This window comes from Leucoraja erinacea, unplaced genomic scaffold (assembly GCF_028641065.1).
Source record: "Leucoraja erinacea ecotype New England unplaced genomic scaffold, Leri_hhj_1 Leri_956S, whole genome shotgun sequence".
Lineage (NCBI taxonomy): Eukaryota > Metazoa > Chordata > Chondrichthyes > Rajiformes > Rajidae > Leucoraja > Leucoraja erinaceus.
In genome coordinates, this window is record NW_026576901.1 from 1 (window position 1) to 62083 (window position 62083).

Here is a 62083-nt window from a genome sequence, read left to right on the forward strand (position 1 = left end):
GTATTGTATGCAGTTTAGTCTCCTAATTTGAGGAAGGGCATTCTTGCTATTGAGGGAGTGCAGCGTAGGGTTTACAAGGTTAATTCCCTGGATGGCGGGACTGTCATATGCTGAGAGAATTGATTGGCTCGGCTTGTATACTCTGGAGTTTAGAGGGATGGGAGGGGATATTATTGAAACATATAAGATTATTAAGGGTTTGGACACGCTAGAGGCAGGAAACATGTTCCCAATGTTGGTGGAGTCCAGAACCAGGGGCCACAGTTTAAGAATAAGGGATAGGCCATTTGGAACAGAGATGAGGAAACCACTTTTTCTCGCAGAGAGTTGTGTGTCTGTGGAATTCTCTGCCTCAAAGGGCGGTGGAGGCCGGTTCTCTGGATACTTTCAAGAGAGAGCAAGAGAGGTCTCTTAAAGATAGACAAGTCAGGGGACATGGGGAGAAGGCAGGAACGGGATACTGTTTGGGGATGATAAGTCGTGATCACATTGAATGGTGGTGCTGGCTGGAAGGGCCGAATGGCCTACTCCTGCACCTATTGTCTATTGACTCTGGAAGAGCCCCCATCTCCACATGCTGGCATTGAAACTCTCAACTCCAGTACCAAGTCTGTTGAGCTTCACCCATGCTCCTCTGATCAGGTCAAACAGGTATAAGAGATAATGGAGATGAGGTTGCCTTCCACTCCTGTCACCACTTGGTGGCTATCCAGTGCGCTTTTGGCTCAGTTGCCTGGATGGAGGCTAGGAGTTGTTTTCCATGTGGAGCAAAGGGGTGATGGGAGAGTGAGAGTGTGGGGGGGGGAGACAGAGTGAGTGGGGGGAGATAGAGAGGGGGGGGAGAGAGCGGGGGGGGGGGGGCTGGGGAGAGAGGGAAGGGAGGGAAATCTGGACGGGAAGAGAGAGGAGGGGGTGTGAGAGTGGGGGGGGGAGGGGGGAGAGAGAGGGGGAGAGAGAGGGGAGAGAGAGGGGGAGAGAGAGAGGGGGAGAGAAAGAGGCAGAGAGAGTGGGGATAGGGTGAAGGGGGAGAGAGTGAGGGGGGAGACAGGGGGGGGGGGTCTCTGCTCTCTGCTCTGTGCTGATAGCCTGATGGACGGGGTGATCAGAAAGCCCTCAGAGCCTATAATACAGTCTTGTGGCCCAGAATTTAGGCCCGGAGCCTACACCACAGGCCCAGAGCCTATAACACAGGCCCAGAGCCTATAACACAGGCCTGGAGCCTATAACACATGCCTGGAGCCTATAACACAGGCCTGGGGCCTATGACACAAGGCCTGGGAGCCTATGACACAGGCCTGGGGCCTATGACACATTGGAAACTGTCAACCACACCATCTGGTACCGGGTTGGTATTGACGACACTGCCCTGAGCTGGTTCATCTCCTACCTCAAAGGTAGGAGTTTCTCTACTAACATAGGCAACTCTTTCTCCTCCCCAGCGAGCCTCTGCTGTGGGGTTCAACAAGGTTCCATCCTTGGCTCCATTCTCTTATCCCCTGTACATTCTTCCCTTAGGCCGTCATTCAAAGGCACGGCATTTCCTTCCATTGCTACGCAGACGATACACAACTCTATCTCCCCATGAAGCTCAAAAACCGATCAAATCTGCTCAGCCTTATCTGCTGCCTCGAGGATATAAAGTGTTGGATAGCCCAGAACTTCCTCCAACTAAACGAGAGTAAGTCTGAGGTCATCCTTCTCGGCTGCTCGGTCTCAATCCAAATGAGAGCAGGCAGCCTAGGAAGCCTTACCCCATTACTCAAACCTCACGTCAAAAACCTTGGCGTGATATTTGACTCAGCATTTAAATTTGACAATCAAGTCAATGCCGTGGTAAAAGCTAGCTTCTTCCAGCTTCGGACAATAGCTAAAATAAAACAATTCCTCCAGTTTGATGACCTCGAAAAGATCATCCACACATTTATCTCCTCCCGCCTCGATTACGGCAAATCCCTTTACACCGGCATCAGCCAATCTTCCCTGTCCCGCCTGCAACTGGTCCAAAACGCCGCAGCGAGACTCCTGACGGGTACCCGAAAAAGGGAGCACATCACCCCGATCCTGGTCTCTCTCCACTGGCTCCTGGAGCGGTTCCCAATAAATTTCAAGATCCTCCTTTATGCCTACAAAGCCCTTAATGGGCTTTAATTGCCCCCACCTACATCAAACGTCTGCTTACCCACCACACCACCTCCAGGTCCCTCAGATCGGCCGACGGGGTTACTGAATATCCCGCGGTCCAGGCATAAGCTCAGGGGCGACCGCGCCTTTGCGGTTGCAGCCCCTAGACTGTGGAACAACATCCCTCTTCCCATCAGAACTGCTCCCTCCATCGACTCTGTTAAGTCGAGACTTAAAACTCATCTTTACCCTCAAGCCTTTCTTGGCATCCTCTGAGGGAGGGCTATATGTATGTATTTGATCACCAATTAACCCGGTATATAGACTCTCCTCACCGTTCACACAGTGCCAGATTGTTCTCAGCATTCATGCAAGACTCTCCAGCGACTTCTCGACTTCCTGCCTGGCCTCGACTCTCCTTTTGTCTGTCCCTCGTTGGTTTGTTTGCATCGTGGGTTGGATCTCCTGGTTACCGGACCTTCCGCTACCCCGACTATGTCTCCTGCCTGCCCCTCTTTGGAACCCTCGCTCAATCCTGAGCCTCTGTGTGAGTACGGTGTACCCATTCCTGTGTTACTACTCTGTGTTACAGTTTCGTAATAAAGTTCATTACCAACTATACCTGCCTGATTCTGTGCTGCTAATGGGTCCAAGCTATACCCTTGTAATATGAGGGGGAACTTCTTTACACAGAGAGTGGTGGCGGTGTGGAATGAGCTCCCAGTGGAAGTGGTGGAGGCAGGTTCATTGGTATCTTTTAAAAATAAATTGGATAGGCATATGGATGAGAAGGGAATGGAGGGTTATGGTACGAGTGCAGGCAGGTGGGACTAAGGGGAAAAAAAAAATTGTTCGGCATGGACTTGTAGGGCCGAGATGGCCTGTTTCCGTGCTGTAATTGTTATATGGTTATATGGTTATACCCGTTACAGTACAATCTGGCCAACAATGGACTCAGCGCACACAACGTCTCCGTCAAACCGCTTCGAGAGGATTGCGCCCACGCTCCTGCCGCACGAAGCTATGATCACTGCCTCCAATTCCGAGGTTCGACAGGCTGTGTCAAGCCAAGAGCAAGCATTGGTTGCAGTAGCCACCCAGGTCTAACAGCTGACGACCACCCTCGCCCAGGCTACACCCCGTGCTTCGCCTCCGGCTCCGACAACACCAGCTCCCGGTCCGCCAGGACCATCACCTGAGCCCCGGGTGGGAACCCCGGAGCGCTACGCTGGAGACCCGGAGGGCTGCAACCCATTCATCACGAACTGTTCCATTCTCTTCGCCCTACAGCCCTACACCTTCGCCCAGGAAGCGGCGAGAGTGGCGTTTACCATTAATCACCTGACTGGCAGAGCTCGGCTGTGGGGAACGGCTGAATGGGAGCGACGCACGCCGGCTTGCTCCTCTTTCCAGGCCTTCGCCGCGGAGCTTCGCAAGATGTTCGGTGAGGTTTCGATGGGTCCGGACGCTGCGGGAGGTCCGCTGGGGTTGAGCCAGGGTAACCAGAGCGTCGCTGACTTTGCCAACGACTTTCGCACCAGGGCCCGTCAGAGAGATTGGAACGCCCCGGCCCAGTGTGACGCTTTCTTGCTGGGCTTGAATGACTATATCAAGGATGAGTTGGTGTCCCACGACCTTCCTACTTTTCTGGATGGGCTTATCGAGCTAACGACCCGTCTGGACCGACGCATCCTGGCGAGACGTCGGGAGAGGCGACAGGGACAGGCAGTCCGCCATCTAGAATAGAAATAGAATAGTTTCTTTATTGTCATTGTAACATGGGCCATGTACAACGAAATTTAAAATGTCAGCCAGTCAGTGCAGCATTCAAACATTTCTAAAGCTAACGAAACATCCACGGTAAAATAATAAAGATAAGCAATAAATAAAAAACACAGACAAAGCACGCATACACACCCCAACCCTCCATCCTTCTGTCGATTTCACCGTTACCACAGTCCCTTAGTCTGTATCGCCCCTGCGTTCCTTGGCGGCCACATTTAGTGCTTTTATAGCAGTGGGGTAAAAACTGTTTTGTAGTCTATTTGTCCTTGTCCTTGTGGATCTGTACCGTCTGCCTGACGGCAACAGTTCAAACAGGGAGTGTCCGGGGTGGGAGATGTCCTTTATTATATTCTGGGTTTTTTTTTTTTTGGTGCAGCGGGAACTGTGTAGGTCCTCCAAGGTAAGGAGAGGGCAGCCGACAATCCTCTGGGCGTTGTCAATGGCCCTCTGGAGCGCTTTCCTCTGAGCCACTGTGCAGCAGGTGTACCACACGCATACACAGTATGTTAGTATGCTCTCAATGGAGCACCGATAAAAGGACAGCAGCAGCCTCTGAGTGATGTTGTTCTTCCTGAGCACCCGCAGGAAGTGCAGTCTCTGCTGGACCTTTTTCAGCAGCGCAGTGGTGTTCACGCTCCACGTCAGGTCCTCCTCAATGTGGATTCCCAGGAAGCGGAAATCCGCCACCCTCTCTACACAGTCCCCTCTGATGGTCAGTGGTACCATGTCCGTTTTGTTTTTCCTGAAGTCTATTATTACCTCCTTCGTCTTTGAGGTGTTGAGGAGCAGGTTATTTTCTTCGCACCACCCTGTCAGCTGCTCCACCTCATCCCGGTAGGCGTACTCGTCCCCCGCGGAGATGAGTCCCACCACTGTAGTGTCATCCGCAAATTTGACAATGGTGTTGCTGTGGTGGACTGGGGTGCAGTCATGCGTGTAGATGGTGTAGAGCAGGGGGCTCAGTACACAGCCCTGTGGAGAGCCGGTACTGAGGCTGAGGGCCGTGGATGTGTGATGGCCCACTCTGACTCTCTGGCTTCGACCCGACAGGAAGCTATTTATCCACGTACAGGTGGAGTGTGGAAGTCCCAAGTCCCCCAGTTTGTCCACCAGTTTGTGGGGAAGGATAGTATTAAAAGCAGAGCTGTAGTCCACAAAGAGCATCCGCACGTAGCTCCCCCCGCTGCTCCAGGTGAGACAGTGCAGCATGGAGAGCTGTGGCTACAGCGTCCTCTGTGGATCTATTCGCTCTGTACGCAAACTGGTGGGGGTCAAAGCTTCGGGGCAGAAGTGATGTGATGTGACCCCGGACCAGTTTTTCAAAACACTTCATCACCACTGGTGTGAGTGCGACTGGCCGGTAGTCGTTGAGGCTGGAGATGTTGTTTTTTTTGGGCAAGGGGACTATGGTGGAGGATTTCAGACAGGGTGGAACAGTGGACTGGGCCAGAGACGGGGTAAAACTCCTCGTCCAGACTCCAGCCAGCTGGTCTGCGCAGTCCTTCAACACGCGTCCAGAGACGCCGTCCGGACCAGTAGCCTTCCTTGGATTGATGGCCCGCATAGGGCGCCTCACCTCAGGCTCCTCTATCTTGAGGGGTAGGCTGCTGTAGACCATGTGCTGTGATGTGGCTGTCTCGGGTGGGCTCCACTTCAAGCGAGCAAAGAAGTGGTTCAGCTCCTCTGCCAGCGAGGCGTCACCTTCAACAGCTCCAAGTTGGTCTTATAGTTGGTGAGATACTGGATCCCCTGCCACACCTGCCTGCTGTTATTACTGTCCAGGTGGTCCTCTATCTTCCTCCTGTAATTTGATTTGGCCTCTCTGATGCCTCTCTTCAGGTTAGCTCGGGCCGTGCTGTATAAAAAGCCCTATCGCCAGACCTAAAAGCGGTGTTCCTCTCTTTCAACAGCCGCTGGACCTCCCGAGTCATCCAGGGCTTCTGGTTGGGGTAGACGCGGATCTGTTTGTCCACTGTGACCGTGTCCATGCAGTTTTTTATGTAGCAAACACCTCCAGGTCGGTACTTCAAACGAACTAGCCCGTCAGCTGGGCATCAGTTGTGTTCCCCTGCCTAAACCTGTTCCCGCCAACGCCCTCGACGGCCATCTCCTGGGGACTGTTTCTCACCAGACGGTCCCAGTGCGCATGCTCCTGTCTGGTAATCACCATGAGACCATCCAGTTCCACATCCTGCAGTCTCCCCGTCTTCCCCTCATCCTGGGTTACCCATGGCTTCGGCGACACAACCCCAACATCGACTGGAGGACGGGAACATCTTGGGTTGGAGCCCTTCCTGCCACCTAGTGGGCCTGAAGCAAGCCTCAGCTCCTCAACCGGTCACCTGCTCCAGTTCTGCTCCAGATCTGACGGGGGTCCCAGCCGAGTACCAGGACTTTGGGGAGGTTTTTAGCACGTCTAGGGCCACCTCCCTTCCTCCTCATCGGCCCTATGACTGCGCCATAGACCTCCTGCCTGGTTCCGCTCCTCCTAGGGGTCGCTTTTACTCCCTGTCCGCCTCTGAGAGAGGCGCCATGGAGAAATACATAAGCGACTCCTTGGCTGCTGGTCTCATCCGTCCCTCCTCGTCTGCTGCTGGGGCTGGGTTCGTCTTCGTGGAGAAGAAGGACAAATCTCTGCGTCCCTGCATAGATTACCGGGGGCTCAACGGCATCACGCTGAAGAATCGCTACCCTCTCCCACTCATCTCCTCTGCTTTCGAGCTCCTGGAGGGGGCCACCATCTTTTCGAAGTTGGATCTACGCAACGCCTACCACTTGGTCCGCATCAAAGAGGGAGATGAGTGGAAGACCGCCTTCAACACTCCCACGAGACATTATGAATACCTGGTGATGCCCTTTGGCCTCACCAGCGCCCCGGCCGTCTTCCAGGCTTTGTTCAATGACGTTCTCAGAGACATGTTGAACAAGTACGTGTTCGTCTATATTGATGACATCCTCATCTTTTCACGGACCAAGGAGGAACACGTACACCACGTCCAAGCAGTTCTACATCGGCTCCTGGAGAACTCGCTCTTCGTTAAAGCTGAGAAGTGCGAGTTTCACTCCCCGTCAGTCTCCTTCCTAGGATACATCGTTGGCCAAGGGAACATCAAGATGGACCCCGCCAAGGTCTCTGCTGTCACCACCTGGCCTGTTCCTGACTCCCGCAAGCAGCTCCAAAGGTCCCTGGGGTTCGCCAATTTTTACCGACGGTTCATCCGTGGCTACAGTACTGTGGCCGCACCCCTCACGGCACTCACCTTCTCCAAGGTTCCGTTCCGGTGGTCGGCCGCGGCCGACGAAGCTTTTCAGACACTCAAGACACGGTTTACATCGGCCCCCATCCTCCAAGTTCCGGACTCAGAGAGACAGTTCGTGGTGGAGGTGGACGCCTCCGACGTGGGGGTGGGAGCTGTTCTGTCCCAGCGGGCTGCCGGGGACCAGAAGCTCCATCCATGCGCCTTCTTCTCCCGACGCCTGACCCCTGCTGAGAGGAATTATGACATTGGCAACCGAGAACTGTTGGCGGTTAAGTTGGCGTTGGAGGAATGGCGTCACTGGTTGGAGGGAACCGAGCAGCCTTTCTTGGTTTGGACTGACCACAAGAACCTTGAATACCTCCAGTCAGCCAAGAGGCTCAACTCTCGTCAGGCCCGCTGGTCTCTCTTCCTCACCCGCTTCAACTTCTCCCTCTCCTACCGACCTGGGTCCCGCAACGTGAAGCCCGATGCCCTCTCTCGGCAGTTCTTGGCGAAGGAGGAGCCTGCCTCTGGCCCCAAAACCATCCTCCCGTCCTCGCACAGGGTTGCCTCCCTCACCTGGGAAGTGGAGGAGAAGGTCAAGGCGGCCTTGGAGAACCAGCCGGGACCCAGCGCATGCCCTCCTGATCGCCTGTTTGTGGTTTCTTCCCTGCGGTCCGACGTCCTTCAGTGGGCCCACAGCTCTCGACTCACCTGTCATCCCGGCATTCAGCGGACCAAGGAGATGGTGCTACGGAGGTTCTGGTGGGCATCGCTGGAGGAGGACACTCGGGAGTTTGTCAACGCATGTCCCGTTTGCAACCAGCACAAGGTCTCACACCAAGCTCCTGCGGGTCATCTGCTTCTACTGCCTGTACCCCATCGACCATGGTCCCACACCTCCCCGGCCTGCCCCCATCCAGTGGTCACACCACCATCCTGACCGTGGTCGATAGATTTAGCAAGATGGCCAGTCAGTCCGAAGGCCATGAATTAATCCCAAGGCAGTGAGTGAGTCTAGAAGTCATCGGTGGTCACTCACTAGCTCACTCCCCCCCCCCTCCACTGCACCCCGCACCTGATGATGCTGCACTCCTCCTGGCTATAGGATGCACCCCTACTGACGCCGCACACATCCCCTGCATGAGGACACCCGCTTCTCATCAGCTCACGAGAGCCCCCACCTGAAGCTGTGTCCATCCCTTGGCTGCACGACGTTTACCACCCAACTTAGAGCCAGCCAGTTCTCTATCCACATCAATAGCGAACCCCCAATACCGTGTGCTTGAAGATTGTACACTAATCTCTTATGTGGGACCTTGTCGAAAGCCTTCTGAAAGTCCAGATATCACACATCCACTGGTTCTCCCCTATCCATTCTACTAGTTACATTCTCGAAAAATCCTATAAGATTCGTCAGACATGATTTACCTTTCGTAAATCCATGCTGACTTTGTCCAATGATTTCACCACTTTCCAAATGTGCTGCTATCCCATCTTTAATAATTGACTCTAGAAGTTTCCCCACTACCGATGTTAGACTAACTGGTCTGTAATTTCCCGTTTTCTCTCTCCCTCCCCTTCTAAAAAGTGGGGTTACATTAGCTACCCTCCAATCCTCAGGAGCTACTCCGGAATCTAAAGAGTTTTGAAAAATTATCACTAATGCATCCACTATTTCAGGGGCTACTTCCTTAAGTACTCTGGGAAGCAGCCTGTCTGGCCCTAGGGATTTATCGGCTTTTAATCCATTCAATTTACCTAATATGACATCCTGGCTACCCTCGATTTTACTCAGTTCCTTCATCTCTTTTGACCCCCGGTCCCCTGCTATTTCCGGCAGATTATTTAGGCCTTCCTTAGTGAAGACAGAACCAAAGTAGTTACTCAATTGGACTGCCATGTCCTTGTTCCCCATGATCAATTCAACTGTTTCTGACTGCAAGGGACCTACATTTGTTTCAACTAATCTTTTTCTCATCACATATCTATAAAAACGTTTGCAGTCAGTTTTTTATGTTCCCTGCCAGTTTTCTTTCATAATCTATTTTACCTTTCCTAATTAAGCCCTTTGTCGTGCTCTGCTGGACTCTGAATTTCTCCTAGTCCTATGATAGGCTGCTTTTTCTGGCTAATTTTGTATGCTTCATCTTTTATTTTGATACTATCCCTGATTTCCCTTGCTATCCACGAATGCACTACCTTCCCAGATTTATTATTTTGCCAAACTGGGATGAACATTTGGTACACAAAATGCTGGAGAAACTCAGCGGGTGCAGCAGCAGCATCTATGGAACGAAGGAAATAGGCGACGTTTCGGGCCGGAACCCTTCTTCAGACTGATGGGAGGTGGGGGGTCGAAGGAAGGAAAAAAGGGAGGAGGAGGAGCCCGAGGACGGGGGGATGGGAGGAGACAGCTCGAGGGTTAAGGAAGGGGAAGAGACAGCAAGGGCTTGCAAAATTGGGAGAATTCAACGTTCATGCCATCCGGACGCAAGCAACCCAGGCGGAATATGAGGTGCCGTTCCTCCAATTCCCGGTGTTGCTCACTCTGGCAATGGAGGAGACACAGGACAGAGAGGTCGGATTGGGAATGGGAGGGGGAGTTGTAGTGCTGAGCCACCGGCAGTTCAGGTAGGTTATTGCGGACTGAGCGGATGTGTTCGGCGAAACGATCGCCCAACCTCCGCTTAGTCTCCCCGATGTAAATCAGCTGACATCTAGAGCAGCGGATGCAATAGATGAGGTTGGAGGAGATACAGGTGAACCTTTGTTGCACCTGGAACGACTGCTTGGGTCCTTGAATGGATTCGAGGGGGGAGGTGTTGAAGGGACAGGTGTTGCATTTCTTGCTGTTGCAACGGAAAGTGCCCGGGGAGGCGGTGGTACGGGAGGGAAGGGAATAATTGACAAGGGAGTTGCGGAGGGAGCGGTCTTTGCGGAAGGCAGACATAGGGGGAGATGGGAAGATGTGGCGAGTGGTGGGGTCACGTTAGAGGTGGCGGAAATGGCGGAGGATTATGTGTTGTATTTGCCGGCTGGTGGGTGAAAGGTGAGGACTAGGGGGACTCTGCCCTTGTTGCGATTGCGGGGATGGGGAGAGAGAGCAGTGTTGCGGGGTATGGATGTGACCGTGGTGCGGGCCTCATCTATGGTGGCGGAGGGGAATCCCCGTTCCCTGAAGAACGAGGACATTTCCGATGCCCTGGTGTGGAAAACATTTGTTGTAGTTCATCCATGCAGTCTTTAAATGCCTTCCATTGCATATCCACCGTCAACCCTTTAAGAATCAATTGCCAGTCTATCGTGGCCATTTCACGTCTCATACCCACAAAGTTACCTTTCTTTAATTTCAAAACCCTTGTTTCTGAATTAATTATACCACTATCCATCCTAATGCAGAACTCAACCATATTATGGTCACTCTTGCCCAAGAGGCCACGCACAATAAGACTGCTAACTAACCCTTCCTCATTACTCAATACCCAGTCTAGAATAACCTGCTCTCTCGTTGGTTCTCCTACTTGTAGGTTTAGAAAACTATCCCGCATACATTCCAAAACATCCTCTTCCTCAGCACCCCTGCCAATTTGATTCACCCAATCTATATGTAGATTGAAGTCACCAATTATAACTGTTTTACCTTTGTTGCACGCATTTCTAATTTCCTGTTTGATGCCATCCCCAACTCCACTACTACTGTTAGGTGGCCTGTACACAACTCCCACTGGCGTTTTGTGCCCTTTGGTGTTTCGCAGCTCTACCCATATCGATTCCACATCCTCCAAGCTAAAGTCCTTTCTCTCTGTTGCGTTAATCTCCTCTCTAACCAGCAACGCTACTCCACCTCCTTTTCCTTTCTGTCTATCCCTCCTGAATATTGAATATCCCTGGATGTTCAGCTCCCAGCCGTGGTCACCCTCGAGCCATGTCTCCCTGATCCCAACTATATCATAGTCATTAATAGCTGTCTGCACATTCAACTTATCCACCTTATTACGAATGCTCCTTGCATTGGACACAAAGCCTTCAGGCATGTTTTTACAACACCCTTACCCCTTATACAATTATGTTGAAAAGTGGCCCTTTTTGATTTTTGCCCTGGATGTGTCTGCCTGCCACATTTCACCTTGCTACCTATTGCTTCGACCCTCATTTTACACCCCCTCTGTCTCTCCGCTCACACATTGAAGAAACCCTTTCCCTTTAAATCTATCCTCGACTATCCCATTTGACATCCCACCCCCCTTATTCAGTTTAAAACCGCCCGTGTAGCAGTGGCAAACCTGCCTGCCAGAATGCTGGTCCCCCACCTGTTAAGATGCAATCCGTTCCTTTTGTACAGTTCCCCCTTTTTCCCATATTCCAGTGATCTAAGAATCTAAATCCTGTCCCGTGCACCAGTTCCTCAGCCACACATTCAGGTCCCGTATCTCCCTGTTCCTGCTCTCGCCAGCACGAGGAACTAGAAGCAAACCGGAGATAACAACCCCGGAGGCCCTGCTTTTCAGCATTTTTCCGAGCTCTGTAGTCACGCTTCAGAATATTCATCCCCTTCTTTCCAACATCGTTTGTGCCCACATGCACTTCCACTCCCGGCTGTTCACCTTCGCCCTTGAGGATCTTCTGCATTCTGTCCGTGACATCCTGGATCCTGGCACCAGGAAGGCAGCACACCATCCTCGCATCCCGTCTGTTGCCGCAGAAACCCTTGTCCGTACCTCTCACAATGGAGTCTCCCACTACAGTGGCGTTGCCTGACGTTGGCCTCTTTGGTTTTGGCTCAACAGCCCTATTTGCTTCTCAAGCCAGTCCGCCGCTCAGTGTAAGAACGTCTTCTGTCCGGACAGCTTCAAAGTGGGTGAACCTGTTCACAAGAAGTACAACACCCGGGGACGTTTGCGTTCCATGCTTCCCTCCCTTTCTCATCGTCACCCACCTTCTCTCTTCCAGTACCTTAGGTGTAACAATCTTACTGTAGGACTTGATATTGTAAAATCAAGGTAGGTTTCAGAGCTATTATGTTTTCTCCTCCCCTACCCCCCCCCCCCCCGCTCTTTGGACAATCGTCAGCTGACGAACGACCTGAATGAGCTTTATTGCAGGTTTGAAAATCAGAAACGTAACGCTGAAACCCCCTCCCCAACAAACACAGCCAGACCCCAGTCTACAAAGAATGGACCCTACACCCTTTCCCACCTCAACCAACACTTCACACCCACACACACAGCCTGACCTCCGTCTGCAAAGACTGGGCCCTTCTGCACCCTCCCCAACTCCAATCACCAATCCACACCGAATTACTCATTCTTAACCAGTCCCTGCAAAGATGTACTGTCCCTGCATGCTTCAAAGTCTCCACTATTGTCCCTGTACCCAAACAGGTAGGAATTGCTGGTCTTAATGACTACAGGCTTGTCGCACTGACCTCTGTAGTCATGGAGACCGATGAAAGGATTGTGCTGGCCAAGCTGAAAAATATCACAATCCCCCTGCTGGACCCTCTGCATTTTGCATATTGCACCAATAGATCTGTGGATGACGCAGTCAATCTGGACTGCACTTCATCCTCCAGCACCTAGACCGCCCGAGGACCTTTGCGAAGATTTTGTTTGTTGATTTTAGCTCCGCATTGAACAACATTGTGCCAGAACTACTACGCTCAAAACGTTCTGAGTTGTCGGTGCCTGAACCCCTCTGTCGGAGGATCACCAGCTTTCTGACAGACAGGAAGCAGCATGTGAAGCGGGAAAGCATCTCGGACCCGCACAGGAGCACCGCAAGATGCTCTCCCCTCTCCTCTACTCTCGCCACACCAATGACTGCACCTCCACAGACACCTCTGTCAAGCTTCTCAAGTTTGCGGATGACACAACCCTGCTTGGACTGATCCAGAATGGGGATCTCTGTTCGCTTTTCAGTTTGACATATTTCCTATAACATGGTGCCCAGAACTGAACACAATATTCTAAGTGCGGTCTCACCAACGTCTTATACAACTGCAACATGACCTCACAACTTCTATACTCAATACTCTGACTGATGAAGGCCAAAGTGCCAAAATACGTTTTGACCACCTGATATACCTGCAATACGACCTTCAAGAAACCATACAACCATCAACCATCTCCTTCTTAAAGGAATGTATTTTAATTGTGAGGCTGTGGCCACTGATCCTAGACTCTCCCACTAGTGGAAACATCATCTCCAAATCCACTCCATCCAGGTTTTTACCAGGCTGGGACAGACGGCAACAGCCTCACACCGTCCCAAAGCTCGTGTCCTATCCTGCATAACCCAAGGCAGCAGCGACGTTATAGGAGAGGGCAAGCTCCGTAACAAAGTAGCTCACAATGGTTTGGGTAACATTCAGGAATGTCTATGTATGTCACATCATGAATATTACTGAAGAACGAATCTTGACCCGAAATATAATTTATACCTTTTCTCCAGAGATGCTGACTGACTCACTGAGTTACTCTTGCACGCTGTAACATATCACCCATCCATGTTCTCCAGAGATGCTGCCTGACCCGCTGAGTTACTCCAGCACCCTGTGACACGTCGCCTATTCATATTCTCCGCAAATGCTGCCTGACCCGCAGAGTTAATCCAGTACTTTGTGACTATTTTCCCTTCACCCATCTGCCCAAGCCAACTCTACCCCCTCCTTTCCTATGTTCCTTTCCACCCATAAACCTCACTCTGCCTTTACATTTCACTCCTCTTTCAAATCTGCTCTACTTATCTACATGCATTTTACTTCTTCACTTTTTAGTCATAGAATGATGCAGTGTGGAAACAGGCCCTTCAGCCCAACTTGCCCACACCGACCAACATGTCCGATCCACACTAGTCCCACTCACATGTGTTTGGCACATATATCCATCTAAACCTGTCCTGTACTGTCCAAATGTCTCTTAAACATAAGGATAGTCCCAGCCTTAACTACCTCCTCAGGCAACTCATTACATACACCCAGCACCCTTTGTGTGAAAAAGCTACCTCAGATTCCTGTTAATTTCTGAAATATTGGTCATAAACTTGGGGTAAAAATGCTCAAATATAAAGATCAGAGGCCATCAGAGAGCATCTAAAACCCCCGAGCATTTTTCCTACATCTAGCTTGTCCAGTCCTTTTATTGTTTTATATGTTTCTATCCTACAGTGTGTCACTTCATCAGTAAACCCACAGTGTGTCAGTCCATCTGTACTACCCCACTATGTCACTGAAGAGAGGGGGGAGTTCAGTGCGAATGTGTTGGCAAAAGGGAGAGATAGAAGTTTCAGATACATACAAGAGAAACGGAGGCAGAGATGCAGTGAGGGTGAGAGGGGAGGGAATGGTAAGGGGTGGTGGGGGGGTGGCAGGGGGCGGAGCATAGAGGGAATATTGAGAGGGTAGGAGAGAGAGAGAGAAGGATGAGGGGGTTCTAATAGAAACATATAAAATTATAAAAGGACTGGACAAGCTAGATGCAGAAAAAATGTTCCCAATGTTTGGCGAGTCCAGAACCAGGGGCCACAGTCTTAGAATAAAGTGGAGGTGATTTAAGACTTAGGTGAGAACAAACCTTTTCATTCAGAAAGTTGTGAATTTGTGGAAATCCCTGCCACAGAGGGCAGTAGAGGCCAAGTCACTGGGTGGATTTAAGAGAGAATTAGATCGAGCTCTGGGGGCTAATGGAATCAAGGGATATGGGGAGAAGGCAGGCACGGGTTATTGATTGGGGATGGTCAGCCATGATCACAATGAATGGCGGTGCTGGCTCGAAGGGCCGAATGGCCTCCTCCTGCACCTATTTTCAACGTTTCTATGTTTCTAACAGTTCAGAGAGGAGACAGCAGTAAGAATGGATGGAGGGAGAAAGGAAGGAGGGAGATGTGCTGCATCTCTCGCCGTTTTATTTAGGTCTAGAACAATTATGAGGCGGCAACGTTTCTGTTCCCTGTGTGTCACGAGTCTTTGGGATGTGCCTCCTTTGATGTGATGAATGCAGAGAATGTTATTGTCCCAGGGCAAAGTCAGGTACATTCAAGGCAAGCAAGGAGTGAATGGTTACGGGGGTCGCCGGGCCTGTGGGGTTGAGATTACAGTCAGAGGGGTCGCGATCGCATTGAGTGGTGAAGCAGAGTAGATAGTGCATTTTAGTCTCAGGCGAAATGTTGAACCAATTCCTCAACCTGTGGACAAAAGTCGCTCAGTCTACACCTTCAAACTGGGCACCAGAAGCCCTGAGAGGGTCCCCGGTTGTCTTGCTGAGTGAAATGCATTGAAGGAAATCAGATAAACAACATGAGGTGGAAAGTTGCTTCAGAATGTGTTTGGAAAAATATTCCCTTTGCTGGAACAATGTCGCTCCTAATTTCCATCCATCAGTAACTCCGCAATTCCCAGTCTTTGGAGTTTACCGACCAATTCCCTGAATAAATCACAACCTGTCTCAACGGGGATTTAAATTGGCTGATGTCATCTGTTTGCGAATAATATCAAAACCTCTATTTTTAAGCTCTGTTGAAACTGTACAGTCCCGGTGGAGACGGGATATGGTATAAAATCTCAGGGAATCTTCTGTCCCAGCATTTCATTCCGAGAGATTACCTCTCGCTCACAGGGACACGTCGCTGGACAGATAAAATGGGGGGGAATCTGAAGGAATATGACAACGTGGAGAAAATATTTTATATCATAATTGCTGTCGTTGGAGTCCCTGGTAAGTAAGCAGAACAGTTCAAATGTTATAACTTTGTGCGTTAACATATGTTGACCTGGTTCTCATCATGTAACAATTTCCCCAACTGATGATCATAGTTCAAGAATATGTGACGTATATCAATACGTTCGGTGAAACATTTTTAAATTAACGCTGTGATTTTTCTTGTTTTCAGACAGCCAAAACTAACCCCCCGTTTCTCTCGCAGCCGGGACATACTATAATGTTGTTCCTGCCTTCAGTGGCATTCCCGATGCTATAAGAATGCAGGGTGACTTGGATAGGTTGGGTGAGTGGGCAGATGCATGGCAGATGCAGTTTAGAAACCTAGAAGCATAGAAATTAGGTGGTTTAATGTGGATAAATGTGAGGTTATCCACTGTGGTATCAGCCAATGAAAGTATGCATGCGGGTGCTGCAGGCAGTGAAGAAAGCGAATGACATGTTGGCCTTCATATCAAGCGGAGTTGAGTATAGGAGCAAATAGGCCCTCCTGCAGTTGTACAGAGCCCTGGTGAGACCGCACCTGGAGTATTGTGTGCAGTTTTGCTCACTAATTTGAGGAAGGACATTCTTGCTATTGAGTGACTGCAGCATAGGTTCACCAGGTTAATTCCCGGGATGGCGGGACTGCCATATCCCGAGGGAATGGAGCCGTTGGGCTTGAATACACTGGAATTTAGAAGGATGAGAGGATATCTTATTGAAATACATGAGATTATTAAGGGTTTGGCCACGCTAGAGGCAGGAAACATGTTCCCGATGTTGGGGGAGACCAGAACCAGGAGCGACAGTTTCAAAATAAGGCGTAAGGCATTTAGAACTGAGATGAGGAAATACTTTTTCACCCAGAGGGTTGTGAGTCTGTGGAATTATCTGCCTGAAGGCGGTGGAGACGAGATCTCTGGATACTTTCAAGAGAGAGCTAGATAGGGCTCTTAAATATAGCGGAGTCAGGGATATGGGGAGAAGTCAGGAATGGGGTACTGATTGTAGACAATCAGCTATGATCACATTGAATGGCGGTGCTGGCTCGAAGGCCCCAATGGCCTACTCTTGCACCTATTGTATTTAGACATTTGTCTATTGACCTTGCCCAGAGTTGTCCCAGTGCTCGGGACAGGCAGCTCTCCGGGGCGGTGTGACTCGGAGGGGTTTACATTGTGAAGTTCCCTGTGTCTGAGTTATTGATCAGTGAACACACGCTCCTGCAGACACGTCTCACTGTGGAGTCCGTCACAGTCGGAATCCACCGCCTTTTAATCAATAATTGGATCCATCTCCTGGACCAGTGGCCGCGGATCTACCGGCTGTGTGTGTGTTGTTACTGAACTGAACTCCCTGTGGAATGAATCCATTAACTGCTCTGCTGCCGGATTCTAAGTTGTCCCTGCCTTCCCTCTGGAACCCTCCTCGTCCCCATCAGATGCCGAGTTCCCAGAGTCCTGGTTAAACGCGGCCGGTCACGGTTAAGTCTGTGAAACCGGCCCCATCAGTGACTATGATCAAGTCCATTCCGCCTATTGTAGCGGGTGCTGCTGGTTCCATCCCCGCCCTTTACCCCGCCCGTCGCCTTATCTCTTCTCCCCTGAATCAGGCAGGTCGGGCACAGTCGGAGCCGGGTCTGACATTATTAAACTTGCAGCAGCCGCGCACCGAACCCAACACTCCTGATCTTTAGCTGAAAGTCGAGCCGGTGTTCAGCCCCGGAGAACGTGTTCAGTAAATGCCCAGTGTCCGTTCCCTTCTCGTTCCGCAGTGAATTTAGTGGCGATTGTGATCCTGTCCCGGGGAAAGTGCGGCCTCTCCACCTGCACCACTCGCTACCTGGTGGCCATGGCAGCGGCCGATCTACTGGTCCTGATCACCGAGGTCATTTTGTATCAGATCAAATACCATTACTTTAATTCGAGTTTCCTCTCCATCACCCCTGTGTGCAGTGTTAACGTTGTACTGTCGTTTGCAGCGACAGACTGTTCTGTCTGGTTCACCGTCACTTTCACATTTGATCGGTTTGTCGCCATTTGTTGCCAGAAGCTGAAAACTAAATATTGCAGCGGGAAAACTGCGGCTGCGGTTCTCGCAACAGCCGGCGTTCTGCTCTGTCTGAAAAACGTTCCCCGCTACTTCATGGTGGAACCCCTGACAATCATCGACAATGTCCCGTGGGGCTGTGTCATGGTGGACAGTTATTACACTGACCCCGGGTGGGTGGCATTTGACTGGATCGACACGGTTTTAACTCCACTCCTCCCTTTCGCTGTTATCCTGCTGCTCAACGCTCTGACAGTCCGGCACATTTTAATGGCCAGTCGGGTCCGTAAGGGTCTGAGGGGTGAGAGCAAGGGGGAGAACCGCAGAGACCCGGAGATGGAGAGCAGGAGGAGATCAGTGGTTTTACTCTTCACCATCTCCGGCAGCTTCATCCTCCTGTGGCTGACATTTGTTGTATTCTTCGTATATTATCAGATCGCAGGAATTGGAAATTATATGAATAATTCTGAATGGATCTTTGCCTACGTCGGGTATTTGATGAGGAATGTCAGCAGCTGCACGAACACATTTATTTACGCGGCGACACAGTCCAAGTTCAGGGAGCAGCTGAAGAGCGCGGTGAAATATCCGCTCGCCTCAGTGTTTCGGCTCATTAATAAATCCGCGCCCTGAGCCCATCCCAGTGGCGGTGAAATACACACTGGGACCACTGGTGCCATCTCCATCCGCGGTTCAGATCTGCCTCTTGAACGTGTTCCGTCTGGTATACCCATCCCCAGAATTGTTGTCCATTCTCCCACCAGTGACTGGACCGTCCGGTGTGCCCTTCCCCCATGGTCCCGTGTCGCATACCATAGTGTCTGAGAGTCATGGGGCCACGGAGTAAAATCTCCGGCCCAACTCGTCCTCTCCAATGCAATATGACCCTTCAAACCCAGTCCCACCTGCCCGTGGTTGGCCCATATCCCTCTCAACCTGCCCTATCCATTTACTGGTCTAAATGTTTCTTAAACGTTGCAATAGTAGATGCCGCTCTGACCTCGTTCGGTGGGGGGAGGGGGGCGGAGGGGGGGAGTTTAGTGGCCTATTGTGCGATACTTGTACGCTATGTCTGACTTTACTCAGAGAGGAACAGACACAAAATGGCGAGTCTATCTAACAAGCCTTATCGATGCACTTTGAGAAACACTCTGAAAGACCCCACACGCACTCCTCCCGCTCTCCCCTCTATCACCCCCTTCTCCACCCTCCCTCTCCCTCCTCTCTTTCTCTCCCTCTCTCTCTCCCTCTCCCTCAATCCCCTTGTCTCTCTTCCGCTTGTCTCTCTCCCCGCTATCTCTACCATCGCTCTCTCCCCCTCTCCCCCACTATCTCTCCCCCTTGCTCTCTTTATCTCACTCGCCCCCTCTCTCTACTCAACCCCCTCCCCCCTCTCTCTCTCTCTCTCTATATATATATATATATATATATATATATATATATATATATATATATCTCTCTCTCTCTCTCTCTCTCTCTCAATCTCATCTTCCCCCTCACTATCTTCTATGCCCTTCTCTCTCTCCACCCTCTACCCCTCCCCATCTCCCCCACTCTCTCCCCCATCACCCTCTCTTCTGCATAGAAATACTGCTGTGGCAGGAATTCATGTGAAAACGCCACGTTGTTGCCCATAAGGTCTGTGTTCTTACCTGATGCTCTGCTCCCGATTCTGCCTCAAGCGAGTGCGCGTGAATGAGTTTTGTTGGTCCCAGCAGTGGGTGATCACATCCTGAGTAAAGGTCAATGGATAACACATTCATAAAGCTGGTCTTCAGCCTCATCAGCAAACAGGTCCACACCCAGTTCCGTGATGCTGGTACTGAATTATACAAAGACTGTGAAGCGATTAGTTCCAACACTTTGTTTTGCTCAAACCCGACCTTTTCAGCGCATAGAATAATTTATTGTAAGACTATAGACCCCTGCAACCCAATTCCTCACCAGTCTTATTTTACTCCGCACCTGACGTCCGAAGTTAGCGGAGTCATTACCCACAAAGTCCTGCATCATAATATTTTACAAACCCCCCCCCTCCCCGGGTTCCTCAGAGCCGCAGACATCAGTTTCACTCCGGAATCTCCCAGGCCGTTGCCTCCCAGTCTAAACACAATTACTGATCATATTAATGTTCAGTGTCAGACACCCAGTGAGTGTAAACACAATCTCTCACAGTCTGGGACTTACCGCAGTCTCTGTATTTTACAGCCCGGGTTCCTCAGAGCCGCAGACATCAGTTTCACTCCGGAATCTCCCAGGCCGTTGCCTCCCAGTCTAAACATAAACAGAGTAAGAAACAAACGGATACAAACCCCGGCGAGGCTGAGATCGATAACTACTCCCAAACGGATATTTCTGGAAAAACCTCAGCACATTATTGAACAAAACTCTGTGGGTGTGGTGTTTGGTGACATTCACCATTTATTCTCATTCCCCGATAACCGGGACAAGATATTTTCTCATTCCCCATGAACGAGTGAACGGCGGCAGGGCAAGCAACAGGCGTGTCACGGGGGAAGGGGTCGACCACCGTGACCCGGGGGAGCCCCCCCCCCCCCCCCCGTGCACAGTGACGGCCGCTCGGCCCCATAGAAGGGTTGCTGGACGGAGTAACAAAGTAGTGGAACAATTTTACAGTTCAGTGTTAGCGTCAAACGGACAGTTACCTAAAATCCTGCCACTTGTGCAGAACTGGTCCCAGCCATATAACCATATAACAATAACAATCACAGCACGGAAACAGGCCATCTCGGCCCTTCTACTCCGTGACGAACACGTATTCCCCCCTAGTCCCATCTACCTGCACTCAGACCATAACCTTCCATTCCTTTCCGGTCCATATAACTATCTAATTTATTTTTAAATGATAAAATCGAACCTGCCTCCACCACCTCCACTGGAAGCTCATTCCACACAGCCATTACTCTCTGAGTAAAGATGTTCCCCCTCATGTTACCCCTAAAGTTATGTCCCTTAATTCTCAAGTCACGTCCTCTTGCTTGAATCTTCCCTACTCTCAGTGGGAAAAGCGTATCCACCTCAACTCTGTCTATCCCTCTCATCATTTTAAAGACCTCTATCAAGTCCCCCCTTAACCTTCTGCGCACTTGTTCAACCTTTCTCTGCAACTTAGTTGCTGAAACCCAGGCAACATTCTAGTAAATCTCCTCTGTACTTTCTCTATTTTGTTGACATCCATCCTATAATTAGGCGACCAAAATTGTACACCATGCTCCAGAATTGGCCTCACCAATGCCTTGTACAATTTTAACATTACATCCCAACTTCTATACTCAATGCTCTGATTTATGAAGGCCAGCACACCAAAAGCTTTATTTACCACCCTATCTACATGAGATTCCACCTTCAGGGAACTGTGCACAGTTATTCCTAGATTCCTCTGTTCAACTGCATTCCTCAATTCACTATCATTTACCATGTACGTCCTATTTTGATTTGTCCTGCCAAGTAGTACCTCACACTTATCAGCATTAAACTCCATCTGCCATCTTTAAGCCCACTCTTCCAAATGGCCTAACTCTCTCTGTAGACTTTGAAAATCTATTTCATTATACACAACAGCACGTATCTTAGTATCATCTGCATACTTACTAATCCAATTCACCACACCAACATCCATTTCATTGATGTACATGACAAACAACAGTGGACCCAACACATATCCCTGTGGCACCCCACTAGTCACTGGCCTCCAACCTGACAAACAGCCATCCACCATTACTCTCTGGCATCTCCCATTCAGCCACTGTTGAATCCATATTGCTACTCCACCATTAATACCCACCAATTGAACCTTCTTAACCATCCCTCCACGGTGAAAGCAACAGGTGTCCTAAACTTTCTGAGACGCAACTTTCATCATTGTTCAACTTCTGTCAATTGAAGCTATACTTCACCCTCGTTAGACCTCATTTGGACTACGCAGTTGCAGCATTGGACCCATACACAAATAAAAACAATTCTTCCATCGAACGTGTCCAAAGACTGGCAGCTCGATTTGTTACTAACACCTATGAGAGAGAAGCGAGTGTCACCAAACTTCTGAATTCTCTGGGGTGGAACCCTCTCCAAGACAGACGTGAAGCTCACCGTTTGACCTGCTTTTACAAAATGTTAAATGGTCAGCTCGACATAGATTACAAGACCTACACCAAACCAATTAGGAGCAGACGAGGGCATTCGATCCAATTTGTGATCCCAGCTACAAAGACAGATGTATACATCAATTCGCTCTTCCCCCGCACAATTAAAGCATGGAATAATCTCCACCCAACTATAGTTACCCAACCAGATGCAACTAAATTTAAAGTAGCTCTTTCTTCCCAATAACCCTTTCTGGCTTAAGCACTCCAATCAACACCTTCAGTTTAAATTCGATTTGGAATATTTTGGAGGACCAAGAAACCAAGAGGAACCTTGTCAAATGCCTTACTGAAGTCCATATATACAACATCCACTGGTATACCCTCATCAATTTCCCGAGTAACCGCTTAAAAAAATTCAAGAAGAATAGTCAAACATGACCTTCCAGGCACAAATCCATGTTGACTGTTCCTAATCAGACCCTGTTTATCCAGATGCTTAAATATATTATCTCTAAGTATCCTTTCCATTAATTTTCCCACCACTGATGTGAAACTATCAGGTCTATAATTGCTAGGTTTAATCTTAGACCCCTTTTTAAACTATGGAACAACATCGCAGTACGCCAATCCTCCGGCATTAATCCCGTCTCTAATGACATTTGAAATATTTCTGTCACAGCCCCTACTATTTCTACACTAACTTTCCTCAATGTCCTAGGGAATATCCTGTCTGGAACTGGAGACATATCCAATTTTATATATTTCAAAAGTGTCAGTACTTCCTCTTCTTTGAATCTCATAGTTTCCATAGCTACTCTACTTGTTTCCCTTTGCTCACAAAATTCATTATTCTTCTCCTTGGTGAATACCGAAGAAATTGTTCAAAATCTCCCCCATCTCTTTTGCCTCTGCAGATAGCTGTCCACTCTGACTCTCTAATGGACCAATTTTATCCCTCGTTATCCCTTTGCTATTAATATAACTCTAGAAGCCCTTTGGATTTACTTTCACCTTACTTGCCAAAGCAACCTCATATCTTCTTTTAGCTTTTCTAATTTCTTTCTTAAGATTCTTTTTACATGCTTTAAGCTCCTCAAGCACCTCATTTATTCCATGCTGCCTATAGTTATTGTAGATCGCTCTATTTTTCCGAACCAAGTGTCCAATTTCCCTTGAAAACCATGGCTCATTCCATTTTTTATTATTTCCTTTCAACCGAACAGGGACATAAAGATTCTGTACTCTTAAAATTTCACCTTTAAATGTCCTCCATTTCTCTTCCACATCTTTCCATTAAAACAACATGTCCCAATTCACTCCTTTTAAATCTTTTCGCATCTCCTCAAAGTTAGCCTTTCTCCAATCAAAAATCTCAACCCTAGGTCCAGTTCTGACCCTCTCCATAATTATATTGAAACTAATGGCATTGTGATCACTGGACCCGAACTGTTCCCCAACACATACCTCTGCCACTTGACCCGTCTCATTTCCTAACATGAGGTCCAGCACCGTCCCTTCTCAAGTAGGTACCTCTATGTATTGCTGCAAAAAATTATCCTGCACACATTTTACAAACTCCAACCCATCCAGCCCCTTTCCAGAATGTGTTTCCCAGTCTGTGTGTGGAAAATTGAAATCTCCCACAATCACTACCTTGTTCTTACTACTAATATCTGCAATCTCCTTACATATTTGCTCTTCCAATTCTCGCTCCCCATTTGGCGGTCTATAATACACCCCTATAAGTGTTGTTACCCCTTTCCCATTTCTCAGTTCCACCCAAATATCCTCCCTAGATGAGCCCTCTAATCTATCCTGCCGAAACATTCCCTGACAAGCAATGCAACACCTCCACCTCTTGCCCCTCCAATTCTATCACACCTGAAGCAACGAAATCCTGGAATATTTAGTTATCAATCACAGCCTCCTGCAACCATGTTTCACTGATCGCTTGACATCATATTTCCAGGTGTCAATCCAGGCTCTAAGCTCATCCACCTTTCTTACAATGCTCCTAGTATTAAAATATACACATTTAAGAAACCCACATCGTCTTATTCTCTGTTTATTATCTTTTTCTTATTTCTCCCCTACATTTTGTGTCCGAGTGCTACTCTTCTCTGCCTCCTGCCTCACACACTGACTGCTAGTTTTCCCTATTTGTGTCCCCCCCCAACCGTTCTAGTTTAAAGTCTCCCCAGTAGCCTTTGCATATCTCCCCGCCAGGATATTGGTCCACCTCGGGTTCAAGTGCAACCCGTCCTTTCTGTACAGGTCACACCTTCCCCAAAAGAGGTCCCAATGATCCAGAAACTTGAATCCCTGCCCACTGCACCAGTCCCTCAGCCACGCATTTATCCTCCACCTCTAGAGGCCAAATGCCGCAGGAGACCTTCACACTGAATGCGGCAGCCCCACAGATTGAGTTGTTTGATTGAATCACAGGGCCTGATGACATGAGACAGGACCATACATTCAATCGGAGTCAGTCCCAGTCCACTGAATGGAAGTGATTCCACATATCTCAGTGTCTGCTGAGCCAGTGCAGGATTTTGAGACTCAAACTGGTAGTGTATCGTGTTCAGGAGGCTCCGTTTAAAAGCTTTACTCTCTATGTTCCTAGCCCGGCGTTTAACCTCCTCCTTCGCCCAGTCAATCACTCGGCAGATTGTTTGATGTGTGAATTTACCCAGAGACTCCTCCAGGATCCAAGCTGCTGGTGGGGAGGACAGACCAGCGACACAACGGAGAAATACTTCAATCGCCCGTCTATCATGCCATGGGCTTCAATGAGGAGTGTCTTTATATTCCCGGGATCTGGAGTCATGAATTGTGCGAGTGCGACTACAAACTCTTGGATGGTGAGGTGCGGGAAGGTGTACACCACACTCCGGGCTGAATCTTCTCTCTCCAAAAGTTCCATCAGGAACCCGGACAGGAACTGGGAAGGCTGCAGATTGTATTTGACCAAATCTTCATCTGTGAACACAATCTTCTTCTCAGCCACTCCAGTGAAGGCCATCTGACCAAGCTTCAGTAACACCTCACGGAGGCTCTCAATCTCACGGCCGTGGTTTTTCAGGATGTTGTAAATAAAGTAGCAATATAGTTGTGTGATGGTCTTGGGAACTTGCTGTGGGCCCCGGTGTGTTTGTGTGAAGAAGGGGCCCAGTGTCAGGCCGAGGATCCAGCAGTAGGAGGGGTTGTAGCTCATGGTGTACAGGATCTCGTTCTCCTTCACGTGTTTGAAAACAGCTGCTGCCACCGTCTGATCTTCAAAATACCTGGTGAAATATTCCTTCCGTTCCTCACCAACAAATCCCAGGATTTCAGCCCAGACACTGATCGCTGCCTTTTTCAGTAAATGTAACGCAGTGGGGCGGGTGGTCACTAGCACTGAACACCCTGGGAGCAGCTTGTGCTGGATTAAACTGTACACAATGTCAGACACTTCACACCACCACTCGGGATCTGGGCACTGGTGCTTAGGTTCGGTGTCTCTCCGACTGTCAGCAAAATCGATTCCATCCTTGAATTCATCCAGACCGTCGAATATAAACAGCAATCCCTCTGGGTTCTTCCAGACCTCTCCTAGCATATTCTCAAAGTAAGGATATTGCTCCAGAATCAGTTCCCTCAGGTTTACTGTCTTTAATCATGTTCAAATCCCGGAATTTGAAACTGAAGACAAACTGGAAGTGTGGGAATATTTTCCCCGTGGCCCAGTCATGAACAATCTTTTGCACCATTGTTGTTTTTCCGATCCCCGGAACTCCGGCCACGGCAGACGAACTCCCAGATTTGGATTTGCTCGCCGAAACGTTCTGGAATAACTGATCAGTTCGGATTTTTTCAAACTCTCCCCCGAGATGTTCCTCTCTCCATTCTTCATGGTCCCGGCCTCTTGCCAGCAGCTCATTTTCCACCAGTGTCCGATCTCGAACAGTGGAGATGACTGTGAGCTTGGCGTATCGATCAAGCAGCTGGAAAACCTTAACCTTCTCGTTCATCAGGATGGTGTTCACGCTCAGTATTTCAGTCTGTGCCTTCAGTGTCTCCATGTGCTTCTGCTGAACATCTTTTATCAGGTGAGATAAACAAGAGGTCTTGAAATTAGATTAATCACGCAAAGAAAAACACATTCACGAATTCTAATATTATGGTTATTAGTTGACTGTGTTATTGATTATATGTGTCTGATAGTTATTGTTGTTTATTGGTCAACTAAGCAGAACAAAATTATAAACAGAGTATTTGACAAGTACATGGATTGGAAAGGTTTAGAGGAATATTGGGCAATCGCAGCTGGTCGGGAGAGCTTAAATGGGGCATTTTGGGCGGTAAGTACAAATTAGATCGAAGATCCTGTTTCCGTGCTGTGTGACAGTATAAATCTATCGCTACAACTCTAAATTCAAGAGTAATCAACGCGGGAATGAAAGAGTTTCCCAGAAAGCGGGTAGTGCGAGTTATTCCAGCGTGCCTTCATTCATTAGATAGTGTACTTCCAATGTTTAACATCATCAATGACCTGTCTCTCCACAATCGCAGAGGACTGGAGAATACCCAGGATTGTTCCTTTGTTTAAGGAAGAAAGTAGAGATGAACCAGGAAATGAACCTCGTCTGTGGTTGGGAAGCCATTGGAGAGGGATTGTTCGAATATGATTTGCTCGCACATGGAATAGAATATGGCTACTAGGGAAAGTCAGCAAAACATAGAAAATAGGTGCAGCAGGAGGCCATTCAGCCCTTCAAGCCAGCACCACCATTCATTATAATCATGTTCTGGGGGAGGTGGGACCAGTACAAACAGGACGGTCTGCACCTGGGCTGGAATGGAACCAATGTCCTTAGGGGGGTGTTTGCTACTGCTGTCGGGGAGGATTTAAACTAATGTGGCAGGGGGATGGGTACAAGAGCAGAGGGGCAGGGGGTGTAAAATGAAGGTAGAAGCAATAGGTAGCAAGGTGAAAAGTAAAAGTGGCAGGCAGACAAAACCAGGGCAAAAATCAAAAAGGGCCACTTTTCAACATAATTGTATAAGGGGTAAGAGCATTGTAAAAACAAGCCTGAAGGCTTTGTGTCTCAATGCAAGGAGTATTCGTAATAAGGTGGATGAGTTGAACGTGCAGATAGCCATTAATGATTATGATATAGTTGAGATCACGGAGACATGGCTCCAGGGTGACCAAGGCTGGGAGCTGAACATCCAGGGATATTCAATATTCAGGAGGGATAGAGAGAAAGGAAAAGGAGGTGGGGTAGTGTTGCTGGTTAGAGAGGAGATTAACGCAATGGAAAGGAAGGACATTAGTTTGGAGGATGTGGAATCGGTATGGGTAGAGCTGCAAAACAATAAGGGGCAGAAAACGCTGGTGGGTGTTGTGTACAGGCCACCTAACAGTAGTAGTGAAGTTGGAGATGGTATCAAACAGGAAATTAGAAATGCTTGCGACAAAGGCAAAGCAGTTATAATGGGTGACTTCAATCTACATAGAGATTGGGTGAATCAAACTGGCAGGGGTGCTGAGGAAGAGGATTTCTTGGAATGTATGCGGGATAGTTATCTAAACCAACATGTAGAGGAACCAACGAGAGAGCTCGCTATTTTAGACTGGGTATTGAGTAATGAGGAAGGGTTAGTTAGTAGTCTTGTTGTGCGTGGCCCCTTGGGCAAGAGTGACCATAATATGGTTGAGTTCTTCATCAGGATGGAGAGTGACATTGTTAATTCAGAAACAATGGTTTTGAACTTAAAGAAAGGTAACTTTGAGGGTATGAGACGTGAATTGGCCAAGATTGACTGGCAATTAATTCTAAAAGGGTTGACGGTGGATATGCAATGGAAGGCATTTAAAGACTGCATGGATGAACTACACAAATTGTTCATCCCAGTTTGGCAAAAGAATCAATCAGGGAAGGTAGTGCATCCATGGATAACAAGGGAAATCAGGGATAGTATCAAAGCAAAGGATGATGCGTACAAACTAGCCAGAAAAAGCAGCATACCGGAGGACTGGGAGAAATTCAGAGACAAGCAGAGGAGGACGAAGGGCTTAATTAGAAAAGGAAAAATGGATTATGAAAGAAAACTGGCAGTGAACATAAAAACTGACTGCAAAGGTTTTTATAGATATGTGAAAAGAAAGAGATTAGTTAAAACAAATGTAGGTCCCTTGCAGTCAGAAACAGGTGAGTTGATCATGGGGAACCAGGATATGGCCAGGATATTGGCCAGACAGGCTGCATCCCAGAGTACTTAAGGAAGTAGCTCCAGAAATAGTGGATGCATTAGTAATAATCTTTCAAAACTCTTTAGATTCTGGAGTAGTTCCAGAGGATTGGCGGGTAGCAAACGTAACCCCACTTTTTAAGAAGGGAGGGAGAGAGAAAACGGGGAATTACAGACCAGTTAGCCTAACATCGGTAGTGGGGAAACTGCTAGAGCCAGTTATTAAAGATGGGATAGCAGCACATTTGGAAAGTGGTGAAATCATTGGACAAAGTCAGCATGGATTTACGAAAGGTAAATCATGTCTGACGAATCTTATAGAATTTTTCGAGGATGTAACTAGTAGCGTGGATAGGGGAGAACCAGTGGATGTGGTGTATCTGGACTTCCAGAAGGCTTTCGACAAGGTCCCACATAAGAGATTAGTATACAAACTTAAAGCACATGGCATTGGGGGTTCAGTATTGATGTGGATAGAGAACTGGCTGACAAACAGGAAGCAAAGAGTAGGAGTAAACGGGCCCTTTTCACAATGGCAGGCAGTGACTAGTGGGGTACCGCAAGGCTCAGTACTGGGACCCCAGCTATTTACAATATATATTAATGATCTGGATCAGGGAATTGAAGGCAATATCTCCAAGTTTGTGGATGACACTAAGCTGGGGGGCAGTGTTAGGTGTGAGGAGGATGCTAGGAGACTGCAAGGTGACTTGGATAGGCTGGGTGAGTGGGAAAATGTTTGGCAGATGCAGTTTAATGTGGATAAATGTGAGGTTATCCATTTTGGTGGCAAAAACGGGAAAGCAGATTATTATCTAAACGGTGGCCGATTGGGAAAGGGGGAGATGCAGCGAGACCTGGGTGTCATGGTACACCAGTCATTGAAGGTAGGCATGCAGGTGCAGCAGGCAGTAAAGAAAGCAAATGGCACGTTGGCTTTCATAGCAAGAGGATTTGAGTATAGGAGCAGGGAGGTTCTACTGCAGTTGTATAGGGTCTTGGTGAGACCACACCTGGAGTATTGCGTGCAGTTTTGGTCTCCAAATCTGAGGAAGGACATTATTGCCATAGAGGGAGTGCAGAGAAGGTTCACCAGACTGATTCCTGGGACGTCAGGACTGTCTTATGAAGAAAGACTGGATAGACTTGGTTTATGCTCTCTAGAATTTAGGAGATTGAGAGGGGATCTTATAGAAACTTACAAAATTCTTAAGGGGTTGGACAGGCTAGATGCAGGAAGATTGTTCCCGATGTTGGGGAAGTCCAGGACAAGGGGTCACAGCTTAAGGATAAGGGGGAAATCCTTTAAAACCGAGATGAGGAGAACTTTTTTCACACAGAGAGTGGTGAATCTCTGGAACTCTCTGCCACAGAGGGTAGTTGAGGCCAGTTCATTGGCTATATTTAAGAGGGAGTTAGATGTGGCCCTTGTGGCCAAGGGGATCAGAGGGTATGGAGAGAAGGCAGGTACGGGATACTGAGTTGGATGATCAGCCATGATCATATTAAATGGCGGTGCAGGCTCGAAGGGCCGAATGGCCTACTCCTGCACCTAATTTCTATGTTTCTATGGCTGATAGTCCCCAATCAATAACCCGTGCCTGCCTTCTCCCCATATCCCTTGATTCCACAATCCCCAAGAGCTCTAACTCTGTCTAGCTCTATCAAAACTGCTCTTAAATCCATCCAGTGACTTGGGCTCCACTGCCCTCTGTGGCAGGGAATTCCACAAATTCACAACTCTCTGGGTGAAAGTTTTTTTTTCACCTCAGTCTTAAATGCCCTCCTCTCTATTCTAAGACTGTGGCCCCTGATTCTGGACTCGCCCAACATTGGGAACATTTTTCCTGCATCTAGCTTGTCCAGTCCTTTTATAATTTTTATATGTTTCTCATCCTTCTAAACTCCAATGAATACAAGCTTAGTCTTTTCAATCTTTCCTCATATGACAGTCCCGCCATCCCAGGGATCAATTTCGTGAGCCTACGCTACATTGCCTCAATTCCAAGGATGCCCTTCCTCAAATTAGGAGACCAAAACTGTACACAATACTCTGGGTGTGGTCTCACCAGGGCCCTGTACAACTGCAGAAGAACCTCTTTACTCCTATACTGAAATCCTCTTGTTATGAAGACCAACATTCTATTAGCTCTCTTCACTGCCTGATGTAACTGCACGTCAACTTTCAGTGACTGGTGTACATGGACACCCAGGTCTCGCTGCACATCCCCCTTACCTAACTAATCCCATTGAGATAATAATCTGTCCCCTTGTTTTTGCCGCCAAAGTGGATAACCTCACATTTATCTATATTATACTGCATCTTCCACGCATCTGCCCACTCACTCAACCTGTCCAGGTGACCTTGCAACCTCCTAACATCCTGTTCACACTGCCACCCAGCTTTGTGTCATTCAAAAACTTGCTAGTGATGCTCCCAATTCCTTCTTCCAAATCATTAATATATATGGTAAACATTTGCGGCCCCAACACTGAGCCTTGCGGCACTCCACTCGCCACTGCCTGCCATTCTGAAAAGGACCTGTTCACTCCTGCTCTTTGCTTCCTGTCTGCCAACTGATTTTCTATCCATGTCAACACCCTATCCCCAATACCATGTGCTCTAATTTTAGTCACCAGTCTCCTGTGCGGGACCTTATCAAAGGCTTTCTGAAAGTCTATATACACTATATTCACTGGCACCGCTTCATCCATTTTCACATCTTCAAAACATTCCAGAAGATTAGTCAAGCATGATTTCCCTTTCATAAATCCATGTTGACTTGGACTAATCCTTTTACTGCTATCCAAATGCCCCATTGACCTCTTTACTAATTGACTCCAACATCTTTCCCACCACCGAAGTCAGGCTAACTGGTCTGTAATTCCCCGTTTTCTCTCTCGCTCCCTTTTTGAAAAGTGGGATAACATTAGCTATCCTCCAATCCACAGGAACTGATCCTGAATCTATTGAACATTGGAAAATGATCACCAATGCGTCCACTATTTCTAGAGCCATCTCCCTGAGGACCCGGGGATTCAGGCCCAGGGGATTTATCATTCTTCAGTCCCATTAGCCTACCCAATACTATTTCTCGCCTAATGAAAATGTCTTTCAGTTTCTCTACCCCGTTAGATCCTCTGTCCTCCAGTACATCTGGTAGATTGTTTGCCTCTTCCTTAGTGAAGACAGATCCGAAGTACCTATTCAACTCTTGTGCCATTTCCTCGTTGCCCATAATAATTTCACCCGTGTCTGCCTTTAAGGGACCCACATTTGACTTTGCTACTCTTTTTCCCTTAACATATCTAAAGAAGCTTTTACTGTCCTTCTTTATATTCCTGGCCAGCTTCCTCGTACTTCATCTTTTCAGCCCTATTGCCCGTTTTGTTTCCTTCTGTTGTCCTATGAAAGTTTCCCAATCCTCTGGCTTCCGGCTACTGTTAGCGGTGTTATACATCTTTTCTTTTAGTTTTATTCTATCCCTAACTTCTCTTGTCAGCCACAGTTGCCTCCTACGTAGAATCTCTCTTCACACCAGGTCATGTCATATGAAAAACTGTTTTTGAGGAGGTAATGTAGGTGATCGTTGAGAGATGGACAGTGTATGTTTTCTACATAGACTTTTGACATGCATTTAATAAACCCCATCATCGCCCGATGATATAGAAGGTGACTGCAAGGTGACTTGGATAGGCTGGGTGAGTGGGCAAATGTTTGGCAGATGCAGTATAATGTGGATAAATGTAAGGTTATCCATTTTGGTGGCAAAAACAGGAAAGCAGACTATTATCTAAATGGTAGCCAACTAGGAAAAGGGGAGATGCAGCGAGACCTGCAGCGAGACCTGGGTGTCATGGTACACCAGTCATTGAAAGTAGGCATGCGGGTGCAGCAGGCAGTGAAGAAAGCAAATGGTATGTTAGCTTTCATAGCAAAAGGATTTGAGTATAGGAGCAGGGAGGTTCTACTGCAGTTGTACAGGGTCTTGGTGAGACCACACCTGGAGTATTGCGTACAGTTTTGGTCTCCAAATCTGAGGAAGGACATTATTCAGATTCAGATTCAGATTCAATTCAGATTCAATTTTAATTGTCATTGTCAGTGTACAGTACAGAGACAACGAAATGCATTGCCATAGAGGAAGTGCAGAGAAGGTTCACCAGAATGATTCCTGAGATGTCAGGACTGTCTTATGAAGAAAGACTGGATAGACTTGGTTTATACTCTCTAGAATTTAGGAGATTGAGAGGGGATCTTATAGAAACTTACAAAATTCTTAAGGGGTTGGACAGGCTAGATGCAGGAAGATTGCTCCCGATGTTGGGGAAGTCCAGGACAAGGGGTCACAGCTTAAGGATGAGGGGTGAATCCTTTAAAACCGAGATGAGAAGAACTTTTTTCACACAGAGAGTGGTGAATCTCTGGAACTCTCTGCCACAGAGGGTAGTCGAGGCCAGTTCATTGGCTATATTTAAGAGGGAGTTAGATGTGGCCCTTGTGGCTATGGGGATCAGAGGGTATGGAGAGAAGGCAGGTACAGGATACTGAGTTGGATGATCAGCCATGATCATAGTGAATGGCGGTGCAGGCTCGAAGGGCCGAATGGCCTAGTCCTGCACCTAATTTCTATGTTTCTAGTAGGGATTAACGGGTCCCTTTCAGGACGGCAGGCATTGACTCGTGGGGTACCGCAAGGCTCGGTGCTGGGACTGCAGCTATTTACAATATACATCAGTGATTTAGATAAAGGAATTACAAGTAACATTGGCAAATTTGCAGATGACACAATGCTGGGTGGCAGTGTGAACTGTGAGGAGGATGCTATGAGAATGCAGGGTGACTTGGACAGGTTGGGCAAGTGGGCAGATGCATGGCAGATGAAATTTAATGTGGATAAATGTGAGGTTATCCACTTTGGTGGCTAAACCAGGAGGGCAGATTATTATCTAAATGGTGCAAATTGGGAAAAGGGGAAGTACAACGGGACCTGGGGGTCATTGTTCATCAATAATAGTAAGCATGCAGGTACAGCAGGCAGTGAAGAAAGCGAATAGCATGTTGGCCTTCATAATAAGAAGAGTTGAGTATAGGAGCAAAGAGGTCCTTCTATTGTTGTACAGGGCCTTCGTGAGCCCACACCTGTAGTATTGTGTGCAGTTGTGGTCTTTAAATTTGAGGAAAGACATTCTTGCTATTGAGGGAGTGCAGCGTAGGTTTACAAGGTTAATTCCCGGGATGACGGGACTGTCATATGCTGAGAGAATGGAGTGGCTGGGCTTGTACACTCTGGAATTTAGAAGGATGAGAAGGAATCTTATTGAAACATATAAGATTATTAAGGGTTTGGACACGCAAGAAGCAAGAAACATATTCCCAATGTTGGGAAGTCCAGAACCTGGGGCCACAGTTTAAGAATAAGGGGCAATCCATTTAGAACAGAGACGATGAAACACCTTTTCACCCAGAGTTGTGAGTCTGTGGAATTCTCTGCCTCAGAGGGCGGTGGAGGCAGGTTCTCTGGATACTTTCAAGAGAGCTAGATTGGGCTCTTAAAAATAGCGGAGTCAGGGGATAAGGGGAGAAGGCAGGAATGGGGTACTGATTGAGGATGATCAGCCATGATCACATTGAATGGCAGTGTTGGCTTGAAGGGCCGACTCCTGCACCTGTTGTCTATTGACAATGCTCTGAGCAGTGTTGATGTACTGATCCTTGTAGTGCAAACTCATAACCCCTGACCAAGTGCCGACAAAGTTGATAGAGTGGTGAAGAAAGAATATGGTCTGCATTCTCCCACGGGACATTCAGTATGAGAATCACAAATTCACATTGCAGATTTACAGAAAAATAGGATAGTACTGGTGTAACTCATTAGGCCATGCAGCATCCCTGGAGAACAAGGATATGAGATATGTCATGTCAGGAAACCTCTTCAGGCTGTTTAAAGTGGGGCTGGTTGGAGAAAGCTGGAAGACCTGGAGGACCAGTCGTCTCACACTGCCAGAGACCCAGGTTTGATCCTGACCTCGGGTGCTGTTTATGTGGAGTTTGCAGCTTCTCCCCGTAACCATGAAGGTTCCCCACCACCCCAAGAGTTCTTCACTTTCCACTCACACCGCACAGGCGTAGGTTAATTGGAACTCTGCAAATTGTCCCTAGACTGCAAGTTGATATAAACATGGGATACAATAGGACTAGCGTGAAAAGGTGATCGATGGATGGATGGCGTGTACGCACTGGGCAGAATGTCATGTTTCCATGCCCCATCCCTGAACTAAACAAAACATGCAATTGAATACCTTTCAGATGAGCAGATAGTTCCGAGGAAGCCTTCATGTCATTGTTGAACGATTCGATCAGATCAGAACCTGTTGGAATCAGTTCGTGGAATGAGTCTGAGGTGCATTGTGACAAAAAGATCAAATTCTATATAGAAAAATGTCCTGTACCTTTTTCCCCCATTGCTATCAGCAACTCCTCCAGTTTGGGGAGCAGGTGGTGGATTTTTATGAAACATTTCCATATCAGTTTACGAACCCACGGCTCTTTCTCAGTCACCAGGTTGAGGAGAAGTGTGGAACCGGCCGCACGGCTTCCTCTCTTTGTGCGTTTGATGACTCGCTGTGAAGAGCGTAGAGACGAGGAGTTATATAGCTGTACTGCACGGAATCGGAACCCTCGGCCAACCTTGCCGATGGATTTACTGGAGTCACAGTGCCTTAAGTGGTAGAGTGATATATAACACACGGAGACAGGCCATTCAGCCCACATTATCCATGCCAACCAAGTTGCAATTGTAAGCTAGGGCCATTTGCCTGCATTAGGCCCATAGCCCCATTAGCCCCTCCTATCCACACAACAGTCTAAATGTCTTTTCAAATCCCTAATGTTATCCGCTTTTCCAGCTTCCTCTGGCATTGTGTTCCAGATATGGACTGCTCTCCAGGTAAACCTGTTGTCCCCAGATTCCACCTAAATTTCTCCCATCTCCCCTCAAGCCTACACCCTCCAGTTTGTGGATCCTTTATCCTGGAAAACAAGACTGTGTTCCCTTTATCCCAGCATCTCTTTGTCTTGCACACCTCAGTAAAGTCACCCCTCATTCTCTTGCAAACCAAAGAAAAAATATCCCAGCCTACCTAACCTCCCCATATAACTCAAGAAGTAGGCCTGGACATCCTGGTTAATCCAGCCTGTATCATTTCCAACTGAACTACAAGATTAATAAGGAAGATATTGTGAAGGAGCGGGACAGACTCACGTCAAATAAGAAAGGGAAGAATTGCTCAGGGATGGACTTCCTGGACATATGGAGCAGTGAATGCAGTGGCCGGCTGGGTCTTTGTAACTGAGAGCATTACAGTCCCATGCCGCAGTTGGGAATTAGGGATTGTCGACAATCTCCTGGAGTATCAATGGGATCAAATTCCTCTGCCTTTCAAGCCACTCCGAAGCACAATGCGGGCATGTGATGAATGCAGAGCCGGACGTTCTGCACCATCCGACTTCAAGTGTAGGCAGGAACTGCAGATGCTGGTTCATGCCAAAGATAAACACAACATGCTGGAGCATCTCAGCAGGTCAGGCAGCATCTCTGGAGATAAGGCACGGGAACAGATGTTTCCCTCTCCCCCGACTTTCAATCTGAAGAAGGAACTCAACCCGAAACATCACCCAGTTCATTCCTCCAGAGATATCCTGCCTGACCCGCTAAGTTGCTCCAGCATTTTGCGTCTTTCACCGATTAACACATGCGCATACCTCACTGCCGCAATGTACTGTAAGAGAAAATGCATTCTCTTTAATCAAATAAAACAAAGCGCTGGAAGGTGGACACGATGGCGCAGCGGTAGAGTTGCTGCTTTACAGCCAAAGCAGCGACGGACACCCGGGTTCAATCACATTATGGGTTGTCTGTACGGAGTCTGTACGTTCACCCTGTGACCTGCGTGGGTTTACTCTGAGATCTTCGGTTTCCTCACACACTCCAAAGACGTACAGGGTTGTAGGATAATTAGGTCTTGTAGGTTAATTAGCTTGGTAAATGTAAAAATTGTCCCTAGTGAGAGTAGAATGTGCGGGGATCGCAGGTCGGCGTGGGACCCGGTGGGTTGAAGGGCCTGTTTCCGCGCTGTATCTCTAAACTAAATTCAAACACTTCGGTTCGGGTAGCAGCTATCAAGGCACAAGGACAGATGACATTTTGGTGTGGAGCCCTTCTTAAGATTCTGACCTGTGGTGTTGTATATCGGTGCCCTCCTGAGACTGAAACATTTTGTCTATTAACCTGGTATGCTACAATGCTGGGGTCACTGCTCAGTCACTCAGGCCTGGTGGCTGGCAGCTCAGAAACTGCCAGAAATTCTGCCCAAAACAGGTGAGCAACTCTGTGAGAGAGAAGAGGGAGATTGTGGAGAATCGATTTTAGACATTTTTCATCTTTTTCTATAGATCACAGCAATGAAGGAGGAAAGTCTACCCTGGCCTGGATCCCACAGGGAGCCAATGAAGGGAAGGAGAAAAAAACTAGGGTGACGGTTAATACTTGCAGGGGGAATATTTACCGATGGGCTGAAGGGACTCCTCCTGGGCTAGTACAGACCTGATGGGTTGAAGGAACTGTTTAATAAAAACTATCTGTGTAAAATCTCATTGAAAGGCACTTTTCCAGGCCTGGCAAGGGCCTTTTGGGCCAAAATGCTCTTCCTGCGCTAATACGGGCATTTTGGGCAAAAGGGACTGGTTTCTCAGCTAATAGGGGCTGTGTGGGCTGTAATGAGTGGTTTCAGACAGGCCAAACAACTCATCTTCATTTCATTTTCATACCATTTCAGTTTCAAGCACAGGCCAGGCCAAATAACTCATCTCATTTGCATTTCATTTCATTTCCATTGTAATTTCAGTTTCAAACTATTATCCAGCTATTATCAGACAACTGTACCGTCCTCTCACCAGTTCGAGTGCGATCCAGACTTTCTAGCAACCTCATTGGAGACATTGAACTATCTTTAATTGGAATTTATGGGTCTTTATTTTGCAATAATTGTTGTATCCTTGAACAACTACACTGTGGACGACTGGATTGTAATCATGAATAATCTTTTCGTTGTTTGGATAGCACGTAATAAAACGATTTTCACTCTACCCCGGTACACGTGACAACAACAAACTAAACTAAGATCCCGGCACTTGCATTTTACAGGGCTCATTATCAAATGCCATTCGAAGATCCAGTGAACGCCACAGCTTTCCCACAACCTACTCTGAAGAAAGGACCAAGCCGGAAATGTAGTCTGTCTGTTTCCTTCCATGGAGTTTGCCAGGCCCGCTGAATTAATCCACCACTTTGTTTCTTGCTTAAATTGCTGCATTTGCAGTTCCCTCTGTGTACTCTGCGGGTTAAATCATCAACCAACTCAAATACATTTGTCAGACGTGATTTGCCTTCGTTAAAGCATGTTGCCATGGTCTGATTACCACTGCTCTCAAAGAATTAGATTGTTTTAAATTATTATTGAGCCTATCATCTTCCTAACAATAGATGTTAACCGAAATGGCTCAGGGGTTGATGTAAGAATTCTGAAATTGATAAGAGTAAGTTAGTAGCATGTTAAACCCAAGGGTTTACATACTAAGGAAGCATGTTGGGGAAACAGGTCAATATGTAGACGGTACATTACACTGGGAAAGGTAAATATAGATTCAGAAAGTGTTTACATTGTAAAGCATAGCTGGCCGGAGTAACGATAAATATAGGAGTTTGTAAACCAGGCTGAGGCTAACAAGATTTACCAAGACATAACAGAAGGCCTTTAAATGTACCGATTTGGCAGAGAAGGTTAAAAAGGACTCTGGGGAAAAACAAGGGTGTAAGACTGCAAAGAGAAATTGATCACCTATTAATTATCCCAACAATGTAAAATGCGCATAAAACTATTGTGTTGTGAGTGTTTTGCTAGCGATGTGAATCATTGAAACACTTTGGGTTGTGTCAGTGTATTGCACCATATCCTGAATATAATGGCGTGTTTGAGAAACTCACCACCACTGTACGCGATATTCTTTGTGACTGCGCCGTACTGAGCTGTAATTATAGAGAGCAGTACAGCACAAGAATGGACCCTTTGGCCCACAATATGTGTGCATGAAAACATTTCAGTATCAGCTGAAGTTACCCACTCATCCATTCCTCTCCCTACCTTGTACTCTTGCTCACTGAAATATCTCTCGTATGCTAGAACGAAGACAACATTCTCCACCGCATCTTGAATCGCCTTTTCCAGCCTCTTGCGGTAATGATTTGTCAATTCCAGCAGCTGTGAATCATCACACCTTTCCAGGAGCTCCGTCATCGAAGACATTGGAGGAGCTGTGATGAATCAAAATAACGGAATTATCAAGGATTGTCTGTTTTCCACCACAGATAGCTGTCACCACCCCACTCTGCTAAAAGGCAGACCACATGACGGAGATCAGACGCTCCGATCAGAGTGTTGCTGTCAGGCCACGTGCCGGATCTACCCGCACCCTGCACGGAGGGAGGGAGACCCGGCTGTGATCCTCGACTTGCCCTGATAATGGTCCCCAGGCTGTTGCTGTAACTTATTCCCTGCGGCATCTAAACAATGCACTAACTCACAACAATTGTCCCTCTCCCACTGTTCAATCCCACGGGTGCATTCTCTTCTTGATTCTGGATGGACACAATGTCGACACCTTTTAACAGGATACACCGTTGCGACATTAAACTCAACTTATTCTCACACTTTAGCTTCAGAGTTAGCATTCAGAGTTCAGAGGCACAGTATACAAGCAGGCCCTTCGGCCCAGCGAGTCCATGCCAATCATCAATCCATCACCCGCTCACACTAGTTTTATGTTATCTCATGTTCTGCATATTAGGAGCACATTTACAGAGGGCAATTGACGTTCATGCCAGCATGCCATAGGGATGTGGGAGGAAACACACACCGTCATAAGAAAAACGTGCAAACTCTACACAAACAGTGGCTGTGGTTAGAATCGAACCCGAGTCTTCGGAGCCGTGAGCCAGCGGTTCTACCAGCTGCACTACTGTGCCCACACTTATTATTGTCAGATGTACTGAGAAACAGTGAAAATATTGTGTTTGCATGCTGTCCAATCTAATCAGGTAATACTGTACACAAATACAGCCAAGCCAAGCACAAGCACAGCAGGTAGAACAAAGAGAGTGCTGAATATAGTTTTGTCAGCATGTAATGATACAGTTTCGGAGAAAACATCCAACATCCGCAATGAAATAGTTTGTAAAAATAAGGACTGTGTCCCCACACAGGCCACAACTCACCAATGGAAGGATCTTTCAGTAGACTGATAACATCATAATAAGAATGCACAAGATTCACAGCAACGTGGTCCTATACATTCAGAACTGGTTTATTGAGAAGACAAAGGGTTGTTCTTCTGGCTGGGGGTCTGTGGCAATACTGGGGTGCACAACTGTAAGCTGAAGGGTGGAATTCAAAGGGGAAGTGCAGGTGAAGTTATTTTATACACAGAGGATGATGGGTGCCTGGAACATGCTGCCAGGTGTGGTGGTTGAGGCATATACCACAGTGGTATTGAAGCTTTTTGATATGCAGGGAATGGAGACATATGGATTATGTGAAGGCAGTGGAGATGAGTTTAATTTGACATCGGTCCGCATGGACATTGTGGACCACAATACCTTTCCTGTGCTGTAGATTACTGTGCTCTATCTACCTTGTTGATATACGTACAAAATGGCCACGTATTATTTTCCATTTGGCCTTGTTACTTCAAACACGTCTCTTGCATCCTGGAATCGTAATGATATTTGTATTTTGTATCTAATGGTTTATTTTCATCTTTCATTCTAATGTAGACGTTTTCAGATTATTTCTCTCTCGCTATGTGGCAGAATCACAGTCACACCGCACAGACAGAGATGCTTCGGACAGACGCAGACGTGTCGATTATCTGAGCCAGCCCTGTTTGTCCATGTTTGCCATTATCATTCCAAACCTTTCTTGCCCATGTACCTTCCCAAATGTCACTAAAATCATGTTGTTGGCAACACATTCCATATATCCTCCTCCCTCTGTGCCCAAAGTCTTTTTTTAAAGGGGAATGGAACCAAGAACTAGACGGCAGATCTGTTCTTGTACTGCAGTGTACTAGTTTAGATAGAATTCTCCAACCTCTTTCAATACTTCCCAGTCCCTTTCCTTCTTTCCTTATCCCAATACATAACCTATTCCCCATCCGTAAATTTCCCCAACCATTCCACCCAAATCTCCCCACTGGCTTTATCATTTCATGTCATTCAAACATCTTCTCGCATTACAAGACCTTTGCCTCATTTTCTCTTTAGTCTCATTTTAGTCCTGGTTTCATCTCTAACCATCTGCCAATCCACACTCCCTCCTCCCTCACCACCTGATCCATATCCAACTTTCCCGTGCCGGTCTCCCACCACTTTTCCCGCATTCTCTCCCCAACCACAATCAACCCGTTCGGGTTCAGGCCTCTTATGACCTTCCTAATTCTTTGGTTCTCTCTTATCTCCCCATTAAACCTCAAATGACTCACTGAGAGTAGCGTCCCATCCCTGACAAACATTCACTTATTTTCCCTAATCAGATCCTCAACATCTGTTGTTCACCACTTAACCTCTTTGCTTCTTCTGCTAACGGCCACGCTGAGTCGGAGCAGTTCTCTCACTTTTAAAAACCTCCAATCATCACATGTTCGTTCCCCTCTAGTAGCTGCTGCCAGGCAGTCATTATACCCATCAAATGACCCTATTGCAGACAGTCCTGCCCTATCATTCTTGTACTCGCTCCGGCTCAGGTCTATCGGCCTTCCGTTGATCCCCTATTCCCTCTCCCCGTGCGTGCTGCAGGTCAGGCAATCTGATCCAGTCACATTGTTGGGACATTTATATCTGACGTAATTCTGCAACACACCATCGCCTGTCTTCGTTGTCGAGGCCACTGGATCTCCTCCCTGGTCCGCTTCATCAGCCATGATGGTGACTGCCGTTCATTCGTCCCGTTGCTCTGTAATAAACAGATTAAATGCCGGTATTAGACAACAATTCAAAGGAGCAGGACAACACCTTCAGCTGATGACATCACACGCTGTCAACCGTGTAGGAAAGAACTGCAGATGTTGGTTTAAATCGCAGGTAGACACAAAATGCTGGAGTAACTCAGCGGGCCAAGCAGCATCTCTGGGGGGAATGGTTTTTTAATAATGGGTGACGTTTCGGGGTCAAGTCCCTTCTTCAGACTGATTCAGTCCCTTCAACACAAGCTTGTCTTATCAATAATTCAAACCCCCAAAATAATGGAACAAATATGCATTGGAGACAGCGCAAATGGCAAACTATCGTTCCAGGAAATAAGAATAAGAAATTCAGAAGTGATAAATTTGGCTGAAAAATATTTAAATCGCCCATGGTTCTCAAGTGGGCATTTACATACAAAAAGAAAATGCCTCTGAAGCAAAATTTACAGCCAGATTTATCACTTCTGAGACTTTTTAGAAGCCAAAGGAATCAAGAAAAAACACAAAAAATGCCTTACTGTTGATGAAATGCAGTGAGCAAACGCGATAATACCCAATATTTTCAATTCCGATATCTGCACGGCCAATGTCCGCCAAGCACTTTAGCTGTTGTTGTCCCTTCAGCTCTCGCTTCTCTTTACCTTCATTTCACTTCACATTTGGAATTCCGAAGTTGGGTACGTATCTCCCACGCCTACCCCAACTTCCACAATTTTTTACAGCGCAAAAGTTCAATATTTTTGCGGTTTTTAACAGGTAAGAAAGTATGTGTTTCTTGCATTAATAACATATACCGGAAGCTGCAATGTTCTCTAGATGGATTGAGCGGCTCTGTGTGTCAAGCCCTATGACCCAGTGACCTTACGTGCAACCCCTCTATTATAATCTGTTACCTCTATATTCAGCTGCTTACAAAACCTATTTCATACAGCATCTCCCCAAGGTTTCAGAATGCCCCACTCCAACATACTTCAAAAGTGACAAATGTTGTAAATATAAAGGAAGATTTGTCTGGCTATTTTAAAATCATGAATGAAGAATGTGCCCAAAATTACAAGATCTCCATGTAGAATATTTCCTGGAACAGAAGCATCAAACACCAGCAATATAGATGAGATGAGAAAAACACCCCATTGAAAACAAAAAGCTATGGTATACCTATGTAACTCAAGAACCAAATAACAAGCGCAGGGGTAGACCACTTGGCACCTCGTGTCTGCCCTACATTCCAAATGCCTTTTAGATGATCTACCCAAAGACCCAATTCATCATCTGTGCCAGATCCTCGAAGCTTTCAAATCCCCTGATCACTGTATCATTATTCCAGACCAAACAACGTCAATGCACAACATCCACGCCTCATCTGAATGGAGGCGTCAACTCACAGAGAAAGGGAAGAAACACCCTCGGATGGGGAATTACCGCCACACTCTGCTGGCCCTCTTCCAAACACAACCCTGCCACCCAGGACGAAAACTTCCACACCGCTATCATACTTACTAGCTGGAAGGGGAAATAAACCATTTCATGGGCCAACTGCAAATATCTCAATTCTACTGGAAACTGTAGTCCCCACTGTTCCCATGGCACATTCCAGCACATCCCTGGAGTTCCCATTCCACAATAGCAGGATTATATCCCAGGCTTGGACTCTGCAGGGTCTCCATGATGTCAGGTGATGTCTGCAATACCACCACCAGTCCCACTTCACAGGAGAATCATCCGTCTCATCTTGCAGACCTTCTCTATTATCATATACAAGATACAATTCTGCATTAAATGGTACTACTTCTGGTCCTGAACTATCCCAGCTGTGGACAGGTGATCGCTCTCCACCTTTAAACCACCTCTAGCATCTAAATCAAACATATTTGTTTACCTTACCGTTCTGTGGGATCGGGACAAGCACAAATCACTACCATTTTTCCTACAGTGTAACAAAGACAAAGTGCATTTACTTCATTGATTAAAATAGTAAATACTGAAAACAGTGTAAAGTGTAATGTTGGATGATCCATTATCAGAACTGGGACTGTAATCAAATGCTTCTCAAACTGCTGAGTGTTTCCAGCATGGCAGCTTATTCCTCAGATCTTCTGGAATAGCAATGTTTCTTTAAATTTCCATGCCCAAAAAAAGTTGCAAAAGTCACGTCATCCTGGTCAATAGATTTGTGCAAATGCCATACCTCCACTCACATACCCGACAGAGAGTCCCAACTCGTTAGTTCTTGGTTCATTATTCAACTATGTACAAAATGCCTTCCATGCTACAAATCCACAAAGTATATTTTCCTCTTGCCACCATTCTGCTGCACCGTCTCCTGGGATCACTCTCTCCGCTGTGACCAGAGGGTGATAAAAACGAGCAACACTCCTTTACTATGGCAAGAGGAAGTTGCTGGCCAAAAAAAATGAAAACGGGAATAACAGGTTCAACATCTGACGCCCCAATTTAATTATAAATAATTACCGTGAATGTTCGGCCATTTTGTAACTGGAACCAACTGCAACATTTACTTTACAAATGTATAGATCTGTGTCATTGTGCAACATGAATCTCCACAAACCATCCAATGGCAAAACGCAGCCTATTGCATTGTATCTGTTTATTTACGTGTGTGTGTATATCTATGGTATATGGACGCACTGATCTGATCTGTATTTATGCCGACAATATTCTGTTGTGCAGTAGCAAGCAAGAATTTCATTGTCCTATCTGGGACACATGACAATAAACTCTTTAAGAAGGAACTGCAGATGCTGGAAAATCTAAGGTAGACAAAAGTGCTGGAGAAACTCAACGGGTGCAGCAGCATCTATGGAGCGAAGGAAATAGGCAACGTTTCAGGCCGAAACCCTTCTTCAGACTATAAACTCTCATGACTTGACCAGATGGCGATAAAAAATGTGCAATTCTCCGTACAGAAGGCTCAGAAAGGCCTTTACTCTGGCAGTTGAGGAAGTTTTATCAGCAAAAATATCTGAAACCAGAAATACCAAGCTGACTGTTTCATTATGAAATAATTTATTGAACATTGAGCCATTTAGTAAGTGCAAAACAAACTGGGACAGTTGCTTTGACTCCAGCAGACTGCTCAGCTCATTCAACACATCAAGTGTTGGTTACAACTTTATACAAGTGTGTGTGATGGATGTGCAGCATGAATCTACACCAACACTTCCAATGACAAAACACAGCAGCAGCAGCTGTTGCTCAACATGATTTTTCTGCTTCAAACTATCACTGGGACACATTTAGTCACAACATTAACTTCAATGTCCTCACAGACAAAAGCAAATCACATTCAATGGGCGGATTTAACCCAAGTCTCTCCCCAAGATTAGAGCCGTGCACTGGGGAGCGGCGGACAAAATACTCACCGATGGATGGATGACAATCTGCTGTCCTTGCCCCTCGGCCCTGAGTCCCTGACACCCCGCCCGGACTGCCAGTAGTTAAGATGGCCGCCTATAGCTTCACTCCCATTGACTTCAATTAGACCCCCATTGACTTCAATTAGAGACTGCCAGTAGTTAAGATGGCCGCCCATAGCTTCACTCCCATTGACTTCAATTAGAGACTGCCAGTAGTTAAGATGGCCGCCTATGGCTTCACCCCTTTTGACTTCAATTAGAGACTGCCAGTAGTTAAGATGGCCGCCTATGGCTTCACCCCTATCGACTTCAATGGACCCGTCCACTGGGGATCGGCGGGCAAAATACTCACCGATGGATGTCAATCAGCTGTCCTCGCTACCCGGCCCTGAGTCTCCCCGCCCGCCCGCCCGGGCAGCGGGGCCCTGAGTCTCCCGACAGCGGCCCGGAATCCATTCATCCGCCGCTGCAACAGGTCGGTCCGAAGATACTCGAGGAGGCGACGCCCATCCGGGGACGTGTCAGACCGCGCACTGCGTCATCAAGGCGGGGGCGGGGCCGAGTCCGTCACCGGGAAGAAATTAAACAAACCCGCAGAGGCTGTAAGTGTGAAATAAAGACCCGCAGATGCTGCAAATGTGAAATAAAGACCCGCAGATGCTGCAAATGTGAACTAAAAACACGCAGATTCTGCAATTCTCAAACAAAGACTCGCAGTAGGGCGCGCCTCCGGGCGGTGACGTAGCTGGAGGAGGAGAGCCATGACGAACCTGCCCGGTGATTGACAGTAGATGGGGGCGGGGCCCAGCGGCGTGGCACCGCCCTGAATCCTGACTCACCTCAGCCGATGCCCGCGCCCCGACCCATTCCTCTCCCCCCCTCCCCCCTCCTCTCCTCTCCCCTCTCTCTCTCTCTCCCCCCCCTCTCTCTCCCCCCTCCGCCCGCCCCCCCTCCCCTCTCTCTCTCCCCACCCTCCCTCCCCTAAACTCCTTTCCCCCCTTACCCTCTTCCCTCCACCCCTCCCTTCTCCCCCCACCTCTCCGCCTCCCTTCCGACCACCTCTCCCTTCCCTTCACCCCGCGCAGCCCCCCCCTCTCTCTCCTCCCTTCTCTCTCCTCCGACCTCTCTTCTCCTGTCTCTCTCACCACTCCATCCTCACCTCTCCCCCTCCGTCCCCCTCTTCCAGTCTATTGCCCTTCTGTCTCTGCCTCTCTCTCTGTCTCTCCCCATCATCTTCTGGTAAAGCTTTTCCTCGTGTTTTCAAAAATGCAATCCTCTATAAATTTGGTCAATTATTTCCCGAGATATTTACTAATAAAAACATACTGACAATTTTTTTTAATATAACGGCTATAAAATATAGCTGCTGACCTCACAATGCCTTTGCTCATGGCCCGGCCACGCCCCCCCCCCCCCCCCCCCCCGCAGCCTGCCAGCTGGTCCCACCCCATCCCCCCCCCCCCCCCCCCGTTGATCAAATCATTGCTTATTTATATTTTCATTGCATTGAATTTTATTCTTTCTCATTCAACTCCACTAATTATTGTTTTTCATTGAATTTAATTTAATTATTTCTCACTTAACATCACTAATTCTTAACATTAACTTTTAATTTCAAAAACAGTTTAAAAAAATGTTGCTGTCTTAATTGACAGCGTAGAGCGGCCCGTTCTGTGTGTGTGTGTGGGGTTGGGGGGGGGGGGGGGGGGGGGGGGGTGTTGGGGGCGGGGGTGGTTAGTGTGTGTGTGGTGGGGGGGTTTAGTGTGTGTGGGGAGGGTGGTTAGGGGGGTTGGGGGGGGGGGTGGGTTGTGTGTGGGTGGGTGGTGTGGGGGGGGGGGGTTGGGGTGGGGGGTGGTTAGTGGGTGTTGTGTGGGGTGTGGGGGGTGTGTGGTGGGGGGGGGGGGTGTGTGGGGGCGGGGGTGGGGGGGGTGTGGGGGGGAGGGAGGGAGGAGGGGGGGGGGGGGGGGGTGGTGGCGGGGGGAGGGGGGGGGGGGGGGGGAGGTGAGGGGGGGGGGGGGGGGGGGGTTGGGGGGGGGTGGGGGGGGGGGGGGGGGGGGGCAGGTCTCGTCACTCCATGACAGGGAACACGTGGCTGGGTAGGAAGGGGTTGTGAAAGTGTGGTGGGGGGGGGGGGGGGGTTGTGGGGGGGGGGGGTAGCTAGTGTGTGTGAGATGCAGCAGGCTCCTCCCCTGAATTCCATAGAGCTGCCGACAGCTTTCGTGCATGAGACGCGCACGCGCTTTTTTCCAGAACATTCTGAACGCGTGACGCACGCGGTTGCATTTTGCTTTCTTTGTCTCTCCCCTCACTCTCTCCCCAAATCTCTCTCTCTCTCTTCTCTCTCTCTCCTCTCTCTCTCTCCCATTCTCTCTCTTCCCCTCTCTCTTTCCCTCTTTTCCCCTCTCTCCTTCCTCTCTCTCTCCCCCTTCCTCTCTCCCACACCCCTGCCCACACCACCATCCCCCCTGAACCCCCTTCCCTCCAACCCTCCCCTACCCCCCTTCCCTCCACCCCATTCCCACCCTGTCCTCCCCCTCCCTTCCTCCCACCTCCCCTCCCCTCTCCCGTCTCTTCCCTTCCGTCTCTAAGCTCCCATCTCCCTCTCTCTCCTCCCATCTATCTCTTCTCCCATCTCTCTCATCCTCCCCCTCCTCCTCCCCTCCCCCCTCCTTCTGTTTCTTGCCCATCATGCTGCCGCTTTCTCTCCGTCTCTCCCCATTCTCTCTCTGCCCTCACACTTTACCCCCCCTTCACCCCCCTAGCCCTCTCTAGACGGGCCGGCGAGTAGGAGGCTAGGCGTCTGTGGATAGGGCGGTTATGGGGTAAAAGATGCCGCATGCACCCCCACCCACACCCCACTCACAACCACACGTTGGGGGAACAGACCCGATGGGTCTGCACTTGGTCCAGTTATAATGTAAAACTCTGATCTTGGATGTGTTTGTGTGTCTGTGTTTGTGTGTGTGTGTGTGTGATTCACATCTCCTCGAAAATCAGACGCGCTAACGGTGAACATTTTACATATTCCGGTAGAGATTTACCTCGTTTTAGAATTAGAATTTCCTTTATTGTCATTCAGACCTTACGGTCTGAACGAAATTTTGTGCCTGCAGTCATACATACAATGATACAATAATAACAACAATAAACACAAATTAACTTCCACCACAGTGAGTCCTCCAAACACCTCCTCACTGTGGTGGAGGCAAAAATCTTAGGGTTGCAGTCTCTCCCTCTGCTCTGAGGCGATTCCCCACCGGGCGATGGTATAAACAGTCTCGCAGCTCACCGAACCCCGGGAACGGGCCGGTTCAAACACTGCGGCCCGGGGTGGTCGAAGCCGCCGCACCTCCAGTCCAGCACACGCAGCCGCCGGCCCGCGGCTGAACCCAGGACTCTGGACACCGCCGCCAGAACGTCTCCCAGCCACCGGAGCACCGTCCCAGCCCCCGGACCGGATCGCCCTCACGTGAGTACCGTTCCTCCCTCGGGCTGGGCCACTCCAGCGGGAGTGCCGTTCCACCCTCGGGCTGGGCCACTCCAGCCCCTCACCATGCCGCTCTCACGGGAGCACTGTTCCATCCCGGGCTGGGCCGGGAGCGAGCCCAGGACGAGTCCTGTCAGCTGCCTCTAGAGTCCCGAGGTCGCCGGCTCCGCTAGGCCTCAGCGTAGACGGAGGCAAAGAAGGGGGATACGACAAAAGGTCGTATTCCCCCGAAGGGAGTGACAGCAGCCCCCGTTTCACCCCCCACCCCTCTCCCCACATAAACACAGCCTAAAAACCAAAAACATGACCAAAAAGGGGTCACAGCTTAAGGATAAGGGGGAAATCCTTTAAAACCGAGATGAGGAGAACTTTTTTTCACACAGAGAGTGGTGAATCTCTGGAACTCTCTGCCACAGAGGGTAGTTGAGGCCAGTTCATTGGCTATATTTAAGAGGGAGTTAGATGTGGCCCTTGTGGCCAAGGGGATCAGAGGGTATGGAGAAAAGGCAGGTACGGGATACTGAGTTGGATGATCAGCCATGATCATATTAAATGGCGGTGCAGGCTCGAAGGGCCGAATGGCCTACTCCTGCACCTAATTTCTATGTTTCTATGTTTCTATAACTACACAAAACGAAAAAAACAACACAAAAAAGTAAAAGACAAACGGACTGCAGGCGAGCCGAAGCAGTTCCCAGCGTCGCCACTTCCGGACTTCGTGATCTCAAAAATCGCCTCATCTGAAAATTCGATTCATTATTCAGGCAAGTAAAGGCCTACTGGAGTCAGGCTCCTGTTCCTAGAGAAGGCCTGGTCTGTTGTCAAGGAATGCCTAATGCCAACAGGCTTCTGTTGCAAAGGACGATCTACTGGTATCAGGCTCCCGTTGTTAAGAAACTCACACAGTAGCGCTCACTTACTCCAGCACTAATATGAATCTTTTTGCCACTGCTTCTCACAATGAATGCTTCTTGTCGTTATGGGGACCAGAATAGCACACCACACTCCCCAAGTATTCAGATTCAGATTCAGATTCAATTTAATTGTCATTGTCAGTGTACAGTACAGAGACAACTAAATGCAATGCTATTCCCCCACCCTCCCCACACACACACACAAACATACACACCGACATCTTTCGGACAGCTCTCTCTACCATGATGTATGTCCCAACTAACTATTGTACTCAATGCTCTGACTGATGATGAAGGCGAGCAAGTTTGACAAACTGCTGCTGCTGCTTCTTCATCACCCCGTCTGTTTGTCTCTCTATGTATTATCGCTTTCAGAGAATTATGCACTCGTACCATTTTCTCTCCCCCTATCCCTCTCTCTCAGTAAGTTTGTAGGCAGCAGCAAAGTTGGTGATGTACAGGACCTTATAGCGATTTACTTACTCTCTGAAATTGCAGCAGTGTCTGGATCAATTGGAAATGTGGGACAAGGAATAATGGCAGGTTGAATTGAACTTGGACAAGTGCAAAGTGGGAAGTTAAGTCAGTGCAGCAGCAGCAGGACCTACACTATAAATGGCAGCAGAGCCCCAGAAAATGTTGTAGGTGGACACAGAGACCGCCGAATAGTACGACTGCATGATTGTCTGAAAGCGATAAACAGGGTGATGAAGAAACAGTTTGTGAAGCTTGTCTTCATCAGTCAGAGCATTGAGTACAAGGCTTGGGACAGCATGCTGTACAAAAAATGTTGGTACATTTAAAACAAGAGGGAGAGAGAGAGAGGTGGGGAGGGAGAGACTGGAGAGAGGGGAGGGAAAGAGTGAGAGGGAGAGAGAATGATTACATAAAAACGCACAATCAATTACATACAAAGGCACAATACGATTTAAGTTTAAAAATAGAGAGAGGTCTCTCCCGGGGGGGGGGGGGGGGGCTGTGGCGTCTCATACACACTAACCACCCACACACACATGGGGGGGGGGAGGGGTGTGATGGGAAGAGAGAGGAGGGCGGGTGCATGGGGGAGGGGAGAGGGGTGGGGTGGAGGGAGGGGGGCAGAGGGTTGGAAGGAGAGGAGGGGGAGTGAGGGGTGAGAGTGGTGGAAGTGGGACAGATAGGGATGAAGATTGAGGGAGGGGGATGGGAGACGGGGAGGAGAGGAGGTGGAGAGGGGGGGTGAGAGGAGGGAGGGGAGAGAGGGGGAGGGGGAGAAGAGGGGAAGGGAGGGGGAGATGGGGGAAAGGGGGAGAGGGAGGGGAAGAGAGAGTAAAAAGGGGGATAGGAGGAGTGTAGAGAGCAGGGGAGGGAGAGGAGTGCGAGGTGGGGGGAAAGGAAGGTGCTTGTAGGGGAGAGCGGGGGGGGGGAGGGCGGTAAAGGGGAGGGGAGAGAGAGAGAGAGGAGTAGAGGCGAGAGAGGACGGTAAAGGGGAGGAGAGATAGAGAGTAGAGGGGGGAGAGAGGACGGGGGAGAGAGGTAGAGGGGGAGAGAGGTGCAGAGGAAGGTGGGGGGCGTGGGCGGAGGGGGTGCGTAGTTGGGGTGAGGGTGAGGGTGGGGAGGGGGTAGTGGGGAGAGGGGCAGAAGGGGGGAGGGATACAAAAGAGGGGGGAAGTAGAGGGGAGAGAGTGAGGAGTCAGAGTGGTTTGATGGGGAGGGAGGGAGGGTTAGAGCGAGGAGGGGGGAGAGAAGATGTTGGGAGTAGTGGGGGAAAGGGAGGGGGTCGAGGAGGGGGGGAGGAGGTAGTAGGGGGAGGAAGAGGGAGTGGAGGGGGGAGAGATGGGAGAGAGGGGGGAGAGGAAGGGGAGAGGGAGCGAAGATAAAAGAGAGGGGAGAGAGGAGGGGGAAAGTGAGGATGTAGAGGAGAGGAGTAGTGGGGAGGGGGGGAAGAGGGGGAAGGGAGAGAAATGAGGGTAGAGGGGAGAGAGGAGTGGGGTAGAGTTGAGGGGGAGGTGAGAGGAGGAAGGGGAAGAGGTGGGGGAGAGGAAGAGCGAAGCCGGGCGAGCGAGGGTGCTGCGAAAAGCGGAGAGAGCCCGGGGAGAGAGAGAGAGCTCAAGTACAGGGCCCGACTCTAGTAAAAAGCCGAGCCGGGGCTAACGTGCGTTGACCTCAGAAGCGCTCGGAAAGTCAGGGAAGCGCCTTCGGAAGCCGTCGGGATCTGCAGAACAGAGCCGACTTGCTCGTTCTTTCGGAGGTACACACAATAGCTGGAGAAACTCAGCGGGTGCAGCAGCATCTATGGAGCGAAAGAAATAGGCGACGTTTCGGGCCGCTCGTTCTTTCTGCATCTTTTGAAGAACGGGGGGGGGAGGGGGGGGGGGGGGGATGACGTCACTCCTGAAACACAGTGCGCAGCCGCTGGCGCGTTGACAACTGCGCATCTCGCCGCGAGAAGCAGAGCCATTGTGACGTCATCAGCTCGTTAACTTCAGCTCGTTAACTTCATACAAAAATCTCAGATTGTTGAACAATTTTAGTAATAACCTCCGGAAATAATTCATCAAATTTTCTGATGAGGCGATTTTTGAGATCCTGAGGTAAATCTCTACCGGAATATGTAAAAATGTCACTGTTTGCTTGTTGGATTTTCGAGCAGATGTGAATCACACACACACACACACATACATACACACACACACACACACACACACACATAAATACATCCACATCCAAGGTCAGAGTTTTATATTATAACTAGACCAAGTGTAGACCCGTTAGGTCTGTTCCCCCAACGTGTGGTTGCGGGGGAGGAGGGGGCGGCATGCGGCGTCACACACACTAACTAACCACCCCTCGCACACACGCCAACTACCCCCCTTCATATATTAATATTATTAATTTGCTCCTTTTACCCCATACCCACCCTATCCACTGACGCATAGCCCCCAACTCGCAGGCGCGTCAAGAGAGGGAGGGGGGCAGAGAGTGAGGACAGAGAGAGAATGGGGAGAGACAAAGAGAAAGGGGCAGAGCCAGAAGGTCAATAGACAGAGGAGAGGGGGGTGGAGGAGGAGAGGGGGAAGAGGGGGAAGGGTGGGGAAGGAGGGGGGGAGAGAGATAGGGAGGAGAGATAGGGGAGGAGAGAGAAGAGGGGGGGAGAAAGGGAGGGGAGGGAGGGGGAGAGGGGGCAGGGAGGGGGAGATTTGGGGGGGGAAGGGAGGGTTGGAGGGATGGAGGGAAGGGGGCAGGTGATGGGGGGGAAGGGGGTTTAGGGGAGGGAGGGTGGGGAGGGCAGTGAGTGGGGGGAGAGGGAAGGGGGTTTAGGGGAGGGAGGGTGGTGAGGGCAGTGGGGTGGGTGAGAGAGAGAGTGGAAGGGAGAGAGAGAGGGGGGGGAGAGAGAAAGAGAGGGGACAGAAACAGTCAGAAACAGGTAAATTGATCATGGGGAACAAGGACATGGCAGACCAATTGAATAACTACTTTGGTTCTGTCTTCTGTAAGGAAGACATAAATAATCTGCCTGAAATAACAGGGGGACCGGGGGTCAAATGAGGGAGGAACTGAGTGAAATCCAGGTTAGCTGGGAAATGGTGTCAGGTAAGGTCCTTGGAGATGATGGTTCCCAGGAACTTAAATACTCCACAGATATGACTGTGGTGTTTTTGATGGTAAGTGGGGTGAGGGGAGGGGGAGCTCCCCTAAAGTCTACAATCAATTCCACTGTCTTAAGAGCATTGAGCTCGAGGTTGTTACGAAGGCACCAGGACGCAAGCTGTGACACTTCCTGTCTGTAGGCAGATTCCTCCCCATCCTGGATCAGTCCAATCAGGTTTGTGTCGTCCGCAAACTTGAGAAGCTTGACAGAGGTGTCTGTGGAGGTGCAGTCGTTGGTGTAGAGAGAGTAGAGTAGAGGGGAGAACCAGCTCGCCACAACTAGAGAGCAGTGCTGAACTACTCGCTACCTCATTGTAGACCCTCAGACTATTCTTGATCGGACTTTGCTGGCTTTACCTTGCACTAAACGTTATCCCGTTATCATGTATCTGTACACTGTAAATGGCTCGATTTTAATCATGTATCGTCTTTTTGCCGACTGGAAAACACGCAACAAAAGCTCGTGGCTACACGTGAAAATAAAATAAACTAAACTGATAAATAAACGAAACATCCCAGAGATGCAGCCTGACTCGCCTCGCATTGGTAATTGTTTGTGTGTAACAGTGTGAGTTTGTGAGTCCATACATGTGTGTTAGCACGTGTATGTGAGTGTGAATGTGTGAGATTGTGTAAAGTAATTGATGTGTGTGTGTGTGTAAGTGTATGCGTTTATAATGCACCTGCATTTACACCATTGAAGACAGTGGACACAGTGCGAACTCCATCATCAAGTTCGCTGACGACACCACTGTTGTGGGACGTGTCACTGATGGGGATGAGTTAGAGTATAGAAGAGAGATCGAGCAACTGTCCATATGGTGCCAGCACAATAACCTGCCCCCCAACACCAGCAAAACCAAGGAACTGATTGCGGACTTTGGAAGAAATAGGATGGGGACCCACAGTCCCGTTTATATCAACGGGTCTGTTCCCCCAACGTGCGGTTGTGGGGGAGGGGGGTGCATGCGGCATCACACACATTAACTATCCCCCGCACACTCTAACTACCCCCCTTGATATATTAATATTATTAATTTGCTCCTTTTACCCCATACCCGCCATGTCCACTGACGCATAGCCCCCAACTTCGCAGGCGTGCCTTGGGGGGGGGGGGGTAGAGAGTGAGGACAGGAAGAGAATGGGGAGATACAGAGAGAGAGGGGCAGAGACAGAAGGACAAGGGACAGAGGGAGAGGGGGGTGGGAGGGGAGGAGGATGGGTGAGAGAGATGGGAGAGAGGAGGAGAGAGAGGGAGAGAGGAAGGGAGAGTGGGAGAGAGAGAGAGGGGAGAGAGAGAGGACGGGAGGGAAGTGGGAGGGGGGCAGGGAGGGGGGAGACTTGGGGACGAGGGAGGGAAGGGGGTAGTAGAAGGGGGTAGTAGGGGGGAAGGTTTTAGGGGAGAGAGGGGGGGGGAGGGCAGGGGGGGGGGGGGAGAGAGAGAGGGGAAGGAGGGCGAGAGAGAGGGGAGCGAGAGATGAAGAAACAGTCAGAAACAGGTGAATTGATCATGGAGAACAAGGACATGGCAGACCAATTGAATAACTGCTTTGGCTTTGTCTTCACCAAGGAAAACTTAAATAATCTGCCGGAAATACCAAGGGACCGGGGGGTCAAATGAGATGGAGGAACTGAGTGAAATCCAGGTTAGCCAGGAAGTGGTGTTATGTAAATTGAATGGATTAAAGGCCGATAAATCCCCAGGGCCTGATAGGCCGCATCCCAGTGTACTTAAGGAAGTATCCACAGAAATAGTGGATGCATTAGTGATAATTTTTCAAAACCCTTTAGATTCTGGTGTAGTTCCTGAGGAATGGAGGGTAGCTAATGTAACCCCACTTTTTAAAAAGGGAGGGAGAGAGGAAACGGGTAATTACAGACCAGTTAGTCTAACGTCGGTAGTGGTGAAACTGCTAGAGTCAGTTATTAAAGATGGGATAGCAGCACATTTGGAAAGTGGTGAAATCATTGGACAAAGTCAGCATGGATTTATAAAAGGTAAATCATGTCTGACGAATCTTATAGAATTTTTCGAGGATGTAACTAGTAGAGTGGATAAGGGAGAAACACTGGATGTGTTATATCTGGACTTTAAGAAGGCTTTCGACAAGGTCCCACATAAGAGATTAGTATACAAAGTTAAAGCACACGGTGTTGATGTGGATAGAGAACTGGCTGGCAGACAGGAAGCAAAGAGTAGGAGTAAACTGGTCCCTTTCAGAATGACAGGCAGTGACTAGTGAGGTACCGCAAGGCTCAGTGCTGGGCCCCCAGCTATTTACAATATATACTGGACTAAGTAGGACCCGTTGGGTCCCAGCATCACACAGGAGGGCTGGACACCTAACACAATATTCTACCTCTGCACCAATTCCAATATTGCTGGTCACTGGGGGGGGGGGGGGGGGGGGTTGGCGGCACTTTCTGTTGCGCTAGTATGAGTGGTTCTTGGGAAAAGGTACTGGTTTCTAGAGGGCTAGTATGGAGTTTGTGGACCGAATGGATTTTTGGGCTGGCAGCTCAGTCACTGAGGCCTGGCAGTACAGTCACTCGGACCTGGCAGGCTGGCGGCTAGGAAACTGCCAGAAATTGTGCCCAAAACAGGTGACAGACAGTAAGAGAGAGAAGGGGGAGGAGAGTTGGACTTAATGGATTATTGGGCTGGCAGTTCACTAACTCACGGCTCGTGGGCTGGCAGTGCAGTCACTCACGCCTGGTACGCTGGCAGTTCACTCAGTCACCCCACCTACCTTCACCCCCCTCCCCCCCCTGCTCCTTGCCATTCCGCTCCCACCCACACATTCAGTGCATCTCCCCCCCCAACCCCCCCCCCCCCCCCCCCCCCCCCATGCACTCTTAGTGGTTCCTGCTTATTAAGTTATATTGTGATGAGAGAACACACAGGCATTAAAAGTGTAAAAAGGTTTTATTAAAGTTTAAAATGTGAATAGTATACAAACTTAAAGCACACGGCATTGGGGGTTCAGTATTGATGTGGATAGAGAACTGGCTGGCAAACAGGAAGAAAAGTGTAGGAGTAAACGGGTCCTTTTCACAATGGCAGACAGTGACTAGTGGGGTACCGCAAGGCTCAGTGCTGGGACCCCAGCTATTTACAATATATATTAATATATCTGAATGAGGGAATTGAAGGCAATATCTCCAAGTTTGCGGATTACACTAAGCTGGGGGGCAGTGTTAGCTTTCTTGTTGTGTTCTGCTGCTCACTGCCTCTTTTAAGAAGGAAAATCTGAGAATTTATCTCAAAGTCATCATTCAACGAAGCACACTTTTAATGACAACATTCTTGGTCGATGTTCCATCCTTCAGGAAAACGTTGACATTTCCCTTCATCTTTCCTCGGCTAAGAGCCACATACAGTTGTCCATGCTGAAATACCGGTTTGTCGAGGTAGATCAACACCTTCTGCATTGTTTGTCCTTGTGCTTTATGGATCGTCATAGCAAAACTTGATTGAATGGAGAATTGGGTCCGCTGAAGGGAAATGTCTTCACCTTCTGTCAAAATAAGTGCTATCCTAGGAATGAGAACAATGTCACCTTTGAAGGCTCCCATGTTGATTCTTGCAACGATCAGATTATTGTGTAGCTCTTCCACAATCATCCTCGTTCCATTGCATAGCTTTTGTGGCTCCAAGTTTCTCATTAATATGATTGGAGATCCTTTTTTCAACTCCAATTTGTGTGGTGGTAATCCAGAGAGCTCGAGTGAATCGAGGAATTCTGTTGGGAAGTGAGTATCATGTGTTCCCTCAGTGACAGCATTGAAAGAAAGGTACTCCTTAACAATTACAATCAATGTACCCCGGTGTTTTTCAAGGTAATCTTCAGACATTGAATCCTTGAAGTGATCCCATAATTGTCGAGCATCGTTGATCTCAGTATTCGTCAACAAACATTGTTTGTTGCCAATGGTCGTCAGTTTACAACAAACGTCTTTGTCTGCAGAAGTCTATGAAGAAAGATATATTTGTCCATCATGCGTTTTCAATGAATCAAAGGATACTGGCCCTTTTATGTGATGCAGAAGCAGTCTCAAGTAGTAGAGGTCGCCAGATTTTGGAGACACGGTAAACACTCGTCCCAGAACGTTACATTCAAAAATACCTGGATGATCTAGCACTCTCTTGCCGGCCTTCCTTCTTTGCCATCTCTTGTTCTTCCATGTGTAAAATCGGGGAACATCAGCGTAGTTGAGTGTTCTTGGAAATGGCTCCAGAGAAGACAATGCCATGAATTCAGTTAAAGTCGTTCTTCCCATATGACCATTGGTCCCGTGTTCAGCAGCATGGACTCTGAGAACAACTTGCTGTTGTCCTGGTAGATGTACCTGTAGTCGAAAGACCGCGGGGTGTCTCTCATGAGTCATAAATCCAAGGATTAATGCCACTGCTTCTGATGGACCAATGTATTTGCCAGTCAAGTACTGTGGAATTTCATCATCCCTGTTCACTCTAAAAGATGCTTGATCACTTCCCTTCATGGTGTACTTGATGACGTATTTGACTGACTTTATAGAGCAGCATATCTCAACGTTGATGTGACATTTGAACATCTTCAATAGTTGAGCATTGTAGGGCACCACGCAATCTGAAGTGATAGGTCGATGCTGGCGTCCTTCTTGATATCCCTGAAATCCTCCCATGTGTGGAGATCTTCTCCTGTATAGAGCTTATGAATTACGTCCACACCTTGTGCTGGCGATAAATGGCTTTGGGAATCTCTTACTACGTTCCTTTCTTCCAACATGGAGAGGCGCGGTTGCAGAACGGCCCATGAATCATGTGCTTGAGTGCCAATTCACACAGCTCAGGATCCACTTGCGGGTCTGGTATTTCAGCTTGCACAAATGTGTCAAAATCATTTGGTCTTGCCTTAGTTGCTTCGTCATGCCACAGCAGACAGTGCAAATGAGGCAGGCCTCTCTTCTGATATTCCACAGTGGAAACAAAAGCTATACAGTTGCCAAAGAGGCCATTTGGTCCAGTGACGTACTTGATGAATATCTTCCTTTTCAGATCAAATACTCTTGCAATCAAGTCTGGTCTATCACACGGCTCCTGACTGTCAAAGAGGGACTGTCGGATCTCGCTCCAGTTCGGATTGCAAGTTATGGTAATGAGGAATGCAGCATTGCCATACTTCCGAATGTACATCATGGTGGCCTGGCATCGTTCCATCATGTATCTTGGTCCACCGACAAATGTCGAAGAGAGGATGATGCGCCTTCCGATGTTTTCCAAATCATCATTGTCGTTTAATGCATCCATAAGGCCTTTGGAAGTTGTTGATCTCAACGATGCTTGATTCAGACGAAAATAATTCAATCTCTCCGCCTAAATCTTGGCTGCCATATCGACGACATATTGTTGAAAGAGTCGTCCTCCTCTCAAAAGGTGATTGAATTCATTATCACAATTCATGATCCTATAGGCATAATATCGCATTGCTGACAATTTCCTGTGGTTTCTCATTTGGAGTTGGTAATGCCCCCCATCATCTCCACGTGGAAAGAAAAGGATGTATTGAAAACGATCATACGACCTATGAGACTCTGAAAGGGTTTGCAGGCCTCCTCTGATCACTGAAAGATTCCATCCGGTTTGCACCACTTCCTTGGCACCGAATGACGTCAGTTGAAATGAACAGTTGTATTGTCTAATACGCCTTCTGAACTCCTTTGCTTGTGCAGTGTCAACAGTATACAATCTCATGAGTTCATCAGGCAGTGCGTGCACAGGAGCAATGTTCACTTGACCATTCATGCAGCAAAAGTGTGTGGTTTCTGCAGGGAAACGGTTCGTTCGACAGTGAGGGCAAAACATCGTCATTTGTCCAACATCAGAAGAAAGATTTCTCCTTACCAATTGTGTATTTCGTCTTGCTGTAACTTTGACCTGCTGTTCAGCCAGTCTGGTAGTTTTTTTTAATCTCCTGTCTCTTGAAGCCTTTTTCTTTGCGATCTTTCTCGTTCATGCTCGAGACGCAAACTTTCTCTTTGTGGTGTGTCTGCATCCCTGCTGCATTGTGGTCTTTCTTGTTGATCATACAAACATTGAGTTATTTTTGGTTGTATCTCTTCATCCCTTCTCTGTGTTCTTTCGTGTCGATCCTTGATACGCTCACTTCTTCGTGGCATCTCTTCATCACCCCGTGTACTTTGCGTTCTTTCTCGTTGATCCTCAAAATGTTCAGTTCTATTTGGTTGCGCCTCTTGATCCTTTCTTCTTTGTCTGCTTTCTCGGTCATCTGCGCGACGTTGAGATGTTTCTTCTTCGGTCTCTCCTTCCCTTCTCAGTCTTGTTGCAGCTCGATGTTCCACTGCCCGCTGCCTTGACCATCCTGCAGTCCTTTTTGTCCCTTTTCCTGACATGATGTCGAAAAAGCAGCCTAAAGACAATTTCAGTTGTTAATGAACACTGAAGAATTTGTGCAAAATATTTTTTTGAGGTGGGTGTTGTCATGATGGGATGAGGGGTGGTAAACATCGTGCAGCCAAGGGAGGAGGGACAGCTTCAGGCGGGGGCTCTCGTGAGTTGATGAGAAGGGGAGGGGGGTGCTCATGCATGGGATGAGGGCGGCTTCAGTAGGCGGCAAAGATCTTATAAGCGAAGCAAGATGGATTACTCTCACGCAAAAGTGAGGTACGCTCATGGGCGGATTCATGGGTGATTATAGGACACATTTTAGCAACCTGACTCCGCCATCTTGCTCCGCTTTCTTGCTCCCGCCTCTTGCTTCCGGCCAAAGATTGGATCCGCAGCGAGGAGAAGGAAGGTGCGGGGCCCGGGGCGGGCGGGGAGAGAGAGTGCGGGGCCCGGGGCAGCGGGGGAGAGAGAGTGCGGGGCCCGGGGCGCGGGCGGAGGAGAGAGAGTGCGGGGTCCGGGGCAGCGGGGAGAGGAGAGTGCGGGGCCCGGGGCAGCGGGGAGAGAGAGTGCGGGGCCCGGGGGGGCGGGGAGAGAGAGTGCGGGGTCCGGGGGCAGCGGGGAGAGAGAGTGAGTGCGGGGGCCCGGGGCAGCGGGGGGGAGAGGGGTCGGGGTGGAGTGCGGGGTCCGGGGCAGGGGAGAGAGAGTGCGGGGTCCGGGGCAGCGGGGAGAGGGAGTGCGGGGCCCGGGGCAGCGGGGAGAGGGAGTGCGGGGTCCGGGGCAGCGGGGGAGAGAGAGTGCGGGGTCCGGGGCAGCGGGGAGAGGAGAGTGCGCGGGTCCGGGGCAGCGGGGGAGAGAGAGTGCGGGGCCCGGGGCAGCGGGGGACAGGGAGTGCGGGGCCCGGGGCAGCGGGGAGAGAGGGGTGCGGGGTCCGGGGCAGCGGGGGAGAGGGGGGTGCGGGGGTCCGGGGCAGCGGGGAGAGAGAGAGTGCGGGGTCCGGGGCAGCGGGGAGAGAGAGTGCGGGGTCCGGGGCAGCGCGGGGAGAGGGGGGTGCGGGGTCCGGGGCAGCGGGGAGAGAGAGTGCGGGGAGAGAGAGTGCGGGGCCCGGGTTAAACTCAGTTCTGGTCCAAATAAAAAGCTTTATTCGTCCTATATCCGCCTGAAAACGTTGCAACAAATCCATTTCAATTTACATGAACATTTCAAAGATAATACAGACCGCCCTCTCGGTTAGTTGGCTTATCGGCTAGGTACGCTTTCGGTTATTTGACTATTCGGCTACGTTTGCGTTCGGTTATTTGGCATCCACTTCTTTGCTTCGCGTTCTCATCCTTCGACGCCACGTCCGGGTACACTTGTCCTCAATTCTCCAACTCTGGGCAAGAGACGCTGTGCCGATCTATTCTTCTCGTGATTTTGTGCACCTCTTTATAATCACCCCCACCCGCCTGCGTTCCAAGGAACAGAGATCCAGCCTACTCATCCTCTCCCGATAGCTCACACCCTCTAGTTCTGGCAACATCCTCGTAAATCTTTCTGAACCCTTTCAAACTTGCCAATATCATTCATACAACATTGTGCCCAGAACGGAACAAAATATTCTAAATATGGTCTCACCAACGCCTTCTACAACTGCAACATGGTCTCCCAACTCATGTACTATGTACTCTGACTGATGAAAACCAATGTGCCAATAGCCTTTTTTTCCACCTTATCTAACTGCGACTCGACCTTCAAGGAACCATGAACCTGCACACCCAAATCCCTCAGGTCTGCCACACTCCTCAGATGACTACAATTCACTGTGTAGGTTCTGCCCTTGTTCGACATCCCAATATGCAAAACCTCACTCTTCTCTGTATTATATTCCATCAACCAATCCGCCACCCACCTGGCTAATCGGTCCGGATCCTGTTGCAATTTTTCACAACCATCGTCACTATCTGTAAAGAGGGGAGAGAGAGAGAGAGGGGAAAGAAGGTGAATAGAGAGGGGGCAACAGAGGGCGGGAGAGCGAGTGGGTAGAGGGGGGGAGTGAGAGTGGGAGAGAGAGAGGGCGGTAGAGAGAGAGGGCAGATGGAGACAGAGGGTGAGAGAGAGAACGGGATAGGGAGAGAGGGGGTGAGGAGGGGGAAAGAGGGGGAGAGAAAGAGGGTGGAGAAAGAAGGGGAGAGTGTGTGCTGGAGAGGGGCGTAGGGAAAGAGAGGGGGAGAGAGATGGGAGAGAGAGAGGGGGAGAGATAGGGGGAGGTGCTCGTGCGGGGGTGAGGGAGAGGGGAGAGAGAGAGGGGGGAGATGGGAGTGGAGAGTGAGGGAGGGAGAGATAGAAGGCAGAGAGAGAGATAGAAAGCAGAGAGGTCGAAGGTGGGGAGGGGTACAGAGAGAGTGGGGGAGAGTGTGAAAGGGGTAGAGAGGGATAAAGAGGGGAGAGGGCGGGGAGAGAGAGATGGAGGTGAGAACGATGAGGAAAGAGAGGGCAGAGAGAAAGGGGGAGGAAGGGGAGGATGAGAGGTTTTAAGAAATATTACCTTAATATATTGTGACTTTATTATATAGTGGAGTGGTGGGAGAGAGAGAGAGAGGGGAGAGTTTCGCTTTTGGTTTAACTTCTGTTTTTTGTTTAATGCAAGGAGGAGAGAGAGATGTGGTGATGGGAAAGGAGAGAGAGAGGGCGGGGGGCGTATCAAATATTTGTTTACTTTCCGCGGTGTATCGGTGGATGCCAGTGTCGATCGATGGGCGACACTGTCATGGTGGGCCGCAGGGTCTGTTTCCACGCTACATCTCTGAACGGAAAGGGTAAAAATGTAAGTAGGGAGCGGAAGGAGAGTTTGGGGCCTGTTTCGAGATTGGCAACATTTTGACCCCTGTTCGCAGCGGAGGATGAGAAAATGTTAGTTTCCTCATCAGATCCTCGAAAAATCACTGTTATCCAGAGAGCCCATGATGGTCAATATCTACACTGGATTAGAGGTGGTGT

At 48.7% G+C, this 62083-nt stretch overlaps 2 protein-coding genes across 3 annotated transcripts; both read right to left on the bottom strand.

Annotated features, from left to right (window-relative positions):
• Window positions 1-24640: 24640 nt before the first annotated feature.
• LOC129695138 (NACHT, LRR and PYD domains-containing protein 3-like) lies at window positions 24641-25737 on the bottom strand. Its single transcript, XM_055631905.1, has one exon. It carries the CDS (start codon window positions 25595-25597, stop codon window positions 24656-24658), a length of 942 nt encoding a protein of 313 aa, XP_055487880.1. The 5' UTR covers window positions 25598-25737; the 3' UTR covers window positions 24641-24655.
• Window positions 25602-45109, bottom strand: LOC129695137 (uncharacterized). 2 transcript variants are annotated; one of them, XM_055631904.1, is made up of 6 exons: window positions 45041-45109; window positions 41209-41301; window positions 38437-38606; window positions 34687-34858; window positions 34537-34605; window positions 25602-26077 (listed from the first exon to the last, which is right to left on the bottom strand). In XM_055631904.1, the coding sequence occupies exons 2-6, from the start codon at window positions 41267-41269 to the stop codon at window positions 25602-25604; spliced, it is 948 nt and encodes a 315-aa protein (XP_055487879.1). In that variant the 5' UTR covers window positions 41270-41301; window positions 45041-45109. The 2 variants fall into 2 exon arrangements, with proteins under 2 accessions (XP_055487879.1, XP_055487878.1); XM_055631903.1 differs by lacking the exon at window positions 45041-45109 and having other exon boundaries at window positions 41209-42821.
• Between the last annotated feature and the right edge of the window lie 16974 nt (window positions 45110-62083).

Excerpts from the sequence above, each read along its gene's own strand:
- LOC129695138 (XM_055631905.1), bottom strand. The coding sequence starts at position 25,597 with ATGCTAGGAGAGGTCTGGAAGAACCCAGAGGGATTGCTGTTTATATTC.
- LOC129695137 (XM_055631904.1), bottom strand. The coding sequence starts at position 41,269 with ATGGCTGATGAAGCGGACCAGGGAGGAGATCCAGTGGCCTCGACAACG. Across the intron at positions 34,606-34,686 it reads GATAGCAATGGGGGAAAAAG|GTTCTGATCTGATCGAATCG; the intron begins GTACAGGACATT and ends TGATTCCAACAG. Across the intron at positions 26,078-34,536 it reads ACTATCTGCTCATCTGAAAG|ATGTTCAGCAGAAGCACATG; the intron begins GTATTCAATTGC and ends ACCTGATAAAAG.